General features: G+C 40.1%; 1 protein-coding gene across 3 annotated transcripts; it reads left to right on the forward strand.

Annotated features, from left to right (window-relative positions):
* Positions 1–5,377: 5,377 nt before the first annotated feature.
* Positions 5,378–39,050, forward strand: TESPA1 (thymocyte expressed, positive selection associated 1; the record flags this gene model as incomplete). 3 transcript variants are annotated; one of them, XM_081250301.1, is made up of 10 exons in its annotated part: positions 5,378–5,540; positions 6,451–6,493; positions 12,997–13,046; positions 13,843–13,896; positions 14,641–14,677; positions 14,936–15,049; positions 19,574–19,782; positions 21,577–22,388; positions 23,495–23,588; positions 38,189–39,050. In XM_081250301.1, the coding sequence occupies 10 exons, from the start codon at positions 5,378–5,380 to the stop codon at positions 38,392–38,394; spliced, it is 1,782 nt and encodes a 593-aa protein (XP_081106427.1). In that variant the 3' UTR covers positions 38,395–39,050. The 3 variants fall into 3 exon arrangements, with proteins under 3 accessions (XP_081106427.1, XP_081106426.1, XP_081106425.1); XM_081250300.1 differs by having other exon boundaries at positions 14,951–15,049; XM_081250299.1 differs by having other exon boundaries at positions 14,951–15,049; positions 21,577–22,373.
* Positions 39,051–72,089: the final 33,039 nt, after the last annotated feature.

Here is a 72,089-nt window from a genome sequence, read left to right on the forward strand (position 1 = left end):
TGACACCTGCATGGTGATCTTAGGTTATTCTCTTACTCTATTATTAGTGGAAAGATGATACAACTAGAGTCAGACTAATGTGAGTTTAAATCTCAGCACCACAAGATCCTAAATATATGACCTTGGACTAGTCACATATCTCTCTGAGCTTCAGATAACAATAATTAGCTCCAAGGAGATTGTTGGGATTAAGTGAAGTAGTTTATGGGACAGTTTTATGGATAAATATAAGGAACTCTGTACATCTCAGTTATTTTGAGTACCTATTGCTTTGACTTGCCCATGTTTATATAAAGTGAATCTCTAACTACATTCCTTAGAAAAGAGACTGGAAGTAAGTGATGTTCTCAGTGTAGTAATAATCACATACCCATAAAGGTTTTCTCTGCTAGTAAAGTTACTGCTTCTGCTGATGATTTTAGTTGGAAGATATTCCTTTCAAAGCTCTGAAACAACTCCCTGGTCTTTTTTTTTTAAATAAATTTATTTACTTATTTTTGGCTGCGTTGGGTCTTTGTTGCTGTGTGCGGACTTTCTCTAGTTGCAGCGAGCGGGGGCTACTCTTCTTTACGGTGCACGGGCTTCTCATTGCGGTGGCTTCTCTTGTTACAGAGCACGGGCTGTAGGCACTCGGGCTTCAGTAGTTGTGGCTCGCAGGCTCAGTAGTTGTGGCTCTCGGGCTCTAGAGCGCAGGCTCCATACTTGTGGCACACGGGTTTAGTTGCTCCGCGGCATGTGGGATCTTCCCTGACCAGGGCTCAAACGTGTGTACCTTGCATTGGCAGGCAGATTCTTAACCACCACGCCACCAGGGAAAGTCCCCAGCTCCCTAGTCTTAAACCATTAATGGTGATTCCTCTTGTCTAACTTCAATCATGGCTGCTGCAATTTCTGCTGTGAACTATAACATCCTCAGAAAAAGAGAATTCTCTCCTACTGTACTTGGTTGTAGTCAGATTCCAGAGCACTCCACAGATTGTGGAGAAATATTTTGGGAGTAAATCCCTAGAAAAATGTAGGAAAGAAGAAAAGACAGAGGACTGAAAATGATAGCAGAGGGGGAAAGGAGGCTTTGGGGTGGTCCAGGCAAGTAGAAACAGAACCAGCATGGCATTCATGTTGTTGTTTCTTTGGGGGTAGGGGGGTGCTTAGTGGGAATGTCAGAGAAAATATATCAGCAGGCATCAGACTTTCATCCCCACAGAAGATAGACTAAATGTAATATTATAATCTAAACCAGCATCAAGAAAAATGGTACTCAGATTCCAGAAGGAACTTCTGACCAGGGAATAAAAACTTACAATGAAAAATTCTTTTTTTTTCCTTTTTTTTGCGGTACGTGGACCTCTCACTGTTGTGGCCTCTCCCGTTGCAGAGCACAGGCTCCGGACGCACAGGCTCAGCGGCCATGGCTCACGGGCCCAGCCGCTCCGCGGCATGTGGGATCTTCCCGGACTGGGGCATGAGCCCGCGTCCCCTGTATCGGCAGGCGGACTCTCAACCACTGCGCCACCAGGGAAGCCCCTGGAAAATATTTTTTTTAGGATAAGAGAAGTTGATAGTTTCAGCTTATAAGTTCAGTCAGATTTGTGTGGCCCTATGTTCTATCAACAAAGGGGTGGCGTGACTATGCCCCAAGCCTTTTTCCTCTTCATTAGAAGGCATCCAAAATATATACATTAAGATTTGAGACCATGTGGAAAGTCGGGAGCCCCTGGCCTATGATACACACTAGAGGGGGATAATATTTCAGCAGCAGCGTGACTCTTGGTCCTCTGCAGGTACAGTATCTACTGAGCCCCTTCTGTTGCAATGTACCATGCACTGCCCTGAGGTAGGATTTAGGGGACAGGTTACAAGCAATGGTGGATAACGGCCAGAAAGGTAAGCCACTTGCGTCTTGTTGAATGTGGTCTAGGCGCATGTGCTGGGTGCTAGTGGTGGGCAAGAGAAAGGAGATGACTTGAGGAGCCCTTCAAAATGTAGATAGAATGTGTTTGGGTAGAGAGGAAGGTGGCTGAAACTGGGTAAGCTAAAGCAAAGAAGCAGAAAAGTTCAAGAAGTGCTGGGAGTCCTTGAGCTCTCCTAACTGAATCACACTCCTCGGGCTCCTTCTCAGCCTCCCTCATCCAGGCTCACCACTTTCCTGGGTCACTGAATGTTTTAAGTCCAAGAACCTCATAAGTCAGTGTTAATTTGAAAGGGAATTTGTTAAATGGCAAGTAACTCCAGAGGCCACTGGACCGTTTCCTAATTCTTACAGGAAAAACTACACAAATGCATCTTTTGTACAGGTATTATTCCTACAAATATCTCAGACTCAATTGGAATAAATTCATAAACATTGGTATTAGAGGCGAACTTTTACAACATTGAGTCCCACCAATTCATCTTCTAGAGGATGAAGTCAATGCCCAAATAGAAAACCTAATTGACGTGCCAGAAGTCAGTTAATTGGACAGAAAATCCAGAAGAACGCCCAAGACTCCTGACTCCCATCAGTGCTCTTTTCACTGCACCAAACTCCATTGTACATCCAGGTGTGTGTTTTTGTATGACTTGTTTGGAGGAAATATCTCCATGCCCTCTCTCTATCACAGGGACCCTCCATGCTTTCAAAGGTGCCATCTTGACAGCTGTGTGCATCCATCCTTCAATTCTTTCTAACACTCTCACTGCCGATGTGCTTGTCTGGTAATCATGTGCCACTTCCTCCGGATTTCCACAAAGAATACCCAGTTTCTCATCTCCAAGCAGCACAGCTTCCCTCTGTTACCACTAACCAGACAATTCTATTTCTCCCAGCCTCCAAATACTGCTGTACTTATGGTGTTCCCACATACTGCCCTGTGAACAGGTCTCTATAACCCACGTGTGGCAGAGATTGGGGAAAATCAGTTAGGTTCTGTTTTAGGCAGCAGGGACATAGCAGTGAACAACCCAGACAAAAATCTCTGTCCTTGTGGAGCTTCTATTTTAATCAGAAGAATAAACAATAAATTGGATTAACAAATAAAACATAAAGTATGTTAGTGATAAGAACAATGAAGAAGAAAATCAAGCAGGGAAGGAGCTCAGTGGAAGTGCCTATCATCTGGAGGCTGTGGAATCCAGGCCTGGCTTCACGGAGAAATTGGTTAAGAGTTGGGCTTTCAGGTTAAGCGTGCCAAAGGCTGAGAGGGAAGAAGAGGGAGGGGAAAAACATGGGGAAAGCCTAGGGTTGAACGGGGGATAAGCGTTTTCAGGGGGCAGAGGGGAAATGAGCCTGTATGAGTCAGACGTATTTTCAAAGATGTAGGAGGAGTGTGGGATAGATTCGCATCACAGAGGATGCTGAAACCAAAGTAGAGGCCTCCATCACTCATCTCAATTAGTGAGATTCTGACACTGTGCTAGGCTATAACATCCCCATTGAGAAACTGAGCCCAGAGAAAGGGATTGAATTTGCCAAGGCTATACCATTAGTCAGTGGCAGAATAAAGTGTGGGAGTTGAAGGTTCCTTCCTTCTTTTTCTCCTTCCTCTCCTCCTTCCTTTCCTCCTTCCTTCCCTTCTTCCTGCCTTCTTCCCTCCCTCCCTCCCTCCCTTCCTTCCTGAATTCCTTTTAAATTCCCCTGATCACCAAATTAGTTCTTCTTATGACCTGAAAATTTCTTGTGATTTAGGTGAGATTCATTTGCTCTGGAAATTAAAGACAATAGGCAAGTCCGCCTTTGATATTTTCTTCCTGGGACTGACTGACACCAACCTATTAAGTATTTTGGATGGAGGTGCAGGACTAGGTAAATGCGCACTAACAAGGCTTTTTAGACTCTTTCCCTAAATTCTTTATAGTGGCAGTTTCGTCCTCATTTTATAACCTCATAACAGCTCTGGCCAAAGGACAACAAATTCTCTCTGCTACCCCTCTTGGTGGCTTCACTATGCACCACAGACTTCATTCAGTTGTTTAATTTCCCCTCAAAGGCACAGGCAGTGGAGAAAGGGCCGGGTGTCCGGGGTTAATAAAGTTTCATAGGGCCAACTGTTGTCTCTCCTTGGGGGAGAGACATGCCTTAGGCTGGACCTGAAGTCAAAGAATTCAGATCAGACAGCAGTAATTATGTACTATTTTTCTCTGGATATGTTTTGTCTGTAACAAGCAGAAACATCCAAAACAATTTTATTGCCCTAGGAATGCATTTTATGTTCAGGACTTTCTTTTCAAAAATAGGTATTTTAGTGCCTAAATTGTTGAATGCTTCACTGATGATTCTGTTTTTAAGTGTTTGAGAAGCAGAAGTCTCTGGAAACTGGCACTCTTCTTATTTATTTCCCCCTTTTATTTTTCCTTACTCCAGCAGTTAAAGGTGTAGCCATGAGGATGAAGCGTTTATGGCGGCTCCAGTGACAAGGGCTGGTCCCACCTCCACCTGTCCACTGTGGGGATTGTGAGTGCAGCTGGTGGGGAAGAGGCAGGAGGACAGAGTATAAGCCAATGACTGTACATTAATTAGCCTCAAGTCTTTTTAAGCTCTATTTGGACAATCGAATGATTCATCCTCTGTCTTCCTCTTTGAATAAGTGGCTCGTGCCATCAGAATGTATCTCTTGGAAGAATACAGAGGTGTTGATAGGCAGTGTTAAATGAAACATTAGCACACTGATGAACTGGACAATTAACTCAGAGCCATGGAGAAACCCAAGCTGACAAATTAGAAAGTGATGATCCTGAAAGTGGTAACTGCTAATTGCTTCAGGCAATGTCTCCTTGTTGTTTTTATTATGGGATTCTCCCCACCCTCATCCCTACCGCCCCCAGAGAAGTCCTATGCTCAATAGGAAACAAATCAAAACAAGCCCAGAATGACTAGTTAGACTGACATCCTGGTTGTGAGACCTTAGAAAATTCGTTTAACCTTTGAGATCTGAGACTTCATATATCTTTATTAGGATCAAATAAAGTGAAATTTACACATTGCAAATTTAAAGATATTTTAATTACAATGGAAGATTCTGGGAGACAAAATTCTTAAGAACTAAAGAAAATGTTTTCTAATACAGCATTTCACCTATCATGAGAAGTAGCAGCTCTTCAAGTCAGAAGCGCTTTCTCAGTGTCCCTTAAATCATATGATATTTCCAGTTTCCAAACTTGGAAGACCTGGTGTTTAGATTGATCAGAGCATTCCTTTCGTTGGAAGTTGGAGGAGGAACCAGACATCTCCTCCCTCCTCCGGAACGGGCAGAGGGTTACGCTCCTTTCTGCAGAGCTGGGAAGATGTGGGGGCGGCCCTGGGAGTGGTGATTACTGACCAGAGGATGAGGCAGCGTCACTGTGTTCCAACTCTCAGGACAGCATCCCTGTGGCGGGAGGCCCTGAAGTCTGAACCAGCGCCATGGAGGGCTCTGTGCTGAGCCCCACGTCCTGGGAGAGGCGAAGGGCCTGGCTCCGACAGAGCCGGCACTGGCAGACCCAGCTCCTGGAAGAGGAGGCTGCCGCAGCCCTGCAGGATGTCCCAGATCCCGAGCCTTCTGGCCTGGATGATGTTTTCCAGGAAGGTAAGAGTCCATTAGACATCAAACGTTCTCTTGTGATATGGAAAATATGCCAGATGCCCAGGTCTGCAGTGCGGGCAGCGGGTCCTGGGTTTAGGCTAGGCCCCCACCACGAGGCTTATTTTGACTTGGTTAAAATGAGTTTAAGGGAAGATGAGTAAAGTAATATGAGGCATGAATTACGTGAGAAAGAAACAGCGTAAGATTGGGAAAAAGGAAGAGGCACACTTTTGCCTTGTCCTGAGCAGCTATCTGTGAGGATCCAAGGCCAGGGTTCTCTGTGAATGTTTGGAGTGTTTCTGTGTTGTCTGTGTAACAAGGTTACACGCAATCTGGGTGCCTGGACTCTGGCTGCAACTCAGCTGTGTGACGTGACCTTTGGCAAGTCGCTTTCCGCTCTAGGACATGCTTGTCTAATTGAAGTATTAGTACCTGAGATAGTAATAGTACCTTTTCCACATGCCTCACAGAGCTTCTTTTAGGTTCCAATGACGCTGCAGACATAAGAGTAAAAAGTAAAAAATAAATTAAAAAATAAATCTTATGTAAGTGAACCTACCCTCGCTTATTTGGTAGGAAACAAAAAGCACAAACGCAAAATTGTGCTTTTTATTTTTTTGTTTTTTTCTTTTCCTTTTTTTTTTTAAAGAGAAGGATCTATTTCTGTTCCCAAACCTTGGGGTATTTTCTAAGTTTCTGGGAGAAAGGGGGCACAGAGGCAGAGAGAGAAGAAATATCCACTATTTTTATACATGGGTATATACCTCTTTTATCTTAAAGAAAAGTTTTATGGGAAGAAAAAGGAGTCATGAGGTGGCTTATATAATGATAAGTTTGTGGAATGGGGTGAATTTCAGGGAGGAAGTCTGATTTCCTTCAGTTTCCACGGTGATCTGATGTCTGGCTTTTCCAGGAAATCCAATCAACAAGATTGAAGACTGGCTGCAGGATTGTGGGTAAGGCAGCTGGACTGAGCGTGGTTGATGGCTGGGTGTGCTAACAGGCTCTGACTCTTGAGAACTCAGAGCACAGGGACATGAATTTTAATCGGGTGTAATGATTAGAAGTGAGGTTGAAATAAGGGAGAGGGGATTGTAAAGATTTGGGGTGAGTGTGGGGATTGGGGCTATGAATCAAGTGCATCTCTGGGCTGAGACTAAGTTAGGGTGAGGATCTGGAAGTACAGGCTGGACCTGGTCTAAAACTAAGAAGGATGGAAATGGATAGCCACAGGGAAGAGCTGGGCTAAATTCCAGATTCCTGCTCCATTGCTTTTCCCTTCAGACTGGAGTTTTACACTGCGTAACAAAAGAGGAGTTAGAAACTTAATTGTTCTTATGGTCAGAGTATTTCTTCATTATGAATCATTATGTTGTTTATTTCTACTGAAGAACACAGGAAGAGGGGCTAAGGGTTTACCCCAGTCATTCAAAGCAGTGACGAATTGGAGCAGGTACTTCAAGGCAAAATGTAGTTATCTCTTTCCTGAGAAACATTTAAAAATTTGAAACCCTACACCCCCTCTGCCTGTACCATTTTAGGTTCAGTCTACCCAGACACAGAGGGAAAGCTTCTGTGACCTATTTAAGTGTGATCATTTGTGTGATAATGAATTCTCAGAACTTATAACTCCTGCCTACTCTTTATTTCCTCTTCAGAAATGTTTCAAGCTGTATATAGCCTTTCATCTAATAAACCCATCTGAATAAACCCATCCTGGCTTACTTGGTAGGAAATAAACAGCACTGTATAATCCAAGGTTGTTTATTTTAACTCTGCCCTGGGAGGTAAGGCCAGGAAGAATTTATTTTGTGTTTTTGTTGTTTACAAAACATGTTGTCTTTATTGTCATAATCTGGTTCGGAATTTCAAAGTTAATTAAAGGTAATCAAAATATAGGAAAGTAAATGGATGGTGGTAATGTTTGCAGGTTTGGGTGTGTGAGAACTGTCCCAGGATTTAAAATGCTTCTCCAGATACGTACAGGAGAACCAGTGGGCTCAGTTACTGTCTTTATCCCATTAACTATTCTTCAGTCTTATCAATTAAAGTCAATAATTATTACTGACCGTGTGTTTGCTGTCTGATTGTCTAAATGGCCTAGAGGGGTGCCAAGTAGTTTAAAATATGCTCCTTGACCACAAACATACTACATTCTAGTTGAAAAGAGTAAATTCCCAGAAATACAAGATTGTAAATTCCAGAAATCACCTTTCCCTACTTATATTCTGCCAAGATAAACCCTGAACCAAAATTTATGATGAAAAAGTCATCTGGTGAGTGAAAAGCCTCCAAGATTCGAGCCTAATTCTTGTGCTAACCATCTGTATAACCAGCTGTAAGCAAACAACTGAAATTCTATCTCAGACTCCTCTTCTGTAAAGTGGAGAGCTAGAATAATAAAGTTCCAAAAGATTCTTGTGAGATTTAAATGCTATATGTGTACAAGTGCTTTATATTCTGTAGTAATATGTGAGTGGTGGGTGTCAAGGAGGAAAGAATTTTCCTCTACCCTTCTTTCTAGGTTCTTCTTTAATTCTTTAATCTGAGAATTAAATTGACATGAGACAGATTAACAGGAGAAAATCAAACAAAAGTTTAATAACATGTATACATGGGAGACACCCCAGAGAACTGAGTAACTCACCAAAATGGTGAAACCCTCACCTTAAATACCATCCTCAGCTAAAGACAAAAGATGATACTGGGGATAGTGGTTTGGGACTTCAAAGGGGAGGAAGGCAATTCACATGGAGACGAAAAAGCAAATGTTTGGTAAACAAACATTTACTGGACTATGTAAAGACAATGGGATACTGAGCAGACTCTGATTTCCTACACACCTAGTTCATATTCTCTAGTGAGGTCTCTATTCCTGTTACAGTCCCTCTATCCAAATTCTTTAGGCAGCTAAGGGAGAAGGTCAAAGTTTCTTCCTGAGTCTTTTGAGCCTTGGTTTTTTTCAGCTTGAAATAATCCACATGCCAAAGAGACATTTCAGGGTGGCAAATTTTGCTCCCCTGCATGAAGTTTATAAAGATGAGCTTTATGCTACTTTAAAATTTCACAAAATAAGTCCATCTATCTATTTACCTGGCATCTATCTGTATCCTTTTATTTATCGGAAAAGTGTGTACAGATATGATACATATCAACTTTAGGACAGTGATTACCTCTAGGAAGGAAGAAAGTTAGGAAGGAATGGGAGTAAAACTTCTCCTGAAAATATCTAACTATCTGAGGGCCAGTTCTGTCAGTTTTCCCAGAGCACAAAAGTGCCTTCTCCTGATCTTTGCCCTGAAATTCCTTCAAGGTGTATTGTAGGTCAGCGATTGCAGTGGCTAATGACTTGATTTTTGTAGAACTGGATGGTGGGCAACATTCTTCACTTTACAATCCCTTCCCTTTCAGTCTTAATTTCGACCAAGCTTTGAGAGGCATTTCATGACCGGTTTGTCCCATGGCACTAGGAATGCTTATTCCCAGGTCAGGTGAGGATTTCTTTGATTGGCCACTCAATGTACTATTACTGGACTAGGCCTTGTTAACAGTGGCCAAAAGCCTCTGGACCACCTGTCTTACTGGTCTGTTATGGTCCAGGAAATTGTTTCCTCTTGCTGTTTCTTCCTATATCTAGACTTACACTATCACTCTCATTGATCTTATAGAACTACATATTTGATCAATCATTTCAAGTCACCTAATCATCATTAATTTGATCTGAGGCTCAGTCACACATATGGTAATGCAAGAAAAAATAATCTTGTAAAATAAGATTACAAGTAATATAGCTAGTAACATTAATAGGTCATAAGTATTGAAGCTAAGAACTTCTATTAGGTGCTGTCCTGTGTCTCCCCAGGTCATCTGACCAGTCTGTTCTGCACCAGTCACTATCTTTAAGGGAAATGACATATTGGAATTGTACATAAAGTTCCCCAAAGATGTCTGCACGTACAAGGCAAGAGGTGGGTCATCACGACCCCATACATAGGATTGAGAAAGAAATATTATCATATAGGGCATTACATGGCTGGTGCCAGAAGAAGAAAAATTGATCTCTACAGTTGAGCAGATATTTCTGCCATTGCAGACGTCTGGTTAATGCATAATGCAGGTGCACAATGCGCACCAGAGGGGAGGAAGGAGGCCAAAATGGGCAGAAAAAAAATTTGTTTAAATGTTTGTCTTGCCTTAAAATGAATTTTTATTTCATCAGTCTCTGCAGGCAGAATCTATGGAAATTGCTGGAAGGAGCTAAAAATAGCCACATGCTTCTTCTCACAGTCCAATCCTCCTCCCTACTCTTTGTTTATGAATTGGGTATACAGGAAGAGCAGTAGCTTGGCTCTTCTATGTCAGACTTGAAATGATGCTAAGGGACCTTTCAGTGCAAATGTGGAGAGGAGCAGCTATGGATCTAGTCTCTAGTCATTGATTTTACGTTCTAAGCAATAACTCACAAAAGGCCTGGGTCTTGGATGAGGGACATGACATTTCAAACCACCATGCTCAGAGGAGCTGAGCATGGATCAACAGATCCAGGCCTATGTCCATACTTCTGTGGTGTATTCCACATACACATAGAAAAGCATACCATCACAAGGGTCAGCCTGAGCTGGTCCTCATATAGAGACTATGGACATGCCTGCTAGGGCACAGCTAGAAAATAGAAATGAAGGATGTACACCCAACAAATATTGTGTTACTAAATTTTGCTTTGGGCAAATAAGGAATTTTATCAGTGGTATTTTTTAATGTAAATTTTATTGAAGTATAGCATACATATCAGTAGCATTTTTCTTTTTAATATAAATTGTTGTGCAACTCAATGGATGTAAATTTCAGCTATGCTAGATGAATAAATTCTAGCGACCTGCTGTACAACATAGTGCCTATAGCTAACAATATGGTATTGTGCACTGCAAAATTTGTTAAGAGGGTAAATCTCATATTAAGTGTTCTTACTTCAAAAAAAAAATCAAAGGGAAACAAGGATACTCTGGGAGTTGTTGGATGTGTCTGTTAGTTCGATTGGTGATGGATGGTATCACAAGTGTTTACATATGTCCAAGCTCATCAAGTTGCACACATTAAATATGTGCAGTCCCTTGTTTATCAATTATACCTAAATAAAGCTGTATATAAATATACATATAAATGTATACATATAAATATACATATGTTTACATATAAATATAAAATAATAGCAATATAAATTGCATTGAAGTATAAAGTATTTACTGAAAAATAAACGAGTCTTAAATATATGGTTCAATGAATTTTCTCAAAGGGAATATAGTGATGAAATCTGAAATAGAACATCACCAGCGCTCCAGAAGCTCCTTCTGTCCCCTTCTGTTCACTGCCCTGCTTCCAAGGGTAACCAATACCCTGACTTGTAGCATCAAAGATAAATTTTGTACTTTTTAAACTTTATATAAATAGAATCATACAATATGCACTGTTTTATGTGTCTTTTTTTTGTTCAGCATTATGTTTGTGACGTTCATCCATGTGTTTGCACCCAGCAATAGCTCATTCTTTTCCATTGTTGTGAAGCATTGTCTATTGATCATGCAATTTATCCATTTTACAATAACTAGAGATTTGGGGGTCTGCCAATTCTGAGTTATTATAAACATTATTTCTTTTGGTGAACGTATACAGGCATTCCCATTGATTGCATACCTAGAAGTGTAACAGTAGTGTGTTTTATTGTAGTTATAGTAATTGTAGGCTTTAGTAGTTGCATTACTATGTAGCTACAGCACAAGCATTAAAGGCAACAGTAGATCTCAGCATTCTAGTAGTTGACTATATTGTTATAATGTTTTTTAATAGTAATAGGAAATATTAATTTATACTAATATTTGTAATGTTATATATACTAACACATTTGTAGTATTATAATATATATCTTTATGTAATTATATATTAGGAAGAGAAGTATGTATTTGTAGTTCTAGTTGTGTTTATTAGAGTTACCCATTCTTAATTACCTTGAGTATCATTCCACACTTTATAGCATATATTGATGTACGGTTTTTCTCATGAGGACATGTAAAAATCCAGATTTTAGACAATATTGTTGATTTTTTCACTATTGAAAGGAAAGTACCAGCAAAAGATGTCTATATATGTAGGGATTTATTTTGTAAAATTGAACACAGCTCGTTCTACAGATGTTGAGTCTGTAAGCCCATTTTCATTAATATACATTTCGTGAACTGATACTCCAGTAGCCTGAGAGGTGCCTAGATCTCTGGAGACTGATAAAGAAAGCCCATTTAAGACCAGCTCCAATGGATGCTCTCCAGTCAGTTTCCCTGTTAACTCACTGGAACAACTCCTCTCTATTCCAGCCTCCATTTGAGATTACATTCAAAGCATCATGCGCAACTTCCATTTTTAAAACTTTCAGGAAAGCCAACTATAAAACTCACAACACGTCAGTGTTTGAAGTGAACTTAGATAATGATAATATCTAGGCAACTAAATCCCCTTACTTAATATTTGGGAACATAGCAGCAGCCAGGAGCCAGGACTGGAATCCAGGTGCTCTGGTCCTGTTCAAAGCTTTTTCACAGACAACTTCAATCACCCGTTTGAGACAGATAATTTCTTCCTCATTTAAGTTGTTTCTCACTACCACGTATGCTGAATTCCAACTGTTCTTCCTGTGGAGACAGTAAATGTTTGATAAGCCCATATCTCAAAATGTAGAAATGTAATCTCTAACCAAGATGCAGTTCCTGCTGCTTCCTGAAAGACGTGATATTCATCAAGAACGGGGCTCAAAGAAAAGGAAGGAGGTGTAGGTAGATAAGATGGCCTCCTAAAAGTTTTTTCTTAGTTTCAATATTTGTATTTCTGATGGAAAGTTAATGGCACCCAGACCCCTGCTTCTGTAAATATATTTCTCCAGTTTTGCTTCCGTATCTTTCCTATTTCCTAGTTACTGAAGAATCCTTGCTAAACTGACTTGGGACACAGTTATCAGCACAATGGCAGCACAATCTAAAATACAGCACCATGGCAGTTTATGAAGTTTCATGTATATACATATATATGTGTGTGTATCATACTGATAATTTCCTTGGGATGTAAAATTATTTTATGTAAGAAATTGTGTTGTGTGTCTGTGTGTTGGCAAGATCTCTAACAACTCTCAAATCCATTATTCCTGCTTTAACTAATTCTATTTATTATTAATTAGGATGAAAATGAATAAATGTGATGAACAAATAAATAAATAAATAAATAAAATACAGCACCTTCTGACTACCTCTGTGGATTTGTCAGTCAAATCATCACTCTCCATTTTCTTCAACATAAGAGTAATTTAAATACTACTGACTCTTATTGGAAAATTACGTGAACTTGTGGGAAATATTTGAAGAAAAGCCCTTTCGAAAATGTAGCAATTTAAACCTATGAGATTCTTGTTGGTTTTTAGATACTTTGAAGAAGGGTTTTTTGAGGAAGCAGGACAGCCGATCCACAACGGTAAGTAGAGGCTCTGTTCTTTCTCCTCTTGTTCCTCTACCTTAGACAGCGACACGGCTGTGTGTGTGTGTGTGTGTGTGTGTGTGCATGCACATGTGTATGCGTGCGTAAGATGCTATCTTTTCACTGCCTACAGAACACCTATTAGTGGTCATAAGACAGTCCAGGAGGCCCAGAGGATAGAGTAAGTGTTGGGTCAGAGCCCACAGGCTGACTAGTCCTCAAAGGTTATCTTCTGTTAGTGGCTGCTCAGCTGACAACCACTGCTATGGAAAACGAGCTTTATAAAATATGTGTGGATGTAGAGAACAAATGTATGGACACCAAGGGGGAAAAGTGACGGGGGTGTGGTGGTGGGATGAATTGGGAGATTGGGATTGACATATATACACTAATATGTATTAAATGTATAATTAATAAGAACTTGCTGTATAAAAAAATAAATAAAATAAAATTCAAAAATTCAAAATAAAATAAAATATGTGTGTCTATATATGCATGTTTATGTGTGAGTGCATACCCCCATGTGTCAATTCTTTGGCAGAGGATTGTGTACATGACTATGTGATATAGGGGACAGGTTAATTATAGGTGAGTTTTTACGTGATTTTTTAAATCAAAATATGAATGTGATTTCTGAGTTAGTATATGTATGGCTGGGGTAGTTTTTCAAACATGTGGATGTATGTTGTAATTGTGTGGTTGTAGATGTGTATACTAATGTGTGATTGTGTGTGTGCGTGTGTGTGTGAGTCCAAGTCTGATTTTCTGCAGCCTTTGCCTTATTATTTGACAGGGTGCCCCAGCCATGGAACCAGCTTTGAAGATGACTTGACCCTCGGAGCAGAAGGTAAGTGGCACAGCTCTCTGAGGCTGGGATTGAGGAAGAGGCTATCTACTGGATGAATTAAGGATAGAATGGAAGGGGAGAACTGCAGAAAGAAGCAGCCCATCCCTGGGATCTTATCTGCAGGGAAAGAGCAATCTCATATGATCTAATGGAAAACTCAGCAAGTGTCACATGCCCAGAAATACTTCCTCACCAGCCTGTCAAGACATCTACTGGTGCATCACTGGAGCTTTCCTTCGGCCCCTGAATATATAAATCACCATAAAAGTGGCCGCCCAGACATCTTTGAGATGGTTTTCTGTATAGGGAGCCCCAGGCAGCCTGAGTACTGGGTGTAAGAGAGAGACTCCATTGGAGGAAAATAAGGGCTGGGATAAAGGATGGAGGTACCGCAACCTACCAGTGTCTTCTGGGACCTGTAGAGACTCACGTGGTGAGGCAGGAACACTAGCCTGGGGGCCTGAATGACTCTGTCCTCCTCAGGACAGAGAAACTCTTGTCTGGACACCAGGCATGGTTCAGAAGTTCAGAGGCTCAGGGCCGGTTTTTCTCTGCTATATTTGTCCAGGTCTGTGTTTGATAATCTTCAGATACTTATATAAAGAACAGAGTTCATGGGATTCAGGGGCCTATAGTAGCGGCAGAGGGGAACAGAGGGGGCTGAGTTTTAAGTTCGGAGGGACAGCTTAGGTGATTTGCATTTTCCCTTCTAACTTTTTCTTTGCCTTTCTGTTCCTTGTCCAGCCACACTGTTGGCCACCAACAGCAAACTCTTCTCCAGGTAAGTGTTTGCTTGACCCAGGCTGAACAATGTCTCCTTCAGGACATACTGAACTGGGGTGAGTGTCAGAGTCCAAGAAATTAAAAACAAAGAGCTGAAGATTCACACTAGAGGGTGAGATTTCCAACTAGCAATGAGACCATAGATTGAGTTTTTACAGTAGATGATTCAAAGGTGCCCAGCAGGGAGTGACAATGCCCAGTAGGGCATGTCTAGGAACCAGGGTGCAGACTGCTCACAAGATTAGTATGACTTCAGCATTGATCCCTGCAGGAGTTTCCTGGAGACAGCCCGGCCTGGGCAGCTACTGGATCTTGGCTGCAGTTTGGCTTCCAGCAGCATGACTGGTGGGACCAACAAGACTAGTTCAAGGTAGGTGCCAAGTTTGGCAGGGGTGTAAGGGCGGGGAAGATGAGAGGTAGAAGCGAATGGAACTAAGAACCATTGCCAGTTTTCTTCTGGGGTATACTACTAGAGCTTTTATGTAGTCACATACTTGACAAGCATAACAATATTTGCTTCAAGAATAGTAAGGATGCAGAGGAATCTACTGCTCAGAGCTCAGTGCTGTGTATAAAATACAGGTGTCTCCTCCCCTGAACTTTGTACCCCAGGAGGTGTAGTATTGGTACCATCACAGTTCCTGGACTTATAAGCACTCAGTAAGCAATCAATAAATGTATTAATTGATTGATTGGTTGATTGAGGCAATAAAATATTGATTCATTCAGATAATTTTGTACCCCCAAATGCAGGCCAGGCAATGACTGTCTGGGATTTGAAGATGAAGCAGACAAAGAGTTTGCCCCCAGGAGCCCACCAAGCCTATAGGGTGAAAAAAATACACACAAAAATAACTTTAAAACAAGATGGAAAGTGATGAAAACTAGTGTGCTATAATAAAAATTGTTTGGAATTTGGAGTCTGAGTTTGAATTTGAGACCTTATTAGCTATTAACTATCTTTAGTGATTTGTCTTTACTGAACCTTAGCCCTGGCAACACCCCAGTTCAGTTAATACAGAATCTCTGGAGATGAGACTCAGATATCTGCATTAAAATTTTTTTCCGAAGTATATTTGATTTACAATGCTTCAGGTGTACAGCAAAGTGATTCAGATATATATATATAATATATGTGTGTATATATATATTATTTTTCAGATTCTTTCCCATTATAGGTTATTGCAGGATATTGAGTATAGTTCCCTGTGCTGTATAGTAGGTCCTTATTGTTTACTGTTTTATATATCGTAGTGTATATGTGTTAATTGCAAGCTCCTAATTTATCTCTCCCCATCCTCTGCTATCGCCTTTGGTAACCTTAAGTTTGTTTTCTATGTCTGTGAGTCTATTTCTGTTTTGTAAATAAGTTCATTGGAATCATTTTTTTAGATTCCACATATAAGTGATATCATATGATAGTTATCTGTCTCTGTCTGACTTGCTTCACTTAGTATGATAATTTCTAGATTTATCCATGTTGCTGCAAATGGCATTAGTTCATTCTTTTTTATGGCTGAGTGATATTCCATTGTATATATATACCACATCTTCTTTATCCATTCATCTGTTGATGGACATTTAAGTTGCTTCCATGTCTTGGCTGTTGTAAATAGTGCTGCTATGAACAATGGGGTGAATGTATCTTTCAAATTAGAGTTTTCATCTTTTCTGGATATGTGTCCAGGAGTAGGATTGCTGGATCCTATGGTAACTCTGTTTTTAGTTTTTTTGAGGAATCTCCGTACTGTTCTGCATAGTGACTGCCCAATTTACATTCCCACCAACAGTGTAGGAGGGTTCCCTTTTTTCCAGACCCTCTCCAGTATTTATTATTTGTAGACTTTTTTTAAAATTTATTTTTGGCTGTGTTGGGTCTTCGTTGCTGCACGTGGGCTTTCTCTAGTTGCGGCGAGCGGGGCTACTCTTCATTGCAGTGCGCAGGCTTCTCATTGCGGTGGCTTCCCTTGTTGTGGAGCACAGGCTCTAGGCACATGGACTTCAGTAGTTGCAGCATGCGGGCTCAGTAGTTGTGGCTCATGGGCTCTAGAGTGCAGGCTCGGTAGTTTTGGTGCACGGGCTTAGTTGCTCCACGGCATGTGGGATCTTCCCCTACCAGGGATCAAATGCATGTACCCTTCATTGGCAGGCGGATTCTTAACCACTGCGCCACCAGGGAAGCCCTGTAGACTTTTTGATGATGGCCATTCTGACTGGTGTGAGGTGATACCTCATTGTAGTTTTGATTTTCAATTCTCTAATAATTAGCAATGTTGAACATCTTTTCATGTGCCTACTGGCCATCTGTATGTTTTCTTTGGGAAAATGTCTGTTGAGGTCTTCTGCCCATTTTCTAATTACGTTCTTTGTTTTTTGATATTGAGATGTATGAGCTATTTATACATTTTGGATATCAACCCATTATCAGTCATATCATTTGAAAATATTTTCTCCCATTTAGTAAGTTGTCTTTTCATTCTATCAGTGATTTCCTTTTCTGTGCAGAAGGCTTTATGTTTAATTAAGTGCCATTTGTCCATTTTAGCTTTTGTTTCCTTTGCCTTGTGAGAGAGATCCAAAAAAATATTGCTACAATTTATGTCAAAGAGTATTCTGCTTGTGTTTTCTTCTAGGAGTTTTATGACTTCTGTTCTTATGGAACAGTGTTTACCCATTTTGAGTTTATTTTTTTATACAGAGTGAGAAAATTTTCTAATTCTTTTACATGTAGCTGTCCAATTTCCCAGCACCACTTATTAAAGAGACAGTCTTTTCCCCATTGTATACTCTTGCTTCCTTTATCATGCACTATAAGTGCATGGTTTTTTTTTTCTGGGCTCTCTATTCTGTTCCATTGATCTATATAACTGCTTTTGTGCCAGTACCAAACTGTTCTGATGACTGTAGCTTTATAACCGGGTCTGAAGTGGACACAAGTCACCTCTTCCCCCTGAGGTGTGCTGGCAGCTATCACCTTAGTGGAAGCTGTGGCTGGAGATGGAAGGGCTAGAGCCAGAGCCTGGTGTCAGCCAGGGCTTCTCCTGTGCTCAGTGGCTCACAGCACCCTAGCCGGGGCAAGATTGTGTCCTAAGTTGCTGGAGCAGAATTCCTGAGGGTCAGGTCTGAGCTGGTTCCACTCCCTCTGAGTGTGTGCTCTCCTGCATCCCACCATTGGTACCTTCGCCCCAGAGGGGAGCAAGGCTGGAGCAAGAAGGGCCAGGGCAGGTGCCCATTGCAAGCAAGGGCCCACTGGGGAGCGGTCCTGGCACACGAGTCAGAGTTCCAGACCTCTCTCCATCTGCCTCTGCTGGGAGCGTCAGTAATGGCTGCCATTGCCCGGTTCAGATGTAGCGCCAGGTCCAAGCCAGCTCCATCACCCACAGCTACACACTCTTCTCAGTAATGGCAGCCTTCACTCTAGTGGAGAGATGCACCATGGAGAAAGAGGGACTAGAGTGGGTGCCCCGTGTGGGTCGCAGGAAGCTGGCCAGAGCCAAGGCACTTTCAATCTGCTTCCTCCTCCTTGTCTCAGGGAGTCAGCGAGCGAGTGCGCTCTCTTCGCGAGCAGAGTCTAGGGTTCCTGCAGCCCTCCTGTTGGTCCTACTGGTTTTCAAGCCAGCTAATGGGACTCCTCTGCCCAGCATCAGACCCTAGGGCTGGGGTGCCCAATTTGTGGTGTGAACTGTCCACTCCCCAGGGAGGATCTCAGAGCCCATGTAATCCCCCTCTTCCTCTGTGTCCCCTTGCAGGGATGCAGGTCCTGACCTGACTGTTTCTCTTCTCTTCCTACCCAGTTCCGTGTAGATCTTGCTTTACAGCCTTGGCTGTGTAAGAGTGTATCAGTCTCCAATGTGTTTTCAGCGAGAGTTGCTCCTCATGGAGATGTATTTTTGTTCTGTTTGTTGGGGTGGGTGAACTCAGCATCTTCCTTCTCTGCCACCTTGATCTCCCCCCCTCCTCGGTGATCTAGTCTTATGCCCACAATTCAGATAAGGAAACTTAGGATCATGAAGATAAAATTGGCAGTTAGGAGGAATGCACGAGAATAGATCCAGGGATTCCAATTATCCAGCTATTAACTTGAATAAGATGGTCTCAATTTGGATCAAAAAGCCCGGCATCCTTTCTGAAGAGAGTAACAGTGATTAGTCAAAGCCTCAAATAATTCACAGCTCCCCTACCCACATTGTTGTTTGGAACACATAGTTGGTGAGCTCTAGCGTCACCCAGCTTGGTGCTACCAAGCTTTGGATGTAGACATATGTTGGTGCCATACCGAGAGAGAGACAGAGACAGAGAGACAGACAGAGACAGAGAGAAATTGTTTGGTCTGTAATGCAGGACTTCTATCCTGAAATTGTGCTGTAAAGGGGCCTAGTTCTCAAAATCAGGTTTTGAGCATACCTGTATAGATAAAATTTTATCCTCAGGGTGAGAATAAAATGAGTTTTATTTTCCTTACACACTCATTGCCTGGTTGTCCCACACAGCCACTGGCACAAGCTGGGTAGCAAGTTACAAAGCGCTTGGCAAAAGCCAGCTGTATCATAGTATGTGCAAGTGGGAACTGACAGGTTAATAACACAACCGCAAGGTTTCTTTGCATCTAGACTGCTTTTGATTTTTCAGATCCCTCTCATAGCAAATTTTCATTCATCTGTAATCACTGTAGTCATGACAGAATCTCGTTCAATTTTTAAACCAGGGCGAGATTGTAATTCCCATGTTTCAGACAGAGAGTTTAGACTCAGAGAAGTGAAAGCTTTTCTCAGTCACAGTGGTAGAGGGAGAAATGGCCAGAAAGGTATCTCAGTCTCCTGACACTTTTATTAGATACTCTGGATTACCCTGTGTCTCAGAGCTTTGCTTATTTACCCAAACCCCCTCTTTGCAGCATCTCAGAGATTCTGGACAAGGTACAAGAAGATGCAGAAGATGTCCTTTTCAGTCTGGGCTTTGGCCAGGAGGACGACAAAGACACTTCTCGAATTCCTGCCCGATTTTTCACCACCCCGTCTCAGGCCAAAGGCATTGATTTCCAGCTCTTCCTGAAGTCCCAGGTGCGGAGGATTGAGATGGAAGACCCGTGCCTCATGCTGGCCAGTGAGTGTTACCACAGATATATGCTCAACTTCTCTCCCAGCCTCCAGTCATTCACAACAGGGATCAGTGGCTCTAAATACTACTTTCTCTTGGTCAGCTTCACTCGACCTTTTGTCTCTTGTGTCTATTTCTTCCTATGCTGTCTTCAGTGAAGATAGAGAACTTTGACTTCTGCTTCTCTCTCTTGAAGAAATTGTCTTCAAGAGGCCTCATATCACTATTACTTTCTTTAGGTCTTCTCTCTTTTAGCTGAATCAAATAGGAACAATGTCTTTAAATCTTGTCCCCGGGCTTCCCTGGTGGCGCAGTGGTTGAGAGTCCGCCTGCCGATGCAGGGGACACGGGTTCGTGCCCCGGTCCGGGAAGATCCCACATGCCGCGGAGCGGCTGGGCCCCGTGAGCCATGGCCGCTGGGCCTGCGTGTCCAGAGCCTGTGCTCCGCAAAGGGAGAGGCCACAACAGTGAGAGGCCCGCGTACTGCAAAAAAAAAAAAAAAAAAAAAAAAAAAAAATCTTGTCCCCATTTTCTGTTTCTCAGTTGGAATTATTGAATGTTCCCCATTTATAGCCACTACATTAAAATCATTTTCATTTAGGGCAGTGGTTCTGTTAATTATGTTAAATTGTGCAGGAGTTAATAAAATATTCATAGGCTTTTCTTCCAGAGAAGGAAGGGCTCAGGAATATTTATTTTAAGTAAGCACGCCGATGATTCTTATGAATAATCCTTAGACCACATCTAGGGAAACAATGATTTAAGTTGTCCCAATTCCATACTAAGGAAAGATATGAGAGGGCTTCTCTACCTGGATGAGGGATAAAAGACTATTTTATTCTATATGTTACAGTATATTTCAAATTATATTCTTTTACAGGTCCCCAACATAGTGTTTCTGATAGTGCTGTTTCAGATTCTTTTAACAGATTCAACTTAAAAACTTGGTAAAACTACGCTTCTGAGCTCCACCTGCTGGAACAAGGATTTTGAGTTGGAGTATTTGCACAAGCACTTTAGATGATTCTTATGCACACTAAAGATTGAGGATGATTTGTTGAATTTATTTTATGTGCCAAGTACATAATTAGTTGTTAAATTCTGGAAGAACAGCAGCTAGGCAAGAGAAACATGATTCTTGCCTTTAGGACACTTACAGTTTAATGGATATATGGTTTATCACAGTGCTTTTCCAACATGGGTGTATGTATGAATTACTGAAGGATATTGCTAAAATGTGTAGGATACAGTCTGAGAGTCTGTATTTACAATAACTTCCCAATTAATGCCAATGCTACTGGACTACTGGCCACACTTTGAGAAGCAAAGTCTAGCAGAAATGATATAGTCCATCTAAATTTCTCTACCCCTGTCCATTGCCTAGTAATTGCTATCCCTCAAATTTGCTGCTATCAAAGAAGACTTCTATAACCCTAAAGTTTTCTTACTAAGAAAATAATGTTAGTTTTGCCCTTTTTAGTCATGTTTGTCATCTAAGGCAAACACAGTGATAGAGACCATTGTATACTGACAGCAGAAAGGTTATGCTAAATCAAGATACAGAAAAGTTTTTCATCCCATATAGAATTAATTTTTGGACTATTTGGGATAGGGAGTCAAAAAGTCAAGAAGGTCAAGAAAGAATCCTGGGTGTCAGAAGTCTAAATGGGAGAAACGCTGGTAGAGAAAATGGCACCTTCTTTCTGAATTTTGAGTTTTAGGAAGGCTACTGAAGGGAAAGATTCAAGAAGTAATTTGCTGATGACCCCTAGACTCACCATCTTCAACCCTTGCACTCAGGCAGGTTTAAGCAAGTGCAAACACTGGCCGTCACCGCCGATGCCTTCTTCTGTCTCTACTCCTACGTATCTAAGACCCCTGTCCAAAAGTTCACACCATCCCACATGTTCTGGAATTGCAACCCAACTGATGTGCCATCCATCAAGATTCTGGCCCCAGAACCTGAACCTCACTCACCCAGAGAGCGCCTCCGGAAAGCCATCTCCAAAATGTGCCTGTACACATGCCCACGAGATAGGCTATCACCACCCGACCACACCCTCAAAAGGAACAGTTTAGACCAGGTGGTGTGGGAAGTGATGGACAGAGTGCGAGGAGAGAAGTTGGTCCTCCAGCAAGACCCTGGGTTTGGGCCAGTCCCACAGGGAGATCCTGTGCCCCCTATCAGGGGTACAAAGCTGCCTACTTCTTCCTGTCCATGTGCCCTCTGCTTTAAAGAGGAAACACAGCAGGGGATGTCCACATTGCAAGAACCACCAGAAACTCTGGATTCTAACCCCTGTTGCACACATTCTCTGCCCAGAGCAGATCTACAGTGGAGCACAGACCCTGCACAGGTAAAAAGACAGCTGTGGGGTCTACAAGCCACCAGTAAGGAAGCCCATTCATCCAAGGATGAGACCTTTTGGAAAAGAAAGAGCAGAGCAAGAAAGAGTCTGTTTCAGAAGAATCCCATGGGCAGGAAGGTTAAATCACTGGACCTGTCCGTCATCCAACAGAGATGGAAACAGGGCCAAGAGAGAACAGAACTGCACCAATCTCTAACCCAGCAGCTGCAGGACACTTTGGACTTGGAGGTGAGTGGGTTGAAAGTGAGGGAGAGGCTGGCAGAGAAAGGCTCTGGATTCCTTCCCTTGGGTAAAGGAAATCCAGGCTCCTTTTCCTCACCAGATATATCAATTCTTGAATTACATTCAGAAACCTTTGGGAATGGGTTAATATAAAAGGAGGGAGAAAAAGAAATGAGCCTGGTTTCTTAAGAGTGCCCAGGTTTCTAGCACTATTTTTCTAATTCCTTATCTAATCTGATCTTCACTGAAGTTTCTCATCAAGCACACCTGCCCCGGTCATTTGTGGGATCCACACAAGGGTACAGATAGAGGTTATGCACTAGGCTAAACACGATTAAATAAAATCTTCTCTTCTACCTTGACAAGTATGTAACCACAAAGTCCTAGAAGTTCAGGTTCAAATCTAGAATTCTCACTCTTAGGACTTCAGTGCTAGAACATGGCAGGGTGGGCAGACATCCTCCCCATCCTGTCCCCTTCTCTTCCCATGGCCAGATCTGCCCTGCACCATAAGGGATTTTGCACATACATATGTGAACACCCCAGCCTGCATATACAAATGCCACAAAACCCCTACCCACACATATAACCACCATTAGTCATCACTCAGGCCTGGGAGTGCATACACTAGGAGAAAGGCTGGTCTTTGAGAGAACAGACACCAGGCAAAGCCAATGCATTTCCCTGAAACAGGCTTGGGGCCATTTGAATAGCATTTGGGGGAATTCTGGGTATCCAGAGCATGTTCTAGAAGAGGTAGTACAAGATCAAAGTGGACACATCCTCTAGGTCCACCAACTCTTCATCCCATGAGCTCTCTAAAAGTTGGAATTCTTCTTGCCTGGGTCTATAGACAGTACTGCCTTCAAGTGCTAGAGTCTCGAGGAAAAGCCCTCAAATCCTTGCCACAAAGAGAAGCCATGATGATTTGCAGTGTCATTTGCATGTATGTCACCTCTCATTGAATGTAGAGCTGTTCCTGCCTTCCTCACTACCAGGCTCCTACCACAAGAGAAGAGGCCAAGTCTCTCAAGTACATTCAGCCTCTTTCCCTTACAGCTATCTGCCATTCTGCACTTTTCTCCAACACTGGCACTGACTGAGTTCTGCCGGGATCTTGGTTACAGGTGCAAAGCAACAGTGAGGAGGAGGAGAGCCACTGGCCCAGCAGATCCAGAAACCACCACCTCTACCAGACTTTTGCTGGCAAGGACTCAGGAAGTAAGTGAAGTGGATCTCTCTCTCTCTCTCTCTCTCTCTCTCTCTCTCTCTCTCTCTCTCTCTCATGTGTGTGTGTGGTTCTCAAACCTCGCTGCACATTGGAAGCACATAGGAAGATTTTTTAAAATACTCACAGTGAATTGTCCCACATCCTGCCTTCTGATTTAATTGGTATGGCGTGGAGCCCAGGGACTGATTTTTTTTGTTTTTAAGCTCCTAGTGTAATTCTATTATGGCTGGATAAATACTTTTCTAGATCAGTGGTTCTCAAACTTTAGCATCAAAATCACCTGGAGGGCTTGTGACACTACAGATGGCTGGGTCCCAACTCCCAGAGTTTCTGATTGAATAGATCTGGACAGCGCCTAGGAATTTGCATTTCTAACAAATTCTCAAGTGATGTCAATGCTGTTGGTCTGGTGATCACAGTCTGAGAACTGTTATTCGGGGGGAAAATTCTGTATAACCTTAATATTCAAAATGTAGTCTGCAGATCAGCAGTATTAGCATCGTTTGGGATTTTGTTAGAAATGTGGAATCCCAGCCCTTCCCCACCCCTGACTTAAGGGATCAAATTTTATTAAGATCCTTAGGTTATTTACTTGCACATTGAAGTTTGAGAAGCATTGTAGTTTGCAACAGGTGAAGACCAACCAGATGAAGACCAACCATGGATATTTATACCCCAGCACCTGCTTTTAGCCACTTTCTAATCAGCCCAGATCATAGGACTTAGGCAAGAGTTCTCAGTGTATCTCACATGTATGTTCATCTAGGCTCTGAGTTCCATTCTGCAGCTAGGCTCTGATGTACTGATGTAGGCTCTCCTTCTCTCCTCAAAGAAGGACAATGAATCTCACGTAGGTAGTTATTGCAGCTAAAATGTCTTTCCTCTAGATATGAATTTTGAGTATTAACTCTTTCAGAGCTTTCCTTTATTTTTTGAAAATTTTGACTAAAGATTTATTATTTAAACTAAGCAGAAATTAATCTCCTGGTATTTCAACTGCCTATCCGCTAGGACCACAGGGAATATGGCATCAGAGATAATGATTTTTCCAAGATAGGAAGAATTGAAATATTTCTTGAATTAAGTAAATGAATCATCTTGCTTAGGGTTCCCTCCATTTTTAATGTCTTAGTACTATTTACTGCACTTCCTAGTCCAATAGCTTTTTGTTTAACACCAAAATTTCATTGTTACTGGTCCAGAATCACAAAGGTCTTTATGATTCTAACTCCTTTAATTCTAATTATCTGTGGTTTTAGGGTCCTAATCACTCTACTTTCTCTCTTACTCATAACTTTCATCTCCAGATATATAGCTTGTATGTATCAGTCACTCACAAAAGAGGTAAATGTCAGAAGACAGCAATCTACTATATGTAGTTGAAAAATTTTAAGATATGGAGTCAAATGACCTACTTCCTACTAGCTCAATAATCTTGCCCAAATCACTTAACTTTGTTTGTTCCTATGAAACGTTACAGAGAGTTTGTGTAGGTAATGTACCATGCTGGAATAACTGTTATGATGTTGCTGTTGCTGCTGCTGATTTTAGAAAAGGTAATCATGGGCAAAATATTTAGATCAGTGAATCCCAATCTTACAAGCTTTTTAAAAAATTGCTATTTCCTGGACTCCACCTAATAAAATTAAATACAAATCTCTTAGGTTTGGACTTGGGCATTATTGTTTATTCTTCTTTAAAAGTTTCCTAGTGTTAGCAGTTACCTATTTTTGCATAATAAACCACCCAAAATGTAGTGACTTAAAGGAAAACTTATTTATTATTTCTTGCTATTTCGTGGGTTTACTGGGGGGATTATTCTGCTTGGTTCATCTGGGTTCACTTATGCAGCTGCTTTTGGCTGGTTGACCGGGCTGGACTAGAAGGTCTAAATGGGCTCACCCTATTGGCGCTAGCCTTGGTGCTGAATCTCTGTGCTACTGTCAGCCAGTCAGGCACTCTCTCCATGTGGTGAGTCATTCTTCAGTAGTCTAAACTTGTCTTTGTTACGTGGATGTTCAGCAACAACTGAAGTTGCAATGGCTCTTTTTAAGGATATGTTTTAAGTTGTACAATGCCCCCTCTACCACATGTTATTGCTCAAATCAAAGCACAAAGCCAACCTAGATTCAAAGGGAAGGAAAACAGACTTTACTTTTTTAATAGGAGTGGCAAAGTCACACTGTGAAAAGGCAATGTGGAATGGGAGGGTTGCTATGGCCATCTTTATAAACAGTCTCTCACAGACAGTGATTCTGGCACCCCATGAGGGTTAAGAAAGACTAGTTTAATTAAAGGGCTTCATCGTCACATATTAAAGATGCCCTGAGGGTAAGCTCTCATTCTAAAGCTCATTGAAACTCAGCCACAGCATACAAAATTTGAAAAGGAAATTAACTGCTAAACTTACCAAATTCAAACAGAAAATGTGGAGTATATGCACCACAGCTAGGTTTCCCTGCCAAAAATTTTAATTTATTCTAAAATAGCAAAACAAAGCTTTGCTCAAGCGTTACTTGTCCAGCAGATGTCAGCCTCGCACAAGAAAATGCCAATTTGTCCAGCAAAGCAGGCTGTGTAGGATCTATATGATTATACCTTTCTAGACAATTCATGCAATACCCAAAACATCAGTTCCTCTCACAAATGTCCCATCTTTGACTAAAGGTCAGTATACAGAAAGATTGGAATTGAATTGCCAGGGAGGAAGTTTCTAGGAGTTAAACATTTCAAATAAGTAACTAGATGTAACTAGACTCCATTTTCTGCTAGGTGATAGGATTTCATTACAGCAGGAGTTACTGTGTTTAGAGATGCTATATTTCACTTATTCTAAGATGTACATTTTTCTGCACTTGAATATCTCTGAAATAGAATGGGTCTAACAGTTGGCAGTGTCAACCAATATACTTGTGTGTGTGGGTGTGTATATATATATATATATATATATATATATAAAATACATATACTTGTCTTCTTAATGGAATATAAAATTAATTATGTCTTAAAAACTATGTTTTATCAGATTCAATGAAACACAGTAACTTTAGAAATTCAATGCACTTAGCCTCTCAGGTAAATAAGGAGGTGATTTTATAGATTTTCCTTTTATGATTCGCCTAGAAAAATGAGAGATCTCTTCTTCACTGACACAGACTTCAGCTGAGGCAGGGGGTCACAGTGGTTCCCAAATCATTCCAATGTTCTATGAGTTTCTTTAATAATCTTCTCACAAAGCTATAAGCTATCTCTCTCAATCTACTTCTCTATCATCCTTTAAGAGATCACATGGAGTGGGAAGTAGCTATGAAAACAGCTCAGTACTGGCAAGATTAAAGACTGCATAAGAAACATGGGTAGGGAAATTCACTCACCACCATCAAAGGCAGAACTAGGTGGGACCGTTCCTCAGATCTACTGCCCCTTCCAGGATCTGTAATTATGTCCCAGGATCTCTGTATCTAGTCCCAGGTGTTAATCTACTACTTGTTATCAAGCATAGGAGAGGTGCAAGCATGGATAGAAAGTGGTAGCAGCACCCAGCCAGCAGCAGTGTCTAGTTGTGTGGTCCTCATATTTCACAATGACACTCACTTGAATAGGCAAATAAGGGTTGGAACCCAGCTCTACTGAGCTTACCTTCCATAATCTCAAGGGTCTTCTTCTTCTAAGAGGGAGTTTCTTTTTTTCTGCTTATTTATCTATATAAGATGAGCACCTTTCTGTAATTAGCACAAGGGCACATTTTCTGTTAAAAGATGTTCCCAGCTATCAGCTTTCATTCCTCCCACTCCATCTTTTAGTCTCTTCCAGAGAAGTCTTAATCTTCCTCCAAGTTCCTGGCAAAGAATGACACTCATCCCTCATAATTTGCACCTTGCTCAAGAATTTCAACTTCGTGGCCCTTTTATTGGTGCCCTGTTGCTGAAATTTAAGTCATTTGACCTTTACCACATTTATGAGAAGCACGGCTAAGGAGAATATTTTTATTTTTATTGTTGTTGTTGTTGTTTCTTTTACCAGATCTGAAGTAGCACAGCATAATATATATCCTGTTTGTGAAGTGATCATATCTAGAGGTGAGAGGTTTCATTTTATTGTCAACACTGCTAGCAGCAGTGGGAGAAGAGTCAGGAAGGATTAGGTGGGGACGCTGATGCAGAGCACAGGATAAAGAAGAAAGCTAGTCTGAGATAATCCCAAATGGTGGGTAACTCAACACACTATGTTTGTACTTGGTGGAAACTCTGTGAGCCAAGTAGCTACAGACTTGCTCTTTGATGAAAGATTTTGCCATTATGTAATATTAACAATAACAAATATATATAGTGCTTATTACCTGTCATACACTATCCTTAGCACTTTGTGGGAATTAAATCATTTAATCTTGTGATATAAGTTGTTTTATTGTTCCCCATTTTATAGGTGATGACCCTGGGCACAGTTATTTTTATACCAAAATAAATTCTCAAGAGGAACTATCAGATAGGAAGTGTAGGGAGAGACAAGAAAAGGGAGAGGAAAGAGAGAGAGGACTATGAGAATGTGATAATTATTTTTCTGCCTCATTTACATTTCTTACCAAGGTTGTTTTGGGTCTGTGGGGGAAATATAATTAAAAACAAAATCTTCTGCCACCCCAGAATCCCTCTCCAGAAAGGTATAAGAGAAAGAAAAAAGTTTTGTTTTTGAATAAGCATTAAACCAGAATATGATGTGCATTACAGGCAAAGGATGTGCTAAAGAGATTGCAGAGACAGAAAGGGATCTTACCCTCTTATATATCCAAGAAGATACAACCCATTACATACATGTTGTCAAAATAAACAATAACTGGTCCTCAAGTAAGAGGACTTGACAGCACCAATTTTCACACATAGTTCATCCTAGATTCACCTGGTAACTGAGGTGGCCAACCATATTAGCTAATTGCCTTTAGCCAAAGGAATAATAAATGCCTCTCATATTTTTATGGCAATTCATGGTTTTGCAGTTGGAGCCAGGCATCTAAGTTAGACTGGAGACTGGGAGATGGGGGTTCTATCATCCTTGATACATTTCAAAGCAATGGCTTCTATATCCTTGAGAGAGACATTTCTGGTTTGTAAAGGTTTCAAGGGGCTTATTTAGCCTTTAAAAAAGATTTACATAATTTCAAAAAAAAACAAAGGATTTACAAGTTTCCTAAAGAGACACGTTTTAACCTGCCAGGTGAGTGACCTGCCCCTGCGCACTACTACCCCATGGCCCTACCAAAGTGGCCAGGTGAGCACAGCCCACACAGGGAATGCTCCTTGAGTCAGCCTAGTTCTGATGGCCAATAGGATTGCCTTTCTGGGCTCCACAGGTCTGAAACAATTAGAGAGATAGTTCTTGGCAGGCTACCACCCCCAGGGCACTGCACAGACAGCAGACTGAAACAACCCCCAGTCTTCCCATGCAAAAGGCCTATTTACTTGTCCTGGAGTGTCAGCCTGAGAAGTAGAGTTCAAGTTAACCACACATCTAGATGCTACAGAAGTGTTCTCGGGGAACATTAGCCAGTACTTTCACTTGACTTCACTACAGCTCACCAGTACCTCCCAGAAAGGTGCTTATACACTCAACTGGAGCCCAGAATTTTGCAACATTCTCAAAGGGACACCTCCGGGTTCTTGGTCTTGATGCCAGCAGAGTCTACAATTTCAGTCCCACAGGACCGTATATATTTGCATATCTTAAAAGCTGCTGCCTGAAGGTCTAACTTTCAATCAGCCCAAAACTGAGATCCCTCCTCTAGGACACTCACAGGTCCTGGCACATTCTCAACAACTGAGAACTACCCAGAACAAATCAGGCTGCTTAGACAAACACAAATGTTTGAGAGACAACAAGCTAGGGAAAGGTTAAATGATAAGGTTCATCTCCTACCCAAGGCCATTCCTTTAAGACTGGGAGACATAGCTATTTCACATAGAAACAACACAGAGAGTCAAGCAAAAATGAGGAGTCAAAGAATATGTTTCAAATGAAAGAACAAGATAAAAACCCAGGGAAAAGAAATAAAAATGCCTCAATGAAACGGAGACAAGTAATTTACCTGAGAAGGCGTTCAAAGTAATGGTCATTAAAGTGCTCACCAAACACAGGAGAAGAATGGATAAACACAGTGAGAACTTTAAGCAAAATTATAGATAATAAAAGAAAGTAGAAAACAAACATCACAGGTTTGAAGAATACAATAACTGAACTGAAATGTACACTAGCAGTGTTCAACAGCACACTAGATGAAGCAGGAGAAAGAATCAGTGATCTGGAAGACATGGCAGTGGAACTCACCCAACAGAGCAGCAAAAAGAACAAAGATATTTAAAAAGTGAAGATAGCTTAAAGGACCTATGAGGCAACATCAAGAGGAATAACATTTGAATTGTAGGGGTACCAGAAGGGAAAGAGAGAAAGAAAGGGGCAGAAAACATATTTGAAGAAATAATGGCTGAAAATGTCCCTAACTTCGTGATGGAAACAGACATCTAGATCCAAGAAGCCCAGAGTGTTCCACACAAGGCGAACCCAAAGAGAGCCACACCAAGATTATAATGAAAATGTCAAAAGTTAAAGATAAAGAGAGAATCTTAAAAATAGCAAGAGAAAAACAACTTATTATGCAGAAGCTAACCCCCATAAGACTATCAGCCAATTTCTCAGCAAAAACTGCAGCCTGGGAGTGGCATGATATATTCAAAGTGCTGAAAGAAATAAAATTCCAACCAGTTAATACTCTACCCAGCAAAGTAATCATTTAGAATTGAAAAGAAGATAAAGAACTTTCCAGGCAAACAAAAGCTAAAGGAGTTCATCACCACTAAACCAGTCTTGCAGTAAATGTTAAAGAACCTTCATTAAGCTGAAAAAAGGGGGCACTAATTGTTAACAAGAGAACATATGAAAGTGAAAATCTCACTGGTAAAGGTAAATATATATTAAAGGTAGTGGATTAATAACGTATAAATCCAGTATGAAGGTTAAAATACAAAAGCAGTAAAAATAACTAGAACTAAAATAATTAGGTAAGAGTTACACAAAATAAAAAGATGTAAAATGTGACATCAAAAACACAAAATGTGAAACAACAAGGTCCTACTATATAGCAGAGGGAACTATATCCAATCTCCTGGGACAAACCATAATGGAAAAGAATATTTTAAAAGAACGTATAATGTTTAAAACTGAGTCACTTTGCTGTACAGCAGAGATTTGTACAACATTGCAAATCCACTATACTTCATTAAAAAACAAAAATAAATAAAAATAAAAAACACAAAATTCGGATGGGGGCATTAAAACATAGAGTTTTAGAATGCATTCAAACTTAACTTGCTATCAACTTAAATATATCAAAGCTCTCAACAAAGTGGGCATAGAGGGAACATGACTCAGCATAATAAAGGCCATATATGACAAGCCCACAGCCAGCATCATACTCAATGGGGAAAAGCTGAAAGCTTTTCCTTTAAGATGAGGAGCAAGGAAAGGGTGACCACACTCACCACTTTTATTCAACATTGTGCTGGAAGTCCTAGCCAGAGCAATTAGTCAAGAAAAAGAAATAAAAGGCATCCAAATTGGAAAGAAAGAAGTAAAGTTGTCACTATTTGCCGATGACATGATTTTATATATGGAAAACCCTAAAGCCTCCTCCAAAAAACTGTGAGAACTAATAAACAAATTCAGTAAAGGTGCAGGATAAAAAATTGATATACAAAAATCTGTTGCATTTTAAAACACTAACAATGAGCTATCAGAAAGAGAAATTAAAACAACCCCATTTATAATTGCATCATAAAGTAAATTAAAATACCTAGAATAAATTTAACCTAGGAGATTAAAGACCTCTACACTGAAAACTATAAGACATTAATGAAAGAATTGAAGAAGACACAAATAAATGGAAAGATATTTTGTGCTCATGGAGTAGAAGAATTAATATTATTAAAACTTCCTTACTACCCAAAGCAATATACAGATTCAGTACAATCTCTTTCAAAATACCAAGGGTATTTTTCACACAAATCAAATACACAATCATAAAATTTATATGGAATCACAAAAGATCCTGAACAGCCAAAGCAATCTTGAGAAAGAAAAACAAAGCTGGAGGCATCACACTCCCCGATTTCAAACTATACTACAAAACTATAGTAATAAAAACAATATGGCATTGGCATAAAAACAGACACATAGATTGATGCAACAGATAACAGAGCCCAGAAATAAACCCACCCATATATGGTTAACCAATTTATAACAAAGGAGGCAAGAAGAAACAGTAAAGAAAGAAGAGTCTCTTCAATAAATTATGTTGAGAAAACTAGACAACCACATGCAAAAGTATGAAACTGGACCACTATCTTACACCATACATAAAAATTAACTCAAAACGGATTAAGGACTTGAATGTAAAACCAGAAATCATAAAAATCCTAGGAAAAAAAAGCATAGGCAGTAGGCTTCTTAACATTGATCTTAGCAATATTTTTTTTTTTTTTGGTTCTGACTCCAGAAACAATGGAAACAAAGCAAAAGTAAACACATAAGACTATATCAAACTGAAAAGCTTCTGCACAGTGAAGGAAACCATCAACAAAATAAAAAGGCAACCAACTGAATGGGAGAAGATATTTTCAAATCATATACCCAATAAGCGGTTAATATCCGAAGTATGTAAGATCTCATATAACTCAATTAATAAGAAAAACAAACAATCTATTTAAAAAATAGGCAGGGGCTTCCCTGGTGGCGCAGTGGTTGAGAGTCCGCCTGCCGATGCAGGGGACACGGGTTCGTGCCCCGGTCTGGGAAGATCCCACATGCCGCAGAGCGGCTGGGCCCGTGAGCCATGGCTGCTGAGCCTGCGCGTCCGGAGCCTGTGCTCTGCAGGGGGAGAGGCCACAACAGTGAGAGGCCCGCCTACCGCAAAAAAAAAAAAAAAAAAAAAAATAGGCAGGATCTGAATAGACGTTTTTCCAAGGAAGACATACAGGTCAGGTCAATAGGCACATGAAAAGATGCTCAACATCACTAATGCAAGTCAAAACCACAATGTGATCTCACTCACACCTGTCAAAATGGTAAAAAAGACAACAAATATCAAGTGTTGGCAAGGATGTGGAAAAAAGAGAACCCTCATGAATGGCTGATGGGAGTGTAAATTGGTGCAGCTGCTATGGAACACAGTATGGCAGTTCTTCAAAAAAGTTCTTCAAAAAATTAAAATTAGAACTACCAGTAAATGCTTTGCTGAGTGTTTATCCAAATAAAATGAAAACACTAATTTGAAAAGATACATGCACCCTTGTGTTCATTGCAGCACTATTTACAATAGCCAAGATATGGAAACAACGTGTGTCCATCAATGGATAAAAGGATAAAGAAGAGGTGGTATATGTATACAGTGGAATACTACTCAGCCATTAAAAAAAAGAAATCTTACCATTTTCAACAACATACATGGACCTCAGGAGTATAAAGACGCAGACCTACTAGAGAATGGACTTGAGGACAAGGGAAGGGGGAAGGGTAAGCTGGGACAAAGTGAGAGAGTGGTATTGACATATATACACTACCAAATGTAAAATAGATAGCTAGTGGGAAGAAGTCACATAGCACAGGGAGATCAGCCCGGTGCTTTGTGACCAGCTAGAAGGGTGGGATAGGGAGAGTGGGAGGGAGGGAGACGCAAGAGGGAAGAGATATGGGGATATATGTATATGTCACTTTGTTATAGAGCAGAAACTAACACACCATTGTAAAGCAATTATACTCCAATAAAAACGTTAAAAAAGAGTATTATGCTAAAGGAAATCAGTCTGACAGAGAAGACAAATACCATATGATTGCACTTCTATGTGGAATGTAGAAACAAAGCAAACAAACAAAACAAAACTCATTATACAGAGAACAGATGGGGGTTGCCAGAGGGGTAAAGTGTTGGAGGGTAAGTGAAATGGGTTATGGGGATCAAGAGGCACAAACTTTCAGTTATAAAATAAATAAGCTATGGGGATATAGTATACAGCCTGGATACAGTAGTCAATAATATTGTATTGCAAATTTGAAAGTTGCTAAGAAAGTAAATCTTAAGAGTTCTCATCACCCCTCCCCACACACAAAAGAACCATGCTTTGGGCTTCCCTGGTGGCGCAGTGGTTGGGAGTCCGCCTGCCGATGAAGGGGACACGGGTTATTGCCCCAGTCCGGGAGGATCCCACATGCCGCTGAGCCTGTGCGTCCGGAAGCTGTGCTCCGCGGCGGGGGAGGCCACGGCAGTGGAGGCCCGCGTACTGCAAAAAAACAACAACAACAACAACAACAACAACAAAAAACCATGCTTTAAGAAAAGGGGGGTGGAGGCAAAGCCTATTTCTCAACAAGGAAATTTAACTTCTTATTTTGAATTTGTATTTGCCATTACACTTTGCATCTTCGTTTCTCTTCCTTTGCTTTCCCTTTATCTGTACTGCCTCATTCTTCTTTGGAACTGTGGAAGGCAGAAGAGTAATTTCTATATGCATAACATAATGTTCATTTTCTGAGTTATACATTTCAAATATTCCAATGGATTACCAAGGCTGTATCCAAGGCAGTCACGCCACATGGCTTCATGTGTCAACATTCACATATACTGTAGTGTAAGCATTGCTCCTGGAGATGTACAGAGCAGAGGCCCTGGCTCCATCCACACTACCTCACCTAGCCCTTCATGTGAATGGCCTTTAGTGATTATATAACCTTTTTGGAGATATTATCTCACATAAACCTTATAATCACATAGAGAGCAAAAACCGTTTTATGCTTGATAAGGCTCAGAGCAGGAAAATTACTTAGCAAGATTTGTAATTAGTTAGTTAATATCAGAATCAGAACTAGAACTTAGGTCTCCTGACTCCAAACCAGTGCTCTTTTCATCAGTGCACACTGCCCAGAGTGTGCAGGAGCTCAGACTGTAGCTGTGGATCAGAGCAAGCCTCACTACCTTTACTTGAATCTGACCTTCATTAACTTGTGCCCTAACCGTTTGAGTTAAGCACCAATAACCTCACTACCTTTGTCAACACTGAATTTTGCCTGCCTTCTTATAAACTCACTGACAAGATGAGTGTTATGCAGGTTAAGCAGGAACACTCACAGGCCACTTGGAGCTCATAGTTTAGTGAAAGGCATGATAGGAAAATCCACAGTTACTTTGATTTAATTTCATCAAATGCCATAGGGACATAGAAAAATGAACTTCCCAGAGGATGACATGTCCAGGTGAATCTGGACAGACGAGTAAAGGTTGAACAGGGGAAAGTTATGGGGGGGAGGTAGAAGAAGAAACAAGACGTTGATATCCTAGGCAGAGAGAAAACATGTTCAAGGGCAAAGAGGAATGGAATGTCATAATACTGTGTCTTCAGAAGCTACACCTTCTGCCTTGTGGTCGAAAGGGAATATGTGGGAGAAGATCAAAATTAAGAATAGGAAAGATAAATAGAAATCAGTTTATGAAACAAAGTCTTCTGTGTTATTTTCAGTGTTTTGATTTAGTCTAGGAAGATAGGAAACTACTTAAAAATTTATGAAGGAAGTGACATGATTAGATTTATCTTTTAGAAAGATCATTCTAGCAGAGGTATGGGAGATGGATTAAATAGGGAGCCAGTGGAGTAAGGAAAATCATCTCAGAGTCTACCACAAAAGATTGAGGAGAAATGTAATGACCAGAAATAAGACAAGAGTGCTGGGAATTGAGAGGAAGAAGAGTGAGATTTTGAGATATTTAATATGTACAATGGCTAAGCCTAAGACCAACCATATTTGTGTTTGTGGGAGAGGGAAGGGATGAGAAAAACAAAGGAACACAGAGAAATTTGCAGGTTTCATCTTAGGTAACTAAGTGAATATTAACACCCTTTTATTAAGAACAAAATACAGTAGAAGCAACAAGTTGGAAGGCAAATATTTTATAGTATAAGTTTAAAAAGGCAAAATACTGCTTCAAGAAGGAAGGTGTAGTGTTCAGTACCATATGTCACAAAATATCCATTAGGAAAGACAATGCAACTATACCTTTGGATTTTCCACTAGAAAATGATTAGGAAACTTGGTAACAGTATTTTTATTTGTGTGACAGGGCTTTACAATATTAATGTGAAAATGAATAGGAAATTATGCAAACAAAGTAGGTAAAGGGGTCAAGAGACTCTAAGGAGTGTTTTGTTTTGTTTTCTAGAATTTGGAAGTTTTAAGCATGTATATTTGCTGAAGGAAAAGAATCAATAGGGTGGAGAAGGCCATGGTTCAGGAGGGAAGGGAAATGAGGATGTGAAGTCAACAGAGAGCTGGAATGAGTTGAGATCCAAAGCACTTTTGGAGGGTTTAGCCAGGAACTGAGGTACGGATCTTTAAGTTTAGAGGAAAGGAAAAAGGACAGGTGTGAATACAATTACATTGGTTGTCTGGAGAGGAGGTCAAGAAATATATGCTTACTGGTTTCTCTCTTTTTCCTGTTGGGTCATCATTAAAAGCATGAGGCAGGAAATTTGAGGAGGATCATAAAGATTTGAGATCACCACTATGGAGAAAGGACAAGAATAATATTTATTAATAGAAATAAGTATTAATAGTCGAATTGGTGAATAGCGTTAGGGCTCAGCTCAAGGTGCAGAACATGGATTGGGAATAGTTTTGTCATTTTCTCCAGCAGTGCTCAGCAGTCTATACAAAAGAATAAGAATAAAAGCATAGGTATACTTTTATAAGTCTAAACATTAAGAAGTGAACTTTTTCAGGAATCTCATTTCATGGTGAGAAGAGCAGAAAGCCTAAGTCATATGACTCTTTGATGCCATTGCTGCTGCTGCTAATAACTTTAAGTATTACTTATAGTAGTGAGAAACATTTCCCCAGGTAGGGTATAAAAGTTTCTGCCAATCCAGTACACAAAGTTGTCTCAAAGATGCATGATGTGACAAACAACCCAATCAAAAAATGAGCTGAAGACTTAAATAGACATTTCTCCAAAGAAGACATACAGGTGGCCAACAGGTGCATGAAAAGATGCTCAACATCACGAATTATGAGAGAAATGCAAATCAAAACTACAATGAGGTATCACCTCACACTAGTCGGAATGACCATCATTAAAAAACCCACAAACCATAAATGCTGGAGAGGGTGTGGAGAAAAGGGAACTCTCCTACACTGTTGGTGGGAATGTAAATTGGTGTGGGCACTATGGAGAACAGTATGGAGGTTCTATTTTTTTCTGCTTTATAACAAATTTAATCAGTTATACATATACATATGTTCCCATATCCCCTCCCTTTTGCGTCTCCCTCCCACCCTCCCTATCCCACCCCTCCAGGCGGTCACAAAGCACCGAGCTGATCTCCCTGTGCTAGGCGGCTGCTTCCCACTAGCTATCTACCTTACGTTTGGTAGTGTATATATGTCCATGCCGCTCTTCCGCTTTGTCACAGCTTACCCTTCCCCCTCCCCATATCCTCAAGTCCATTCTCTAGTAGGTCTGTGTCTTTATTCCTGTCTCACCCCTATGTTCTTCATGACATTTTTTTCTTAAATTCCATATATATGTGTCAGCATACAGTATTTGTCTTTCTCTTTCTGACTTACTTCACTCTGTATGACAGACTCTGGGTCCATCCACCTCATTACAAATAGCTCAATTTCATTTCTTTTTATGGCTGAGTAATATTCCATTGTATATATGTGCCACATCTTCTTTATCCATTCATCCGATGATGGACACTTAGGTTGTTTCCATCTCCAGGCTATTGTGAATAGGGCTGCTATGAACATTTTGGTACATGACTCTTTTTGAATTATGGTTTTCTCAGGGTATATGCCCAGTAGTGGGATTGCCTTTTAAAAACTAAAAACAATGTTACCATATACTCCAGCAATCCCACTCCTGGGCATATATACAGAGAACACTCTAATTCAAAAAGATACGTGCACACCAATGTTCATAGCAGCACTATTTACGATAGCCAAGACATGAAAGCAACCTAAATGTCCACAGACAGATGAATAGATAAAGAAGATATGGTATATATACACAATGAAATATTACTCAGCCATAAAAAAGAATGAAATAATGCAATCTGCAGCAACATGGATGGACCTAGAGATTATCATACTAAGTGAAGTAAGTCAGAGAAAGACAAATATCATATGTTATCACTTATATGTGGAATCTAAAAAATGATACAAATGAACTTATTTACAAAATAGAAACAAACTCACAGACATAGAAAGCGAACTTATGGTTACCAAAGGGGATAGTGGGAGAGGGGGAAAGATAAATTAGGAGTTTGGGATTAACAGATACACACAACTATATATAAAACAGATAAACAACAAGGTCTTATTGTATGGCACAGGGAATTGTATTCAATATCTTGTAATAACCTATAATGAAAAAGAATATTTGTATGTATAACTGAATCACTTTGCTGTACACCTGAAACTAACACAACATTGTACATCAACTATACTTCAGTTTTTTAAAAATGCATGATGTGTTTCTTTTAAATTTCCACTGCAGGCTTTTACCACCACCACAGCGCATGCTCTGACAGCAGCGGCTTCATAGAAGAGCCTAACTCCCACCTCCTCTTGCAGGAGGCTGTATGGCCTCCAATATCCAGCTCCTGCTCTCTGGCCGTACAAACTCCCGACCTCAGTAGGAGAAAAGCAGCATGGTACCCCGGACAGAAGACCAGAGTAAGAGACTTGGAATCTCCATCCTGATGCTATCAGGAACAGCATGCACAGAGACAGACCTTAGGCAGTCACTTCATTTCTCTTTGGTTTTTCTCCTCTGTGGGTATTAGAATACATGATCTACATGATAGGGACAGTGGTAACCTGCACAAATACTTAATTTTCTCTCAAGCTTTGACACTGCCTAGGACAGTTAGAAGATTTAAGGATCATCAAATTTGAGGAACAAGGGTTGCTACTGGAATACTCTCAAAGGGCTCAAGCTAAATGAGGAAGCACAAATCCCACTTTCAGGCTCTGAAACCTTGGTGCAGCCTACAGTAGGATTCCCTCTGAGCCTCTATTCATCCCTCTGTGCTCCCAATTAAATTCCAGGAAGTCTTCCACCATACCGGTATCCTTTTTTTCTTCTTGAGGACTCATCCAAGGAGATACACTTGGAGCCTCCCCACTAAAACCATTTTCTCCCTGTATCCTAAATTTTGGCTCTTCATAGGAAAAGAGATGAGTGGGATTCAGAGTCCCTCCTCTTGGCCACTGCAAGAAATTCACAGTATTTTCTGCTGGCAGAAAACAATACAAATAAAATTATGTTTTTAAACCTTGGCATTTGTTTAAAGAGAATAAACAGTTGTGGTTTGTGTCAGAAGGAAAATGTTTTGTCAATAAACAGAGCTTGAACACTGACAGGACTCTACCAGGCCATATGTGGTATAGAGCATTTTAGATACATTCCTTCTCGAAGAAAATTTTAGTAGGGTGGGAGAGGTCACATACACACACACGTGCACGCGCTTACAATAATGTATTACTTGGTTGCCTAATACACTGCAAGATAGTGTATGGTAGACAATTAGAATATTGCCTACCATACCAGTAAACAAAGGATGTCACAGTCATCAGTGACTGCAGCCCTTCAACGTGAGTCGGTGAGCCCTGAGGAAACTCAGGTTGTGAAAACACAGGATACTGGCCCCAGATAGCTGAGGTGCATATCAAAGGAATGATTTCAGTGAGCCCAGACTCCTGCATCTTCTCATACAGAGAAAAGCCGAAATTCCTTAACTTGACATATCTGGTTTTCTTTAATTAACAGTAATCTTTTGATGTTTCCGACTACCTGCCCTTTGTTACAAAACTCCTGTGTATCCTAGCTCCCCTCCCTGGCCTCCTCAGAGCGGTACTCTCAGGGTTACTTGAGATTCTGCCTCCCAGGCTTGAAGTCCTAGAAATTCCCACCAAATAAAACATAACTCTCAGGGCTTCCCTGGTGCCACAGTGGTGAAGAATCCGCCTGCCAATGCAGGAGACATGGGTTCGAGCCCTAGTCCCGGAAGATTCCCACATGCCGCGGAGCAACTAAGCCCATACGCCACAACTACTGAGGCTGTGTGCCACAACTACTGAAGCCCGCGTGCCTAGAGCCCGTGCTCCACAACACGAGAAGCCACCGCAATGAGAAGCCCATGCACTGCAACAAAGAGTAGCCCCCACTCACTGAAACTAAAGAAAAGCCCAGGTGCAGCAACGAAGACCCAATGCAGCCAAAAGTAAATAAATAAATTTATTTTTAAAAAACCTCTCAACTTCTAGGTGGTGAATAATTTTTTAGTCGACAACAGCAAAGATCAGGAGAAAGGGATTAGGCAGAAAGGATAACCATGAGTGTTAAAGAAAAAAAATCATACCAAATATTATGAGCAAACAGAACTCTATTTTATTTTGATACTATTGCCAGTCATAGAGCATAGACCAGTGTGGTTGCCTAGCTAGGTGGAAACAAAGGGCTGGAGAGTTTTTAAGAGCTGTAGTGGCAGGCTTCTTAGACCATCTCTGTTTGCTAATTGTCCTTACCCAAAGGAAAAGTGAACTTTCTGGTATCTTCTTGACAGGAGGTAGTTTTGCAACTTGGAACTAGCCCTCCTCCCCCCACCCCTAAGTTAGGCTCCTACCCTCCCACAGAAACTGGGGAAACTTATCCATTCTTTTTTAGATTCTTTTGCCATATAGGCCATTACAGAGTATTGACTAGAGTTCCCTGTGCTATACAATAGGTCCTTATTAGTTATCTATTTTATATATAGTAGTATGTATATGTCAATCCCAATCTCCCAATTTATCCCTCCCATCCTTTCTCCTCTGTTGGTAAGCATAAGTTTGTTTTCTACATCTGTGACTCTATTTCTGTTTTGTAAATAAGTTCATGTGTATCATTTTTTTAGATTCTACATATAAGCAATATCATATGATATTTGTCTTTCTCCGTCTGACTGACTTCACTCAGTATGACAATATCTAGGTCCATCCATGTTGCTGCAAATGGCATTATTTCATTCTTTTTTATGACTGAGCAATATTCCATTTGTGTGTGTGTGTGTGTGTATACACACACAATGGAATATATATACACATACATATATACATACCACATTTTCTTTATCCATCCCTCTGTTATGGACATTTAGGTTGCTTCCATGTCCTGGCTATTGTAAATAGTGCTGCAATGAACACTGGGGTGCATGTGTCTTTTCGAATTATGGTTTTCTACAGATATATGCCCAGGAGTGGGACTGCCGGATCATATGCTAGCTCTATTTTTAGTTTTTTAAGGAACCGCCATACTGTTCTCCGTAGTGGCTGTACCAATTTACATTCCCACCAACAGTGTAGGAGGGTTCCCTTTTCTCCACACCCTCTCCAGCATTTATTGTTTGTAGATTTTTTTTTTTTTTTTTTTTTTTTTTTTTTCTTTCTTTTTGCGGTATGCGGGCCTCTCACTCTTGTGGCCTCTCCCGTTGCGGAGCACAGGCTCCGGATGCGCAGGCCCAGCGGCCATGGCTCACGGGCCCAGCCGCTCCGCGGCATATGGGATCCTCCCAGACCGGGGCACGAACCCGTATCCCCTGCATCGGCAGGCGGACTCTCAACCACTGCGCCACCAGGGAGGCCCGTTTGTAGATTTTTTGATGATGGCCATTCCGACTGGTGTGAGGTGATACCTCATTGTGGTTTTGATTAGCATTTCTCTAATAATTAGCAGTGATGAGCATCTTTTCATGTGCCTATTGGCCATCTATATGTCTTCTTTGGAGAAATGTCTATTTAGATCTTCTGCCCATTTTTTGATTGGGTTGTTTGTTTTTTGATATTGAGCTGCGTGAGTTGTTGGTATATTTTGGGGATTAATCCGTAACACCCTTTCAATGCTGATTTCTCTCTGCCACAACTACTCCCACCTCACCCCCGTTGCCCTCACTGCCATCCTGGGTCCCCTAGGAAACCCTGTGAAAGGAGAGGAGACAATCTGGAATGTAGGACACCCACAAGAAACAGGCTGCTCATACTTGCAGCCCCAGAAGGCAAAGTGACAAGTGTCCATATACAAATTGCAGTTTCTAAGTGAATTCTAAGTATAGGCTGGGGAAAGACAGGGTCATTACAGGGAGCTGGTTCAAAGGAAAGTAATGTGGGTGGAAAAGGCTTTAGGAGATGGCTTTTCCGGACTACATGAAGGCCTCTGGAGGCTGCTGGGTGGAAGAGTGGGGAGAGGGACTACTGGAATGGGGATAGAGGGACCAGAGGTACTTAGCTGGTTTGGAGAGGGTATAAGCTTTCAGAGTTGCCAAAATCTGAGGATTGGGTGGGTATTTCAAGTTATCCCTTCCCAGGTATCTGGCTCTACTTAGATTCACAGCTCCAGAGTGCAACGAGGATATAAACCCTACTTGGGGCCCCAAACGTGAAAGCCTATACCCTCATCATTCACTAGCCAGCTGTATGATTTAGCCACGGTGTTTAACCTCCCTAAGTTCTCAGCTGTAAAGTAAAGATACTGAGAACTGTCCTGTCTAGTACACTGGATTGGAATAAGCAAAGTAATGGTATAAAAGTGCTTTTAGCACAGCAATGTTTATTCTAGGAAGGATTCTAATGAGACAGAAAGCCCTGACTCACAGCATTAGAATGTCAGTAAAGTGAGGGGTAGGTTTAGAATCTAGACACTCACTAACTGTGTTACTTTATTCATGGCTATTGCAATATGGAGAGAAGCCAGAACTAAGGCTGAACTCAACACTGCTGAAGCAGGAGTGATAGTTTTTTGTTGTTGTTGTTGTTTTTGTGGTTTTTTTGGCAGTACACAGGCCTCTCACTGTTGTGGCCTCCCCCATCGTGGAACACAGGCTCCGGACGCGCAGGCCCAGCGGCCATGGCTCACACGTCCAGCCGCTCCGTGGAACGTGGGATCCTCCCAGACTGGGGCACGAACCCGCGTCCCCTGCATCGGCAGGCGGACTCTCAACAACTGCGCCACCAGGGAAGCCCAGGAGTGATAGTTTTTAAGGGTGAGAGTGAGCTAATGGAAGAGCACCAAAGGACCTTAGGAGGTGGCCATAGGCCATCTGTATTTGCTAACTGGCTTTATCCAAAGGAAAAATCTCTCTCATATCTTTGTGACAGGAGATAGTTTTTCAACTTAGGGCTAGGCATCCTATGATGTTAGGCTCCTACCCTCCCACAGAAACTGGGATATAAAGGTGCTAATTCTCTTTCGATGATTACATTCCAAAGAGATGGCTCCCAGGTCCTTGTAAAAGACAGTCCTGAGTTGTAGAACTGGCAAGAGACTTGGAGATTTCTATTTCAAAGGGGTAGAGGAATAATTTACAATGACAAGGGGTTTTTTTCCTTTTCTTTTTTCTTTTTTTCTTTTTTTTTTTTTTTTTTTGCTGTGGTGGGATTTTATTTTCTTTATTATGTTTTTCTTTTTTTACTTTTTATTATTTTTATTTATTTATTTATTAAACATATTTATTGGAGTATAATTGCTTTACAATGATCTGTTAGTTTCTGCTTTATAACAAAGTGAATCAGTTTTACATATACATATGTCCCCATATCTCTTCCCTCTTGCATCTCCCTCCCTCCCACCTTTTTTACCTTTTAAAATTGAAGTATAGTTGATTTACAATGCTGTGTTAGTCTCAGGTGTACAGCATAATGGTTCAGTTATATATATATATTTTAAATGTATTTCAGATTCTTTTCCATTATAGGTTATTACAAAATATAGAATGTAATTCCCTGTGCTCTACAGTAGGTCTTTGTTGGTTATCTATTTTATATATAGTAGTGTGTATAGGTTAATCCCAAACTCCTAATTTAACCCTCACCCCCTTTTCCCTTTTGTAACCAAAAGTTTGTTTTCCACATCTGTGAGTCTGTTTCTGTTTTATAAATAACTTCATTTGTATCATTTTTTAGATTCCACATATAAGTGATATCATATAATATTTGTCTTTCTCTAATTACTTCACTTAGTATGATAGTCTCTAGATCCATCCATGTTGCTGCAAATGGCATTATTTCATTCCTTTTTATGGCTATTATTCCACTGTATATGTGTATATATATATATATATATACATATATATATATATATATATATGTATATATATATATATATACACATACACACACACACACACACACACACACACACCACATCTTCTTTATCCATTCATCTGTCCATGGACATTTAGGTTGCTTTCATGTCTTGGCTATCGTAAATATAGTGCTGATATGAACATTGGGGTGCATGTATCTTTTTGAATTAGAGTTTTCATCTTTTCCGGATATATGCCCAAGAATGGGATTGCTGGATCATATGGCATCTTTATTTTTAGTTTTTTAAGGAAACTTCATACTGTTTTCCACAGTGGCTGCACCAATTTCATTCCCACCAACAGTGTAGGAGGGTTCCCTATTCTCTACACCCTCTACAGCATTTATTGTTTGTAAACTTCTTGATGATGGCCATTCTGACCAGTGTGATTTGATACCTCATTGTAGTTTTGATTTGCATTCTCTAATAATTAGTGATGTTGAGCATCTTTTCATGTCCCTCTTGGCCATCTATATGTCTTCTTTGGAGAAATGTCTATTTAGGTCTTCTGCCCATTTTTTGACTGGGTTGTTTGTTTTTTTTGATATTGGGCTGCATGAGCTCTTTGTATATTTTGGAGATGAATCCTTTGTCGGTCACATCATTTGCAAATATTTTCTCCCAGTCTGTAGGTTGTCTTTTTGCTTTGCTTATGGTTTCCTTTGCTGTGGAAAAACATGTTTGATTAGGTCCCATTTGTTTATTTTTGCTTTTTTTTTCTTTTGCCTTGGGAGACAGACCTAAGAAAACATCGGTACAATTTATGTCAGAGAATGTTTTGCCTATGTTCTCTTCTAGGAATTTTGTGGTGCCATGTCTTATATTTAAGTCTTTAAGCCTACACTGGCAAGTTTTCAAAAAAAAAATCCTCTAAGAAAATGGAGATCAGGAGCCTAGAATCAAGAAGAAGCCTGGACTTCCGGGTAAGATGGCGGAAGAGTAAGACGCGGAGATCACCTTCCTCCCCACGGATACACCAGAAATACAGCTACACGTGGAACAGCTCCTACAGAACACCTACTGAACGCTGGCAGAAGACCCCAGACCTCCCAAAAGGCAAGAAACTCCCCACATACCTGGGTAGGGCAAAGCGGAGAGATCCCCGCACAGAGGATCGGTGCCGAGCGGCACTCACCAGCCCGAGAGGCTTGTCTGCTCGCCCGCCGGGCGGGCGGCGCTGGAAGCTGAGGCTCGGGCTTCGGTCAGAGCACAGGGAGAGGACTGGGGCTGGCGGCGAGAACTCAGCCTGAAGGGGGCTAGTGTGCCGCGGCTAGCCGGGAGGGAGTCCGGGAAAACTCTGGAGCTGCCGAAGAGGCAAGAGACTTTTTCTTCCCTCTTGGTTTCCTGGTGCGCGAGGAGAGGGGATAGAGAGCGCTGCTTGAAGGGGCTCCACAGACGGGCGCGAGTCGCGACTGAAAGCGCGGAGCCCAGTGACGGGCGTGGGACGCTGGGGCTGCTGCTGCCGCCGCCGGGAGGCCTGTGTGCGAGTGCAGGTCACTGTCCACACCTCCCTTCCGGGAGCCTGTGCAGCCCGCCACTGCCGGGGTCCCGGGATCCAGGGGCGGCTTCCCTGGGAGAACGCACGGCGCGCCTCGGGCTGGTGCAACGTCACGCCGACCTCTGCCGCTGCAGGCTCGCCCCGCACTCCGTGCCCCTCCCTCCCACCCGACCTGAGTGAGCCAGAGTCCCCGAAGAGGCTGCTCCTTTAACCCTGTCCTGTCTGAGCGAAGAACAGACGCCCTCCGGCGACCTACACGCAGAGGCGGGGCCAAATCCAAAGCTGAGACCCAGGAGCTGTGAGAACAAAGAAGAGAAAGGGAAACCTCTCCCAGCAGCCTCAGAAGCAGCGGATTAAAGCTCCACAATCAACTTGATATGCCCTGCATCTGTGGAATACATGAATAGACAACAAATCATCCCAAATTGAGGAGCCAGGTGTCAGTGCTGTGCCTCTGAGGTGGGAGAGCCAACTTCAGGACACTGGTCCACAAGAGACCTCCCAGCTCCACATAATATTAAACGGCAAAAGTCTTCCAGAGATCTCCATCTCAACACCAGCACCCAGCTTCACTCAACGACCAGCAAGCTACAGTGCAGGACACCCTATGCCAAACAACTAGCAAGACAGGAACACAACGCCACCCATTAGCAGAGAGGTGGCCTAAAATCATAAAAAGTCCGCAGACACCCCAAAACACACCACCAGACGTGGACCTGCCCACCAGAAAGACAAGATCCAGCCTCATCCACCAGAACACAGGCACTAGTCCCCTCCACCAGGAGGCCTACACAACCCACTAAACCAACCTTAGCCACTGGGGACAGACACCAAAAACAACGGGAACTACAAACCTGCAGCCTGCAAAAAGGAGACCCCAAACACAGTAACATAAGCAAAATGAGAAGACAGAAAAACACACAGCAGGAGAAGGAGCAAGATAAAAACCCACCAGACCTAACAAATGAAGAGGTAATAGGCAGTCTACCTGAAAAAGAATTCAGAATAATGATGGTAAAGATGATCCAAGATTCTATTTCCAAGATCCATAATCTTGGAAATAGAATAGACAAAATGCAAGAAACAGTTAACAAGGACCTAGAAGAACTAAAGATGAATCAAGCATCGATTAAAAACACAATAAATGAAATAAAAAATACTCTAGATGGGATCAATAGCAGAATAACTGAGGCAGAAGAACGGATAAGTGAGGTGGAAGATAAAATAGTGGAAATAACTGATGCAGAGCAAAATAAAGAAAAAAGAATGAAAAGAACAGAGGACAGTCTCAGAGACCTCTGGGACAACATTAAACGCACCAACATTCGAATTATAGGGGTTCCAGAAGAAGAAGAGAAAAAGAAAGGGACTGAGAAAATATTTGAAGAGATTATAGTTGAAAACTTCCCTAATATGGGAAAGGAAATAGTTAATCAAGTCCAGGAGGCACAGAGAGTCCCATACAGAATAAATCCAAGGAGAAATACGCCAAGACACATATTAATCAAACTGTCAAAAATTAAACACAAAGAAATCATATTAAAAGCAGCAAGGCAAAAACAACAAATAACACACAAGGGAATCCCCATCAGGTTAACAGCTGATCTCTCAGCAGAAACTCTACAAGCCAGAAGGGAGTGGCAGGACATAATTAAAGTGATGAAGGAGAAAAACCTGCAACCAAGATTACTCTACCCAGCAAGGATCTCATTCAGATTTGATGGAGAAATTAAAACGTTTACAGACAAGCAAAAGCTGAGAGAGTTCAGCACCACCAAACCAGCTTTACAACAAATGCTAAAGGAACTTCTCTAGGCAAGAAACACAACAGAAGGAAAAGACCTACAATAACGAACCCAAAACAATTAAGAAAATGGGAATAGGAACATACATATCGATAATTACCTTAAATGTAAATGGACTAAATGCTCCCACCAAAAGACACAGATTGGCTGAATGGATACAAAAACAAGACCCATATATATGCTGTCTACAAGAGACCCACTTCAGACCTAGAGACACATACAGATTGAAAGTAAGGGGACGGAAAAAGATATTCCATGCAACTGGAAATCAAAAGAAAGCTGGAGTAGCAATTCTTATATCAGACAAAATAGACTTTAAAATAAAGACTACTAGAAGAGACAAAGAAGGACACTACATAATGATCAAGGGATCGATCCAAGAAGAAGATATAACAATTGTAAATATTTATGCACCCAACATAGGAGCACCTCAATACATAAGGCAAATACTAACAGCCATAAAAGGAGAAATCAACAGTAACACAATCATAGTAGGGGACTTTAACACCCCACTTTCACCAATGGACAGATCATCCAAAATGAAAATAAATAAGGAAACACAAGCTTTAAATGATACATTAAACAAGATGGACTTAATTGATATTTATAGGACATTCCATCCAAAAACAACAGAATACACATTTTTCTCAAGTGCTCATGGAACATTCTCCAGGATAGACCATATCTTGGGTCACAAATCAAGCCTTGGTAAATTTAAGAAAATTGAAATTGTATCAAGTATATTTTCCGACCACAATGCTATGAGACTAGATATCAATTACAGGAAAAGATCTGTAAAAGATACAAACACATGGAGGCTAAACAATACACTACTCAATAACGAAGTGATCACTGAAGAAATCAAAGAGGAAATTAAAAAATACCTAGAAACAAACGACAATGGAGACACGACGACCCAAAACCTATGGGATGCAGCAAAAGCAGTTCTAAGAGGGAAGTTTATAGCAATACAATCCCACCTTAAGAAACAGGAAACATCTCGAATAAACAACCTAACCTTGCACCTAAAGCAATTAGAGAAAGAAGAACAAAAACATCCCAAAGTTAGCAGAAGGAAAGAAATCATAAAAATCAGATCAGAAATAAATGAAAAAGAAATGAAGGAAACGATAGCAAAGATCAATAAAACTAAAAGCTGGTTCTTTGAGAAGATAAACAAAATTGATAAACCATTAGCCAGACTCATCAAGAAAAAAAGGGAGAAGACTCAAATCAATAGAATTAGAAATGAAAAAGGAGAAGTAACAACTGACACTGCAGAAATACAAAAGATCATGAGAGATTACTATAAGCAACTCTATGCCAATAAAATGGACAACCTGGAAGAAATGGACAAATTCTTAGAAATGCACAACCTGCCAAGACTGACTCAGGAAGAAATAGAAAATATGAATAGACCAATCACAAGCACTGAAATTGAAACTGTGATTAAAAATCTTCCATCAAACAAAAGCCCAGGACCAGATGGCTTCACAGGCGAATTTTATCAAGCATTTAGAGAAGAGCTAACACCTATCCTTCTCAAACTCTTCCAAAATATAGCAGAGGGAGGAACACTCCCAAACTCGTTCTACGAGGCCACCATCACCTTGATACCAAAACCAGACAAGGATGTCACAAAGAAAGAAAACTACAGGCCAATATCACTGATGAACATAGATGCAAAAATCCTCAACAAAATACTAGCAAACAGAATCCAACAGCACATTAAAAGGATCATACAGCATGATCAAGTGGGGTTTATTCCAGGAATGCAAGGATTCTTCAATATACGCAAATCAATCAACGTGATACACCATATTAACAAACTGAAGGAGAAAAACCATATGATCATCTCAATAGATGCAGAGAAAGCTTTCGACAAAATTCAACACCCATTTATGATAAAAACCCTGCAGAAAGTAGGCATAGAGGGAACTTTCCTCAACATAATAAAGGCCATATATGACAAACCCACAGCCAGCATCATCCTCAATGGTGAAAAACTGAAACCATTTGCACTAAGATCAGGAACAAGACAAGGTTGCCCACTCTCACCACTCTTATTCAGCATAGTTTTGGAAGTTTTAGCCACAGCAATCAGAGAAGAAAAGGATATAAAAGGAATCCAAATCGGAAAAGAAGTAAAGCTGTCACTGTTTGCAGATGACATGATACTATACATAGAGAATCCTAAAGATGCTACCAGAAAACTACTAGAGCTAATCAATGAATTTGGTAAAGTTGCAGGATACAAAATTAATGCACAGAAATCTCTGGCATTCCTATACACTAATGATAAAAAATCTGAAAGTGAAATCAAGGAAACACTCCCGTTTACCATTGCAACAAAAAGAATAAAATATCTAGGAATAAACCTGCCTAAGGAGACAAAAGACCTGTATGCAGAAAATTATAAGACACTGATGAAAGAAATTAAAGATGATACAAATAGATGGAGAGATGTACCATGTTCTTGGATTGGAAGAATCAATATTGTGAAAATGACTCTACTACTGAAAGCAATCTACAGATTCAATGCAATCCCTATCAAACTACCACTGGCATTTTTCACAGAACTAGAACAAAAAATTTCACAATTTGTATGGAAACACAAAAGACCCCGAATAGCCAAAGCAATCTTGAGAACGAAAAATGGAGCTGGAGGAATCAGGCTCCCTGACTTCAGACTATACTACAAAGCTACAGTAATCAAGACAGTATGGTACTGGCACAAAAACAGAAAGATAGATCAATGGAACAGGATAGAAAGCCCAGAGATAAACCCACGGACATATGGTCACCTTATCTTTGATAAAGGAGGCAGGAATGTACAGTGGAGAAAGGACAGTCTCTTCAATAAGTGGTGCTGGGAAAACTGGATAGGGACATGTAAAAGTATGAGATTAGATCACTCCCTAACACCATACACAAAAATAAGCTCAAAATGGATTAAAGACCTAAATGTAAGGCCAGACACTATCAAACTCTTAGAGGAAAACATAGGCAGAACACTCTATGACATAAATCATAGCAAGATACTTTTTGACCCACCTCCTAGAGAAATGGAAATAAAGACAAAAATAAACACATGGGACCTAATGAAACTTAAAAGCTTTTGCACAGCAAAGGAAACCATAAACAAGACGAAAAGACAACCCTCAGAATGGGAGAAAATATTTGCAAATGAAGCAACTGACAAAGGATTAATCTCCAAAATTTATAAGCAGCTCATTCAGCTCAATAACAAAAAAACAAACAACCCAATCCAAAAATGGGCAGAAGATCTAAATAGACATTTCTCCACAGAAGATATACAGACTGCCAACAAACACATGAAAGGATGCTCAACATCATTAATCATTAGAGAAATGCAAATCAAAACTACAATGAGATATCATCTCACACCAGTCAGAATGGCCATCATCAAGAAATCTAGAAACAATAAATGCTGGAGAGGGTGTGGAAAAAAGGGAACACTCTTGCACTGCTGGTGGGAATGTGAATTGGTACAGCCACTATGGAGAACGGTATGGAGGTTCCTTAAAAAACTACAAATAGAACTACCATATGACCCAGCAATCCCACTACTGGGCATATACCCTGAGAAAACCATAATTCAAAAAGAGACATGTACCAAAATGTTCATAGCAGCCCTATTTACAATAGCCCGGAGATGGAAACAACCTAAGTGTCCATCATTGGATGAATGGATAAAGAAGATGTGGCACATATATACAATGGAATATTACTCAGCCATAAAAAGAAATGAAATTGAGCTATTTGTAATGAGGTGGATGGACCTAGAGTCTGTCATACAGAGTGAAGTAAGTCAGAAAGAGAAAGACAAATACTGTATGCTGACACATATATATGGAATTTAAGAAAAAAATGTCATGAAGAACATAGGGGTGAGACAGGAATAAAGACACAGACCTACTAGAGAATGGACTTGAGGATATGGGGAGGGGGAAGGGTAAGCTGTGACAAAGCGAAAGAGCGGCATGGACATATATACACTACCAAACGTAAGGTAGATAGCTAGTGGGAAGCAGCCGCCTAGCACAGGGAGATCAGCTCGGTGCTTTGTGACCGCCTGGAGGGGTGGGATAGGGAGGGTGGGAGGGAGACGCAAAAGGGAGGGGATATGGGAACATATGTATATGTATAACTGATTAAATTTGTAAAAAAAAAAAAAGAAAGATAAAGAAGAAGCCTGCCTAAAGCTCAGTTAAGTTGAAGGGAACATTAAGGCCATCTTGTTCAATAATAATTATAATAATATTTACTCCATAAGCTTGCTGTGGCATCACATGAGTTATTATTTTCTGGAAGAGCAGAGCAGAGTGCCTGGCACTTATTAATCATGAGAGAAGGGTTTGAAATTATTAATATTATAAATGATATCTGAGATTTCTTCCATTTCTGAGGTTTGTTAATTCTTTAGGACATAATGACTTTAATACAGAAAAACAATATTTTCTCATAAAACAACTGTAAGTCTCAATTTCCTGGGCATCAGTTTGTATTCTTAGGCAGTTTTCCAAGGTGAACATTTAATCTCCAGTCACTTTCCTTCCCTTGCTCAGCACACATTTTCTGCCTATTCTAACACATTCACAGCCCCTAAGGTCTCAAGACTTCACAGTTTTTATAAACCAAACCAAATTAGTGATGTGACTCTTCTAGGGGTGGAGAAGGCTGATGTTTGGTGCTTATTAATATCTAATGCAAAATGACTATTATATTATCTGCTGGTTGGCATGATCATTTTCCCTATACCCACCTCTTTGTTAGTGTGAGGATGGGAATTAATAGCATGAGGGTATCTAAGGAAGACCTCTGCTTCATCCATCCTTCCTCAGTCCTGTCTCTACGGGGAAATGTTTCCATAAAGGGCTATAATAGGCCACCCAAGCTTGGACAGCAAATGGCTCAAGACAATTCTAATGACACTGTTTTGTAAAGATTTTCTATCCTAAGAAAATTTCTTTCTCAGATGTTTAGTGCATGATAAAGTTACCATTCTTTAATACAATTTTCTCCTTCCGTACATTCCTATGGCTATACTTGGTCACCAGTAAACAATCATATGCAAGCAGATGATTTCTATGCATGAAAGCAAACAGTAAATCATATATGTAATAAGGCATTATATTATTTCTTTTCATAAGTTGCAATTTATGGCACAATTAGTCTCTTTTTATATCCTATACCACTTCCCAAATGTACCTGTAAATTCAACTTTTATACTATAATCAAAATCAAGGTTACTGTGTTTATAGCATTTTAAGAAAAATGCGTTGTTCAGCATTTTTCCCTGTGGCCTCTCATTAGTGAGTCAGGATGCAGTAACCTTCAGTAGGGTGCCTTCTGATCTTGGTGCATGCAGAAGAAATAGAGGAATGAACACAGGACTGAGAGTAAGAAATGTTAGCTTGTGCATTGTCATGGCTCTAAACCTGCCTCCTGACCCCGGACAAGTCTCTTTCTCTCTCTCAGCCTCAGAGTCCTCCTCAACTCCCTATTACAGCTGTAGAAGCCCCTTTAATCCATATCCCCCTTTCCTGCCATAATTTTTGTCTACAGAACTTACATTACTTCACATTCTATGTTTACTTACATGTTTATTGCCTCTTTTTCCTTAATAGAATGTAAACTCTGTGCGGGAAGATACTTATCTGTTTTGTTCACTAATGTCCTTGGGGCTAGAAAACTACCTGATGCATAAGCGTCACTCTATTTCTTAAATAAATGAACAAATGAGGAATGAGGAGACCAGATTAGATGATCTCAAATCTTAACCATTGAATCTTTGATTTAGTCATGAGGTATTTCACCATTTGGTTTCGTTCCACCTTGTTGCATCCTCATCCTCCCAAATGAATTGTAATAAAATACTTCCACCATCTCATGAACTTAACAATAGCAACAAAGATTTAGGTTAGATGCAAAGCCTTCCTCATACATTCAAATAAATTCTATGTTAGCTCTTACACCAGAAATGGCTCCCAGTTTGTTCCTTATATAAAATTTATCTCCCAATATATATTAAAACTACTAGAAGACAGGCACTGGGACCTTCTCTTTATCTGTACACCCAAAGGAAGAAAGTAAGAAATTTGAAAGTAGAGCTTTAGTGGCTATGTAAAGAAACAGTAGGAGGAAAGTCTGGGATTTGTTCCCTCCCCTTGAGGATCTTAATACTTCAAAAGGAAGAAAGAATATTGCTCTACTAGGCAAAAAGTGATCCTGCCTAGATGCAGAGAGATGGGTGAGATGAATTTTCTAAGTTGTCTGTTGCCAAAAGTGACTTAAAAATAGATTGGACTATTTCAATCTGTCCAGTGGGCATTAGGATGATTTAGCTGAAGAGAGCAGATTGAGTGAGAACTGAGTCATTGCTTACATGTGTAAGCCACATTATTACCTGCAGAGAACGGGGAACAATTGTTCTTCCCTGCTGAAGAATGGGAGGAGAGAAATGAGCTAAGATTTCAGCAGAATGAAGTTAAGACTAAACCCAAGGGGGCAGTAACTCTCAGTAATAACCATAAGGCAACATAGCAATGATGACTGAGCAAGATGTTACAGTGCATTTCTGCTTGGAACTCCTTGCAAACAAAAACAGACAAAAATTCTTTAAAGAATTCAAAGGGCTTTGAACTCAGAAAAACTTCAAGAATTCATGGCAATTGGGAAATGTCCCTTAAAAATCACATATGCTTGTAGGCAGGGAGAAGTATTGGAAGTGGAAAGGGATAATTAATCCCAGATGACCAATTTTCCAGGTCTTACCCAAGGAAGAAAATTGGTTCAAACCCCTTGGTCCCTCAATGTGGCTATATCCCTCTTAGAATGCCTATGAAGGAGCTGAAATATGAGAGTTTTATGGTGCATATGAGAAGCATCTGTTGTTTAAATGTCAAAGGCGACATATTCAAGAGCTAGGGGGTCTTCTACTGAAACAAGAACTCTGTGTTTGCAGGTGTTGGCAATTAAGAGGGAAGATGGTGACAAGTAGGAAAGAGAAAGCTCAGCTAAGTCTCATTTGAACAAATGCTCAGGCCTCTGTAGTCACACCCACATTCATCCAGAACCTGAAGACATAAATGATCATTAGTTTCATTGCTAATTTTTACTATTGCTACTAATACAAAAACATTTTCAAGACAAATACCTCTATCACATGCCAGTCACTGTTCTACAGGCTGATGAGTACTTTTTAAAATGCCTTATGTTTGTGCAACTTTGTTCTAATGGAAGTGACTTTGTATCAAAAATCTCAAACGGTCTAAGGTAATAATGGACATGTATTGTCTCACATGCCCGAGAATTTAGAGATAGAGCTGTCTTCAGTTGAGGCTTGAGTTTATAGCTCAAATAATGGGACCAAGCAGTTTATTCTTTTTTTAAAATTTATTTATTTTTATTTTTGGCTGCGTTGGATCTTCGTTGCGGTGCGGGAGCTTTCTCTAGTTGCGGTGAGCAGGGGGCTTCTCATTGCGGTGGCTTCTCTTGTTGCGGAGCACGGGCTCTAGGCGCGCGGGCTTCAGTAGTTGTGGCTCGTGGGCTCTAGAGCGCAGGCTCATTAGTTGTGGCACACGGACTTGGTTGCTCCACGGCGTGTGGGATCTTCCCGGACCTTGGCTCGAAGCCGTGTCCCCTGCCTTGGCAGGCGGATTCTTAAGCACTGCACCACCAGGGAAGCCCCCAAGCAGTTTATTCTTTCCAGTCTTTCCAGTCTTTCAAGTCTTTTAATCATTCTTATCATTTTAAGGACATATATATGAGAAATATTAATTTTTTTCTTTTATAAAAATCAAAAAGTTTTCCAATCTAACACATATGTTTTAATTTTTTCACAATACATTTTAAAATGTTTTATATTGAAGTAGTGCTATCATTTTTATTATATTTTCTGTATTAAACAATTTGAAAAACACATAACAGGGACACCTTAAATTTGTGACAATTTAATATTCCTCCATGCGCAGGTCACATTTCTTTCTACCCTCTGGATATACCAAATGGTCACAAGCCTGGCCCCAGTCACCAGTGCACACTCTAATTTAGAGCATTTATTAAGGGAGCCAGGCCCTGAGTGGAAACCAGAAAAGAAGCCTCAACATGACAAGAGGTCTTAGAGAGGAGCATCAAGGACTTGGTCCAAAATCAGACCTCTCATCACTGTTCACACACTACAAAAGAATGGGAAGATTCTGCAGCAGTCTTGGACTGGGATGGGCAAAGACACATGAATGAGTTTCCAATAAACCAGCATTAACTAGACACAGACTAATAAGGGGATCAGATACAGAATTTGTAACAAAAATAGAAGTGAAGAGAAACCCTAGATGATGTGAGGCCCAGAAGGATCTGGTGTTAGGATCAAAGGTCAGATCTCATCCTATTCTTCCCTCAGAGGAGCTGAGGAACACACAGGGCTGCACAGTGACTGTCCAGCATTAGAAATCTGAATGTGTGCGCCAAGCATGGTATACAGATAAAGCATGTTTCTACTAGTTATAAATACCTGTGACTTCTGTCATTCATTATTGCTGTTCATCTCAACTTAAATATCACCTGTTCATGAAAGTTTCCAGTGGCTTCCAAACTAAAGTAACTCTTAACTTGTGAGCAGATAACTTGATTCTATTTTCATTGTAATATTTTTCACTCCCTGATCTTTTCTTGTCTGTTTCTTTGCTCTTGTCTTCTCTGTTTTTTTCTGATTCCCTTCTCAATAAGTAAGCTCTTAGAGAACAAAACATTTACTTTGTTCAACTCTATTTCACAAGACCTAGAAGAGTGCCAAGCACTAGGTAGGCTCTTGATAAGTATAACTTAACTAAAAGAATTGAATGAGTGGGCTTCCCTGGTGGCACAGTGGTTGAGAGTCTGCCTGCCAATGCAGGGGACATGGGTTCATGCCCCGGTCCAGGAAGATCCCACATGCCGCGGAGCAGCTGGGCCCCTGAGCCATGGCCGCTGAGCCTGCGCGTCCGGAGCCTGTGCTCTGCAATGGGAGAGGCCACAACAGTGTGAGGCCCGCGTACCACAAAAAAAAAAAAAAAAAAAAAGAATTGAATGAGTGAATAAATGAATGAAATGCAAATTCTTACAATCATACTAAGTGAAGTAAGTCAGACAAAGACAAATATCATATATCACTTATATGTGGAATCTAAAAAAATAATAGAAACTTATTTACAAGACAGAAATAGACTCACAGACATAGAAAACAAACTTATGTTTAACAAAAGGGCTAGTGCGGGGGAGGGGGAGGGGAGAGATAAATTAAGAATTTGGGATTAACATTCACACCACCATATATAAAATAGATAACCAACAAGAACCTACTGTATAGCACAGGGAACTATATTCAGCATCTTGTAATAACCTATAATTGAAAAGAATATGAAAAAGAAGACATGTATATATCCTAAAGTTGGTATAAGATTAAAATTAAAAAAATTTTTTTTTCTTTTGGCTGCGTTGGGTCTTCATTGCTGCACGCGGGCTTTTCTCTAGTTGTGGTGAGTGGGGGCTACTCTTCGTTGTGGTGCGCGGGCTTCTCATTGCGGAGCACGGGCTCTAGGCAGGTGGGCTTCAGTAGTTCTGGCACACGGGCTCAGTAGTTATGGCACACGGGCTTAGTTGCTCCACAGCATGTGGGATCTTCCCAGACCAGGGCTCGAACCCATGTCCCCTGCATTTGCAGCAGATTCTTAACCACTGCTCCACCAGGGAAGCCCTAAAACAAACTTTTATATGTGAAATGATTAAATGAAATGTATGGCTGACATAGCCATTTCCAGAAATCTGTGCTCATAAATCTATAGATTCTGGGATTATTTACTATAAGTAACCCTAAATCTGGATATCCAGCTAAGACCATTCTACAAATATGGTCTCTGCCTCTTAGTAATGAATATTCGTCTACTTACCCAACATCCAGCTGATAACAGGATTCCACTGGGTCACCTGCATTCCGTTACTTCCTTGATGGTTTGTCTTCAACAAAAGAAGATTGACCAACTTGGTTATATTGATTAAATAATTAAGCAGACAGAAAAAAAGACAAAAAAACTATAATTTCGGGCAGAACGAAACTACCTATAACCTGGGCTCTTAAGGTCTTTTGCATGTTTAGCACACATTTTATATCACAGATTATATTATTTAATGCAGATGCTCCATATTTATTACTCTAAGTTTCCAAAGTGCAGCTCTAACTCTGTTCCCTGAGATTTCTCCATTCCTATCTGGATAGTTTTATAAGAGGAAATGTATTTTACTTTTAATGTGGCTTTATTTGAGCACTGATACATTTGTTGAGAAGAGTAGATGTGAAGAGAAGGTAGGCAATTAGTTGAGATGAACTGTGGGCACATTCCAGCCCAGCAGGGCCAAAGGCAGAAAAGGCAACATGTGCCTATGACTGACCAGCTGGGTGACTTCAACAAACATCCCCCACTAGTGAGGCAATTCATGCAAATAAACCTGTAACACACATTAAAAAAAGAGAGAAAGAGAGAGAGATTGTCGACAGTTCCATAGAAGTTTACAGAATGTGGCTCCCTTATATACTATATGCCAGGGGAACAACAGTGCCTAATGTCACTGAATTCATAAGAGTCAAAGGATCTGAGTTTTGAGCTCCTAGAGCCCAGTACATGGGAGAAGATCAACTTTTCTCCAAAAGAATGTGGTGGTCTATGCAACCCAGCATGGGAGCCTACCACAAGCTGAAAGTTTGGCAATGAGAAGAATCCCAAGGCTTATTAAATCTTTTTCCAAAAAGTATGCAGTAAGACAGCCTTACTGTGAAAAGAAGGAAGATCAAAATTTTAGTCACAGGCAGTCCAATACAGATCCTTGATCACGTGCCAACATATGGCCAGACAGTGAAATAATATAAAGCAATGTTAGTAACAGCCTCCTCAGAACTTAGACTACTTGAATACAAAACAGTTCTTGGCCATATATGCCATGTGTCCAAAACAGCTACACACGATCTCTGTACATCCATTTCCACTTCTTCACAATTTGCTACTTTTAAAAGTTGGTGTAAGATGAAACTTTTATTTAATATGTGAAATATTTAACATGGTGCCTGGAAGTCTTAGATTAAAAAATATTTATAGCAAATCAGTATGCTGGTGGGAAGGGGAGAATAGGTAAACCTGCAAGGCAGGCCTAAATCTTGACCTGCAATAAGATTTAAATATTTCCAATACACCCTGAAAGACTGTCAAAATTATATGGTCCATACTTCTTCCCTGACAAGTACCCACTATAAAGTCATTTTCTACTTCTTGGGAAATTCTCCAAAGGAAAAGTGAATTGACTGATTATAGCTCCCGCAAATAGGTACATGGCCAAAGGCTGAAACTTTTTGGTCTTTACCGTAAAATTTCTATTAAAGATGAAGTTAGACAGACCTCATGCTAAAGGAAAAATAAGTCAAGGTAGTAGCCAATAAATACATACCTTGTGGTGCCACCAATTTCTGTCTACTTGCTATGGAAAACCAAATGAAAGTAGAGAGCAAGGAAAACACAGGGAATTTCTCATACCTTCTCCTGCCCCAACATACATAGTCCAGTGTGAAGTGGAGAACCTAGACAATCTAGGAACCACATAAAGACACCCACTCAGAAGGTGGACATTAGCAGGTAGAGAAAAGGCAATCTACTGAATGGGAGAAAATATTTGCCAATGATATGACCAATAAAGGGTTAATATCAAAAATACATAAACAATTCATACAACTCAACATCAGAAAAACGCAACCCAATTAAAAATGGGCAGAAGACCTGAATAGACATTTTTCCAAAGAAGGCATACAGATGGCTAACAGGCACATGAAAAGAAAAGATGCTCGACATGGTTAATCATCAGAGAAATGCAAATTAAAACCACAACGAGGGCTTCCCTGGTGGTGCAGTGGTTGGGAGTCCGCCTGCCGATGCAGGGGACACGGGTTCGTGCCCCGGTCCGGGAAGATCCCACGTGCTGCGGAGCGGCTGGGCCCGTGAGCCATGGTCGCTGAGCCTGTGCGTCTGGAGCGTGTGCTCCACAATGGGAGAGGCCACAGCAGTGAAAGGCCCGCGTACCACAAAAAAAAAAAAAAAAAAAAACCACAACGAGATATCACCTCACACCTCTAAGAATGGCTATCATTTAAAAGAACACAAATAACAAATGTTGGCTAGGACATGGAGAAAGGGGAACCCTTGTACATTGTTGATGGGCATGTAAATTGGTACAGCCACCTTGGAAAACATTATGGCAGTTTCTCAAAAAACTAAAAATAGAACTACCATGTCATCCAGCAATTTTACTCCTGGATATATATCCAAAAAAACGAAAACACTAATTCAAAAAGATACATGCACTCCAATGTTCATAGCAGCATTATTTACAAATACCAAGTTATGGAAGCAACCTAAGTGTTGATCAACAGATGAATGGATAAAGATGTGAGATACACACACACACACACACACACACACACAAAGGAATACTAAGCCATAAAAAGGAACAAAACTTTGCCATTTTCAGCACCATGGATGGACTTGGAGGGCATTACGCTAAGTGAAATAAGTCTGACAGAGAAAGATAAATATTGTATGATATCGCTTATATGTGGAATCTTAAAAATACAACAAATGAGTGAACATTAAAAAAAGCAGGCTCACACATATAGAGAACAAACTAGTGATTACCAGTGGTGGGGAGGGACAATAACAGGATGGGATAGTGGGATGTACAAACTATTTGGTATACGATAGGTTCAAGGATGTATTGTACAATGCAAGGAGCATAGCCAATATTTTGTGGTTTGGGTTTTTTTATTTTTAATTGACATACAGTTGATTTACAATGTTGTGTTAATTTCTGCTGTACAGCAAAGTGATTCCGTTACACATATACATACATTCTTTTTAATATTATTTTCCATTATGGTTTATCATAGGACGTTGAATGTAGTCTCTGTGCTATACAGTAGGACCTTGTTGTTTATTCATTCTATATATAAAGGCTTACATCTGCTAACCCCAACCTCCCACTCCATCCCTTCCCCTATCCCCTACCCCTTGGCAACCACCAGTCTATTCTTTATGTTCATAATTCTGTTTCTGTTTCATAAATAGGTTCATTTGCATCCTCTTTTAGTTTCCACATATAAGTGACATCATATGGTATTTGTCTTTCTCTTTCTGACTTACTTCACTTAGTATGATAATCTCTAGGTGCATCCATGTTGCTGCAAATGGCATTATTTCATTCTCAGCCATTCTTATGGCTGAGTAGTATTCCATTGTATATATGTACTACATCTTCTTTATCCATTCATCTTCTGATGGACATTTAGGTTGTTTCCATGTCTTAGCCAATATTTTGTAATAACTATAAATGGAAAGTAACCTTTAAAACTTGTATAAAATTTTTTTTTAATTTTAAAGGAAAAGTTTTCAGAACCACCTACATCACAAAGACTGCCCTTTTTGAAGTTTATTTTTATATCCCTATCAGGAATTTGTATTAAATAACTTTTTTATAACCCTATGAATCTTGTCTGGTTTTCAATCTATAAAGCTTCATACACACCCCAATGAGGTCATATTCCTCCTTGCTCTGAGAAGGCTCCTCTTCAAATTGGAACTTACAGTTTGAACTGTTGTAACCATGGTAATCCACACTAGAATGCACCCTGTGGGCTGTTCTACATGCTAATCCTTCTGTGAACTCCTGTCCTAAAACCCTTCCAACTCCTCTTCTGCCTGAAATCTCATTATTCTAGATTCACTCCTGCATCCTCCTTCTTGGAAGCCTTCCTTGACCACACCCACATTAGTTCAGTGAGCCGCCATCTTATCCTGTTGCATCGTCTGCTTTTCTATTACATTCACCTTTATTATAATCATTCTCTCTCCACATCTAGACTCTGCACTCTTACATCACTCATGTTGCACTATTTTCTTAAAATACAGCACGAAGTCCAGCTAAATACTTCGATAAATATAGTGTGGAAAAGAGGAATCAAAAAGGAGGAAAGTAGAAAAGAGAGAGGGAGAAAAGGAGGAAGAAAGGTTAAAAGGATTCATTCAAATGCTACAGTTTCAGGAAAGTAATTGATACCTAAAGGAAGTTCCATATGATTAATTATCTTCTTTGTTTCTTGCCTGTCTCTTTGGAAGGCAAGTTCCATGAGAGTAAGAACTTTGTTTACTTTGTCTTGTTCACAGCTGTAGCCCCAGGGCTTAGAACAGTGTCGCAAATGGGATAGGTACTTGAGGGAAATCAAAGGCACTGACAATAGTATATTGGCATCATGGAGTTCTGATATCAGCTCTGCTACTATAGGGTAATGTCTGGACATGTCATAGAAAAATCTGGAGCTCAGTTTTATCAACGGAAAGAGTTCAATAAAACCTGCCCTGTCAAACTCAAGGTATTTGTTCTGATGAACAAATAAGACAATGGGTATAAAACTTCTCTGAAAATATTCTACATTCCAGGGTTTCAGAAGTTATGTTGAGAAATTTGGGACAATATTTTGGGAAGTAACACAGTAGTAGGTACAAAAGCCACACATGAAGTGATCCAAAGAATAGATTCAAAGAAAGAAAAAAGTTAAATGCATAAAAGTGATTATTGCTACATTTCTCAAAATAACCCAAACCTGGAAATAACCCAAATGTCTCACAATAAAATGCATAACAAAATGTTGGACTATTTTGTAACCATTAAAACAAGTTTTAAATAACACTGAAAAGCAAATAACATGAAAAGAGTATTTATAGTAGAACCGAGTGACAATAAATATAAATCCAATCTTGTTTAGACACAATGAACACAACTATATAAAATGAGCATGCATGTTAAAGATAAGAAAAAAGTAAAAATAATTGTGTATCAGGAGGACACTTATTACTAACCTGGACTAAAGCTAATTTCAGCAGAAAAGTTACTTGATACAGCTTATCATTTGGATCCTAAAATCACTCAAAGGACTGGAGAAACGGATGATGTCGAAGTTTCCAGGAAAAATGGCAATACCTCTGCCGTAGGGCTGGTCTAGTGAGAAAACCACCCCCATAAGCACATTTGCAGCAGAGCACTAAATGCGAAGAATTTCACTAAGTAATAGCGAGTGCTACCTATGAAATGTGCTTCTGTGTCAGAATTCAATCCTACAACCACTGCTCTCTTTCTAACCTGGATGCTTCTGCAGGCAATATATGCCAGCAAAATGAAGACTGTTTTCACACATGCTCATCTCCAGATTAAGGTCTTGTAAAAGTTGCTAAGATTAGCAGAGCTAGTTCACACAAAACTGCCTCCTGGTTGTAGGGGAAGCTGGAAACTGCAGTCCAATTTCAATGTTGGGAGACTATGCACAGCGTCCTACTTACTTCTAAAAATTAAAAATAAAATAACATAACATAACATAAAATAAAGTGACATTATAATCTAGATTTTGCAAATAGAGAAATTGAAATATGTCTATTTTATAAATTATAGATTGTTTCAGGTTTCCTACAGAGATAATCAGGTCATCCACAAATAATGACATTTTTCTTTCTCCCTTTTCAACTATTTAATCTTTTCTCTCCTTTTCTCATTTTAATGTTCAAGCGAGGAACCTGGTACTAGGCTGAAAACAAATAGTGATAGCAGCATTCTCTGAATTTTTCCTGATTTTAAGATAAATGCATTTACTAATTCATGGTTAAGTGTGATATTTGCTGTAGGTCATTTGTAAATGACCTTAACTTTTTCATGTTAAGAAAGTTCCTATTTACTTAGCATGATACCCTCTGGTGAAGGAAATTAAGAGGTACAAACTTTCAGTTACAAAATAGATAAGCCATGGGGATGTAATACACTTCATAAGGAATACGGTCAATAATATTGTAATAACTTTGTATAGGGACAAGTGATTACTAGACTCATCACAGTGGTCATTTCATAATGTATATAAATGTCAAATCACTATGTAATGCACTATGTAATGAAACTAACATACATACAGTTCATTCGTGCATAAGCAACGTCCATCCTTAGAAGGAAATTAACTTCTGATTCCTTCTGGTTCTCCTAAATCCCACAGCACAGCAGAGAGAGCCTAGGGCCGTGGGACATGCTATAATCTTTGATTCTATAGATACCCAGCAACCTTTAAATATTCATTTATTACTTATTAACCAAGCTATAATGTCTATGAATCCTTTGGGCTATCCTTCAGTTGTTGTTTTTTTTTAGCATCTTTATTGGAGTATAATTGCTTTACAATGGTGTGTTAGTTTCTGCTTTATAATAAAGTGAATCACCTACACATATATCTCCATATCTCCTCCCTCTTGCGTCTCCCTCCCACCCTCCCTATCTATCATTCAGTTTTAAAACATTCAATCCAAAATATCAGAAAATTCAATGTATTAAACATCAAATATCAAGGTAAATGCACCCCATTTAACAATAAGCAGGACAAATTCTGGGAAAGCTCCCTCATTCTTAGGCAGGGGAAACACAAAAATCATAGAAAATAATAATGAAGTAGTTGTTGATTATTATTACAGTTCAGTGGCAATTATTCAAATTATGAACCTGGGTTAAACATGCCACGACTCAATACTATAAGCAGATATAGATATTCCCAGTTTCATTTATTTTATACCTTAGTCTCACAGTATCACTTGGGAGCTAGACAGAGCCCCTCTCCATTTCTTCTGACAACTGACACCTCACTTCTTCTATGGGAGAAAGAGTGCTGCTCCAACTGGTCAGATTTCAGGACAAATGTGAAGATATGTTTTTCTGTGAATAAAGGCAATGGGGAAATCTTCACTTTGGCTCTTTCTCTAATATTTGTAGGTATAAACTCTTCATCCCATTTGGGTAGTAACTTCCAAGATTCAGTCTTAGGCAAGGGAAGGAGGGGACCATTTGGGCTTGGAGTCAAAAAAGATACCCTAAAATAAATTTATAAATATATTATACCTCATAAAATCATGGTCAAAATTGTATATATTTATAAGGATTATGAAGACAAAGATCCACAAACAGCCAGGTTAATTTCACACACACACAAAAATATATATATATACTCTACCAGCTATTAAGCCATACTACAAAACCTTATTTTTAAAAACAGTATGGGTACACTGGGCAACTCAAGCAGAATAAAGAGCTCAAAAAGAAAAAAAAAAAATACCCACGGGGCCTAGCCCAGTGATCCCTAAACATCTCATTCAAAAGCACCCTTAAAATTTTTGGGAGCCCTACATACCCTCTCACACATTTTTAAATAGACATTTAGGATTTTTAAAGAAATAATTTAAGTTTAAATAGTTGTAAGTGATATAACTTCCAGCACTTTAAAATACCGACATTTTAAACAAAGCTGTTATTTCACTCTTTTGAAGGTATCCAATGGAATCTAAATGCCATAGCAATTTGACACCCACTATCAAATATTTTTAAGATGAGATGTTTTTAGAGTTAAAAATTTCATAAAATTCCTTTTTCTCCTTAACCTGTATTTATACCCCACTCCTCCACAGAGCTTTATCCTAATATATTCTTATGCTTGAAAGTATTTTATGCATTCCTCTATCAAATTCTTCTGCAACACATATATGTATGTTATTTAAATCTTTTCTGTAGCCATAAAATTCCACATGTTGAAAATTTATGTCTGACATGTATATGGAATTTAAGAAAAAAAAATGTCATGAAGAACCTAGGGGTAAAACAGGAATAAAGACACAGACTTACTTGAGAATGGACTTGAGGATATGGAGAGGGGGAAGGGTAAGCTGTGACAAAGCGAGAGAGAGGCATGGACATATATACACTACCAAACGTAAGGTAGATAGCTAGTGGGAAGCAGCCGCATAGCACAGGGAGATCAGCTCAGTGCTTTGTGACCGCCTGGAGGGGTGGGATAGGAAGGGTGGGAGGGAGGGAGATGCAAGAGGGAAGGGATATGGGAACAGATGTATATGTATAACTGATTCACTTTGTTATAAAGCAGAAACTAATAAAAAAAATTATGTCTGAATTTAGTTATCGTTACAATTTTAATTTACTCACTATCAATCAAAATAGTACATATAAATTCTAAATCTTGACAAATATCAAACATAAAAATATATAGATGATATATAAATAAATAGATATACAAATAAATAAATATATAGATGATTCCATAGATGAACTTTTTCCCAATTAGTTCATGTATCCAAGAATGAATATTACTTAATGCTACAGGGTTCAGCATCAATACTATTTCTATTTTTATTTCTATTTGTGAGCACCAATAAAATTTTTTCAAAAAAATCAATTAGTAGAAAAGGATAAACTTTTGTTTTCACAGTGTCGCTCAGTTCTTTGAATTCCTTTTAAGTTATGTGTTTAAAAACATCACACAACCATCTATTATCGAAAAAATTATCATATGACAAATATTTAGAATCCACTTGATTTGCAAACTGATTGGCTATTCAGTAATGCAAGTCTTTCACTTTCTCAGCACTGGCACCGTATTTCAAATATCCCTCTGTTTAATGTTCTAGAGTTTTTACACATAAGGTTAACGCATCTGTTCTGCATGAATGAGAAATATGCTTTTCTTTTTTAAAGTAGGAGAAGGGAAACTGTGAAAGAGGAGATGGGAAAGGGAAGCCAGCATGAGTCCTTGATCACAGGCCAGTTCTCAGGCAAGTACATTTTAGGAAAGAATGTGTGGAAATTGAGACTCTGGAAATGTATTCCCTTGAAGCTATCTGTAACTGTATATCTCTAAGGTATGGTCGTCCAGTTTTGAGGTTACTAGTCTAACCCAATTTACTAGATATCTCTAACTTAGGAAACAAACGCAAGATAATAATTGATCAATCAATCTAATTCAACATCTGCTTAATAACTGACCACTAAGTAGCAGGTTGTAAAAACGTACAACAAAGAGTAAGAAGGATATAGTTTGGGCCCTTCCAGAGTGAGGTACAGTAGTTAAAAAGCTATAGAAGAACAAATAGAGGTAGGAACATTGGGTGATGATGTCAGGGATTAAAATACAGAGGATGACTGAGCAAGTTCTGAAATCCTCAGTGTGGCAGGAAAGTCTGAAAATGAGGACGATGGAAGCTGGTGCAGGTAAATGAAGATGCTGGCTTTGAACATGAAATGCGAGATCACAAACGGCCTCTGCCTGGGGAGGCCACAGAAGAAGCATCGACAGGAGAGAGCCAGGTCTCAGTTAAGGGAAGAAAGCAGGGGAAAGAGGTGTGAAACATAAAGGAATTGCTTAACCACATACCAAAACCTTGTTGCTTTTGCTTTTCTTGATTCCTTTGTAGATTTATCTCCCTAAGGAGCTCTGCTCAGAAGAATGTTGGCTTGACCAAGGCAGAACATTCTTGAGTTTCTCTGGCATTAAAAAAAAACCCTTCTCCTTGGAAGCTATGGCAGCTGCCATAAATGACAGGACAAGCTCAAATATCCTCGAGGTCCTTCAGGAAATGGAGGAACAGAATGAGCAGGACAGACTGCAGGCAGTGTGAGCCCATGGTGGTGTCCACAGGTGACACCCACACTAATCTCAGCGTCTAGATGCCTAGACTCCTGGACCCTGACGAAAGGGGTAAAGCCAGAATCTTAAGTTTCATCTACCGACTCTAAGGGGCAAGAAGGAGGCCTCAGTAAATCCCTACAGATGCAAGATAACAATATTAGTGCCTCAGATGCAATTCTTTGAAAAATGAAACATATTATTTTCCCAATAGTTGGCTGTGTTTCACTATTAAGTTTTTGATGTAGATGCTGAAAGTGAAAACGTCACCAGTACAAGCCCAGGCCCTGCACAGCTACAGGGGAAGCTACCAGCCTCCACCCAGGCCCTGGGAAAGATTTGCAGGGCTGTAACTGAGCAAAACAGAAGGAAATATTCTTGGCAGTCAATTTCTCTGTGGGACCAAAGGGCAGAATATTCAATTTAGAGACATTATTTCTGTATGGAGGCATGAAAAAGGAAGGAAACCAAAATTGTTCAATAAAGGGCATTGTTAAAAAATTACTGGTATTGTATTAAATTTGGGTTGTACTGCCATCTGGCGGTCATTTTTTAAATTGCGTGGTGACCAAACACACCCTGAATCCAAGGGTAAAAACAGGAGGAGGGAAAAAGCAGAGGCAAATTCTTACTGCATTGTATTGGAACTAACTGAATTAAGTTCTACACAGTTCAGAAGCTTCTCTGGTAACATCAAAGAAGCTGTATGGTCAATTGCTTTGGTCTCAGGTGGGTATATACGTGATATATCATTGATTTTCCACAGCATCAGCTGTAGTAAAGCCCCAAGCTCTAACGTCAGGCCGCCTGCATTTGAATCCCAACTTGGGCACTGGAAGACCTTGGGAAAGTTATTTAATTGCTCTTGATCCCCGTTTCCACATCTAATGAATGAGAATAATAATAACACCTGATTTAGAGGATACATTTGAGAATAGCTAATTCATAAATGTAAATTGTTTAGAATAGTGCCTGGCATATGGTAACTGATCAATAAATGTTAACTATTACTTCAAGGAGCTGGCCATAGGTTTGTTAAACTCAAAGGAAAAGATAGAGGTGAACAGTTTCCACCCCCCTCTTCACTCTTGCCCAGAAAAGAGGAATATGGTTATGATTGGTCAGATTTCTAACTGGATCCAGTATCTAAGAGACAGAAAATTAGCAAATAATCAGGTCTCTCCTGTTAAGTGCCACCAGTTCCATTTCTACTGGTTATCTCGGATGTGGTTTTGCATTGTCAGAGTCCTTAATGCATAACTGTGCGTTTATAGAGAACCCACTTTAAAAGCCTGCAAAGACTTCTCATTTCTCACAAGCCCCACATGATGTGGCCTCCATCCCCTCCTCTGATCTTATCCGGTCCCACTCTGGCCCTTTCTCACCTCTCTCCAGCCACTGTGGCCTCCTTGCTGTCACTCACCGGAGAGGCATGCTCCACCCAGGACTGGATCACTCCTCCCCAGGTACCCACCAGGCTCCTTCTTCACTTCCTTCAGATCATCTCCCCAGAGAATTCTTCCCCAGTGACACCACTGTAACAAAAAATGTCACATTTCATCTGATGCTGCCTTTTTTCAAAGCACTTAACCATCTGACCTATGATATATTTATATATTTACTTGTTTGATTGTCTGTCTTCCCCCACTAGAATGTAACCTCTATGAGGGCAGGAGTTTTCTTTTACTCACTCCAACAAGGCCAAACACAGACCATTCTCCTTTTGCCTGAACCTACTGACAAAGCCAGACTCAGAACCACCAGCTTCTCATCCCTGCCTCCTAATTGATTAGATAAGATTAGAACCATGTGTCCCTTAAAACTATGGAAACATGGAGGAAAACATTTCCTGTTCAGATGACCGACTGGACTCCCCCTCCTTTCTCAACTACTTCAACTGTAAATCACCCCATTTACAACTTGTTTTCCCCTCCTTATATTAATAGCTAAGGCAAAACCACCCGGCTGAGACTTTCAGATCTGGGCATGCTCTTTGCAACGGCCTGAATAGAATCAACCTCCTTACTTATCTGGCTGTTGTTTATGACACCTCCTATATTTCCATCATATAGAACAGGTTTTGCTTTTTTAAAAATTTTTTATTGAAGTATTGTTGGTTTACAATGTTGTATTAGTTTCAGGTTACAGCAAAGTGATTCATATATATATATTCTTTTTTAGATTCTTTTCCCATATAGGTTAGTACAAAATATTGAGTATAGTTCCCTGTGCTATACAGTAGGTCCCTGTTGGTTATCTATTTTATATATAGTAGTGTGTAAAGTTAATCCCAAATTCCTAATTTATTCCTCCCCCTCTTTCCCCTTTATTAACCATAAGTTTGTTTTCTACGTCTGTGGGTCTATTTCTGTTTTGTAAATAAGTTCATTTGTATCATTTTTTAGATTCTGCATATAAGCAGTATCATATGATATTTGTCTTTCTCTGTCTGGCTTACTTCACTTAGTATGATAACCTCTAGGTCCATCCATGTTGCTGCAAAAGGCATTATTTCATTCTTTTTTACAGCTAAGTAATATTAACAGTTTTTGATACATAGTCAGCACTCAATAAGAGTTTGTTGAATGAATGAACTATGGAGAAAAAGTCCTCCAAGAGATCCTGCCCAACTCATTGGAGTTCTGCACTGGAGTTGGCCACCAATAGCCCTAGTTAATCATAAAGAATTGCTTTGATTTTGGCTTTGATTTTGACTTGACTCTGCCTTTGCTTTTGTTTTTCCTCTCTTGTGTACATATAGCCCCTTAGGATCTCTAAGGACTGGAGAAGTGACTGGATTGACATAGGATTCTGGTTTTTCTGGTCCTCCTAGCAAAATAGCATCTCTCTTTTTTAAAAAAATTTATTTCTATACAGAAGGTTCTTATTAGTTATCTATTTTATACATATTAGTGTATATATGTCAGTGGCAATCTCCCAATTCATCCCCCCAACCCCCCGCTTTCCCCCCTTGGTGTCCATACGTTTGTTCTCTACATCTGTGTCTCTATTTCTACCTTGCAGATAATAGCTCATTATTTTACCATTCCAAGAAATTTAACCCAGCTATGAGACAGAAAAGTGAATTTTAAATATTCCGGTAGAGATATGTACATGATGTACATAACAGGTGCTCAGAAGAGAAATGTCTATGTGCAAGGGTATATGTGTCTGTTAAATATCTGACATGGGCCTTTAGGACTGACCCAAACAACTCCTGAGGGCTTGGACTGGGAATGAGGAGCAGGAGGAAGATGAAAACTGTGGAATCTATAAAAACTAAGGCCTCCTCCTTTGTCTTTGAATCTGCTTTTGAACTTTGACTTCAGCCTCAGCCTTTAGCTAAATACCTACATCCATTTCTGACATTACTGAGACTCTGATGACCAATGACTATATTATCTCATAAGTACCTTCATAGCTAATAACCTAAAACTATCAGTAATACAAACAGGCTGAGTCATTCAGATGCATTGTTAACTTTCACATAAGCATTCTTTTAGAACAATAAATTCTGCAAGTGTGCAATGAAAAGTTAACTTAGCAGGCTTAGGGTGTTCAGACCCTGCCCATCCCAAAGAAAGGGCTGGCCCTTGACTGCCTTCGGAGCAATAACCTCTAAGCCCTTGGAATAGCCTGCCTGCGAAGAGTGTCTTTGACTACCTGGAACTTGGACCATGCCAAATAGTTTATACTAATGACCTGATTTTTGGGGAGCATCTATTTCTGCTCACCTGGGGCTCTGGGCCACACTGCATCTGTTTGACCTCTGTAGAAGCTAGAGACTAAGTAGCTAAGGTCAGTCACACAGGTGCTCCATGCTTATATGACTGACCTCCAATAAAAACCCTGGACATTGAAGCACAGGTGAGCTTCCCTGGTTGGCAATAGCTCATTCACGTTGTCACACTGGAGAATTAAGCACTGTCTACATGACTCCACTGGGAGAGGAAACTTGAAGCTCATGCCTGGTCTTTCCTGGATTCTGCCCTCTGCACCATTTTCCTTTCCTGATTTTAGTCTGTATACTATTGCTGTAATAAACAGTAACCATAAATACTACCTCTTTTCTGAGTTCTATGAGTCCTTCTAATGAGTCATTAAACCTAAGGGTGGACTTGGGGACCTCTGACACAGCAAGGGTTAACAACAATTGTAAAATCCATTCATTTTATGTATAAAAATAATTCCTAAGGACTTTTAAATAGTTAAATAAATTTAATTATTAATCAATACAAATATGAAAAGTGTACATTCATCTGGCTTCAGCTAGATGATTTAGAAAGAATATATCATTTTGTGCCAACAAATATTTATAAAATATATTTTAAATGATAATAAAAAGAAGACTAATCGATCTTCCTCTTGTTAGAATTGTTTGGGATACCAACATAAATGACATTAAGCAAAATGGCCTTTTAGAATCTTGGGACTTCCCTGATGGCGCAGTAGCTAAGAATCTGCCTGCCAGTGCAAGGAACATGGGCTTGATCCCTGGTCCACAAAGATCCCACATGCCACGGAGCAACTAAGCCACAATTGCTGAGCCTGCACTGTAGAGCCCAAAAGCCACAACTACTGAGCTCACACACCGCAACTACTGAGCCCACATCTGCAACTATTGAAGCCCACATGCCTAGAGCCCGTGCTCCACAACAAGAGAAGCCACCGCAATGAGAAGCCCGCACACCGTGATGAAGAGTAGCCCCTGCTAGCCACAACTAAAAAGAAAGCCCGTGCACAGCAAAAAAGACTCAACGCAGCCAAAAAAAAAGAATCACACTTAATTTTTATTATTTTAATTGCAGGTAACCATGAGTCTTTCATGAAAAAATGCTTATTTGGAAATTCTTCACATCATAGAAGGATGAATTAAAAGCAAGATGTCAACTTCTCCACCTCAAATTTTTGATCGAGAGAAAAATACCAAAATCATGTAAGCCCAGGTTCAAGAATCTGTTAGACACATCTACATTCACACACAAACCAGGTTTTTCTAGCACCAGTCAAGCCATAATGAAGAATACAAAGGGTACAAATAAAACAGGAAAATGATAGAGGAATACTTTGTGAAGTATTGGAAAAACACATTGTGTTCTCACTAATCAAATTTCAAGCCAACAGGTATTACAAGAATAATTTTTAAAGATGCTGCCTTATAGTTTTGTGTCTGTCAAAGTTAAAAATTTTAAAAAAAGCTTGTTGAAATTATTACTATGGTCTGATGACCATTTGCAGTTGTTGAAGAAGGATTTTTGAGATTTTTCTCAAAACTTAATCCGAGATACAAAGTTCTTTCTAGAAAATATGCCACTGAATTATATTTTACTAGTGCAACTCGGTGTTCTACTTCAGTATCTCATATATCAGACACCTGCACAGCAAGGT

This window comes from Mesoplodon bidens (genome assembly GCF_964165515.1).
Source record: "Mesoplodon bidens genome assembly, chromosome: 11".
Taxonomy (NCBI): domain Eukaryota; kingdom Metazoa; phylum Chordata; class Mammalia; order Artiodactyla; family Ziphiidae; genus Mesoplodon; species Mesoplodon bidens.